Source organism: Prunus mume, linkage group LG2 (assembly GCF_029339155.1).
Source record: "Prunus mume cultivar Tortuosa linkage group LG2, ASM2933915v1, whole genome shotgun sequence".
In the NCBI taxonomy this organism is placed as follows: Eukaryota; Viridiplantae; Streptophyta; class Magnoliopsida; order Rosales; family Rosaceae; genus Prunus; species Prunus mume.
In genome coordinates this window covers 30,751,205-30,822,811 of record NC_142699.1, presented here as the reverse complement: position 1 = coordinate 30,822,811, position 71,607 = coordinate 30,751,205, and the positions used below count along the sequence as shown (strand labels likewise).

Below are 71,607 nucleotides of genomic sequence, written 5' to 3'. Positions count from 1 at the left end.
GTTCTTTAGTCGGCCTTCTAGTAGTGTAGGTATAAAAGGTTAATCTACATATAAAACCTAGTGTAGGTATAAAAGGTTAATCTATTTTCCTGTCAGTTGAACACCAAAATACAACAGAACATCAATTATAACATAAAGAAAACACCTTAAAATATTATAAAAACTTATGTCCAATGTATTAGAGCACTTCCACCTATAAGGGCTAAGTCTAAGGCAAGGGCAAGCAAGGACTGCCACTATTCACGTGAATAGTATCAGTCTTTGTATTTATGGTTCCACCTATGAGGGCAAAGTCTAAGGCAAGTCTAAGGCAAATACTATTCATTGTACTTTATTTCCTATTTTTTTTATACTTTAAACCATTAATTTTAATAAGCTTTTTAGATTATATTTTTGATTGTAACCCTAATTTTCACTTAAAATTTAAGATAACATTTTTCGGATAAAATTTTCAAATAAAATTTTTGGATAAAATTTTCGGTTGCCACGTGTCCATATTTATTATAAAATTCACATCTCACTCATCATACAATTGAAATATTCTTGGTCCTCATAGTCCGACACAATGGAATACAAGGACAACTCCATCATTGGCGGAGGCGGTTCTACCGGATCACGACGTGGGGGAGTATTTTCCTTCGGAGGACATAACAGTGCCATTATTTCTGACACGGAACGCATCACTAGAACTGACTGTGGGCATTGTTCACTTGAGGAGCCATGTGTAATGGTTTTCTTCTTTTTTGTTTTGCCTTGACTAATCTATTAAAAAAAAAGAAATTGGAAATGCAAGAAATATATATATATATAATACATTAAATTGAATAAAAACGGAAATTATTTTTTTTTACCTCGTTGCCAAGATTTTGACATCTTCGAACATTTGTCAACGACCCTCCGGCTTCGATGGAAGATGACATTTATATTTTTGCACAAATGAAATTTTGTAGTAGAAAATTTGATGTGTAAAGTGAAAAATATTAGAAGGAGATGAGTTTGTATGAAGATTTAGTGTGGAAAGTGAATAAAATTGTTAGGTATTATAGGGAAAAAATCCAAAAATTTTTGGTATTTTTTTTTAAAAAAATTTGAATTTTTTCAATTTTTGCAATTTTATGCCAAAAAATCAAAGCCGTCGATTTTTGGAAAAAATTGCATCGAAGCGTCGAAGCGCCAAGTGGCATATTCCGTTGGGGCTGTCGGGGTGATGTCGCGACGTCGAGAGCGAAAATCAATTTTTTTCTGTTGGCGCGTGAAATTCACTCGCCAATGGTAAAAATTTGATTTACTCGCGATGACGTCAGCGTGACTTCGGCGACGTCATTCCTCGGCTGAAGCCCGGCGAAAGTTGCCCTTGGGCTGCCGGCTGGTAGGACCAGCGATTGCCGAGCTCATTCCTGCGCCGGAGCGGATTTGGGCTGCAGGGGCCTTTGCCCAGTTTGAGTGAGCTGGACTTGCTCTTAAAGGATCTCAAACCGTTTCTTCAATTAACAATTTTAGTATGCTAAAATAAGTGAATCACATCAATTTGTTCACATGTTATAATATAAATGAATATATTTTTTTAATACTATTCCCTAAAAGAGGGAAATATAAACTGTGTTATCTACTCATATTTTAATAACACGTATACAAATTATACCACATAACTGTACTTCAATACTATTCTATAATCTCTTATATTATCGTGTGTCAAGTACCAATACTAATCCACCCGTTAATTACCATGTTATGGATCTACATGATAAGATTTAACCCAAACATTTAATTTCTCATACGTACTTGGACATCTTTAATAGATAACTGTCATTCAATCAGATGGTAGGAACTGGTGAGATAAAATTTCAATTCCCTCTAGAAAAGGGTAAAAAGGCCAAAAGCACATGTTCCCTTAATCATTGCTGCCATCTTTATTTAGCCCTCCCCATGTGTGACGTTACCTCTCGTTTTCTTTATGACGTCATAAACCCAGTGAAACCATTGACTTTAAAAGGGATGAAGATTCGTCAAGAGTGTGCTGTGCATTCATACAATGTAGTTTAGGAGATTGCTGCTCTGATCAAAGCGGTGGTAATAAACCCATTTATCAGGCGCACTGGCCACCACTTGGAAATTGCTCTTCGGGGTAGACAAACAATAATTTCAATGCCAAGAGCCAACTAATGTGGCTAATGTCTTAGTCGTTGTTTGCTGGTTTAGAGCTAGAAATACTGTAAGTGTTTTTCTCCTAATAAATGGGAGAAACGCTTGTATAAGTGGGACTAATGTCTTTGTCATTGTTTGACAAACTTTAAAATGTTATGATTGAACTTATTGAATTGGATCCCAACGAGGTCTCTAGTCCAATGAAAAATGACATTTACACTGGCCCCATTCAGATGTTGTCGTATGGAAAAATTATGTTAGTGATCTTGTACAAATGTATTATAAAATTCTTAAATGCCCCCTCTTCTTTTTGTTTTTCTTTCATTCCCATGTCTAAATTTCTTTTGAATTGCATGCATTTTGTTACTATAGAAGAGTGTTAGGTTCTACATAGAAAAAGTAAAGAAAAAAGAAAATAGAGAAAAGTGATAGAATTATGGATTTTTAAAAACTAGGTTGATTTTTCATAAAAGGAAGAATTAGAATTCCCCCTCCCTTTCCCACACTTTGGCCCCGAAAAAAAAAAGTTTTTAAATTAGATAACATTCCAATATATTTGTGAGATGATACCCTAATATTAAGCATTTTTTGGTTCCTATTGGTATTATTTTGAATTTAATTACTTCTAGTTTAAACTTCTTCTCTTTTTTCCAATAGATAATCTTGACAAGGACACATAAAAAAGGGACATTTCAGATATTTAAAATAAATAAAAAAACACTGCGAGCTTTTTTATTTGGTCAAGGAAAAGTTTCAATTGAAGGATTGATTAAATGCATGGAAGAAAAAACACACAGAAAACCGAGATAAGTTGAAAAAGAAGCATGAAAAGAGACAGAGATGTGCCAAATCATAGCAAAGTCTCTCAGTACGGGTTGTCTGACCACTAGAAAGAAAAAACCCCTAAAACAAAATCTCATTCGATTCTCAGATCAAATTTTCCAATGCATTGTCTTATCTTTTCTTCGTCAAACCAATGTCTTGTCTTATTGGGTACGTCATTATTTAGACATGAAGATGAAGGCATCTTAATTAACTTGTGTTTTAATTAAAGAAACTGCTTTGTGTTCTTAATTGGGTTTTTATTGTAACTAACTAACAACTCCTGCCCTCTTCTTCTTGTCCTTATTTTTGCAACAATTAATCCCCATGCTCGTCTTCTTCTTGTTTCTTAATTACTTTATTTTATGTTTTTGGAACCTTTTGCTACCCCATGCTTGATGCTAACGCATGTGTTTTAGATGGAGTTAATTTAGTGTGCTAGTTATTATTGAATCATTTTTGCTTTATGACGAAGCGAGATATAATGGATCGGGAGATCGAACGATAACTCTACAAGTAACAATGTCAGAATCCACCAACAAACTGAAATCCATCAGAGAAATTGAGTAAACCTCAAATATATTGATTGAAAATAAGATGAATGACTCAGGATGCTCCAACGCATTCCTTTTATACATGAGAAACCCTCTTGCTTGGAAAGCAAATGAGAAACCTTAGACTTGCTAGGAAAGCTAATTAGAAAACAAAAAGGAAAATAATAAATGTTTCCCAAAATATTCTAAAAACTTTAAATGTTGAAAAGTCAAAGTAAATGATTGAATTTGGCTAAAATAACTCATACGTCACAGCAAAGCAGTGAGTTGCACTTGTCACGCCGTTCTATTTGAAACGATAAGTCATGGACTTGATTCTAAGCTCGGGGCCCATACTACAAATTGGGCTTTGCTGCCGCGACGATGTGAGCGCGTTGGCGGAGCCAATTAAGGCCCACAAGGGTCACTTGACCCTTCTCAACATTTTGAAAATATTATATTATCTATGTTATTCAAGCTGTTTTATAACTATACTTACTATTGACCCTTCTCACAAATGTAAATTGTCTCAATGAACATGAATATGATCTACATTTGTTTTCATGTCTTCATATGTCATTTATATGTGTGTCATGGATTTTATTTGATTTTCTCATTTTATCTAAAATCAACTTTTGATACTCTTTCATTATTTTTAGGTTGCTAGAATTTGGGTTATACTTACTAACATATTAAATTTGTGATATTGAAATTTAATCATTATAATAAATTCTTATATATAAAGTTCATTGTAATTATAAAGCTATTTAAAGTTGACCCTCCTTGATAGAAATTATGGCTCCGCCGTGTGCGCCTGTCCAGCTGTTTCTCGATCAACTCAGGCAATATGTTCTACATTAGTCCTTTCCACTTTGGAAGAACTCGACCCTGAGTTATCTTCAAGATAGAGTGGATCATCTTCATAGAATGCATACAGTACAGGCCAGCAACATTGAAAGTGCTTGACATCTCCATGGATGGGGGCACGTCCACAACATAAACATTATAGTTGATCTTCTTTAGAATTTTGTAGGGACCATATTTATGGGGCTGTAACTTGTGATAAGTACCGAATAGAAATCATTTTTGTTATCAACAATCAAAGCCAGTTGATTATAGGTTAGGACCAAAGATTAAAATATCGGTCGTGCAGATAATATCGGGCCTCCAATTTACGGATATTTCGAGGGATATATCGTTATCGTTTTGAGTATCGGGAAAAAAATCAACAAAAATGACAGATATAGGCATTGAAACACATAATTTTGGTGTAAAACTTTCATAGATGTTATGTACATTGTCAATGAATGTATTGAACAAATAAACTCAAAATTTACTAATAATAAGATATGTATATATATATATATAATGAAATATAAGTGGTATGTAATACGCGTTAATGAAAAGTTTGAAAATAAAAAGTTGATTAGAATGAATAAACCATGCATAAATCCATAGTTTATTTGAACATTGGATTACAATTTAGATGAGTGTCCAACTACATAAATGAAGAGCTCCTATGAGGTTCAAACAATGTGGAACAACCATCTAGATTCATACAATAATCATACCAAGTCATGTAACCCAAGTAGTTTGTAAGCCATGTTTGAACATGATGCACATATGTCTCTCTTGAGCTCCCTACTATCCTCCCATATATGAGATAGTTAGGATTAACCCAAATAGTAGGTCCATAATCTGTTTCATCATCTTGAGCTCCATATCTAGTTTCACTATAATCAGACATGACATAACCATAGCCATCATAAGATTCATTTAAGTTAGTACTAGGCCTAGATTCTTTTGATGCATACTCCAAAACATCTTTTGAATTGAATATTGCCAAAAGCCTTCACGCATATATCTAATCACTGCACATATACCTCCAAAAAATCTTTTCAGTTTCAATTTGCTTCAAAACTTTTGAATTGTTTTGGATTTTGTTATGGGTATCGGGAAATATCAGGAATATCGGCAAAATATCGGGGATATCGCACTTATCGGGGATATATCGTCGATATCAGGGAAGATATGGCCTTATCCCCAATATCGGTGTCGACAGTTCAAAATATTGATATATCGGCCGATATATCTGTGTATCGGCCGATATTTCAATCCTTGGTTAGGACAACTACTTATTATTTGTTTTTCATTTTTCTTATGTATTTTAATTATGAACAATAAATAAAAATATTGTCATTTTAACATTATATGGGGTAGATTTGTATTTTACCTACTGAAGCTATGTCTGACCAAAGTTAATTGAATAAAGACATGAAAGAAATTACAATGGGAAAGGTGGACCCTGCTCTCGACGGTGGCAAAGAATTTTTCTTTAAGGTTCTCAGAAAACAACGATTAAGTTTTATGAATTAATGAGATGGTTTTAAGTGTTAAACTATTTATCATTTTTCTAGTATTTAATAAAGTTTTCCTTTGTAGTGTCGGGATTAAACGTTAGCCACATCATCTTACAAAATACATGGAAAAACCTACTATATATATTCCAGAAATTATAAGAGCAATATGCTTCATGCATAGCATAGAGTAGTAATTAATTACTCTTATTTTGGTGAAATAGAAAAAAAATAGTAGTGAGGTGGGATCACCTAAGCCGCCATTTGACCCTCATTAAACACACGTTTAAACGCGTTTAAACCATTAAACCATTTGCTAACCATTTTCTAAGATCTATTTTACTTTTCTTTTTTGTCAAGTTTTTTTCTTTTACTTCTTCAGGGAAAATAAATCAATGAATGAAGCCCAGAGCTAGCACATGTTTTACATGATTGCCCACCTTTGGGATTGGTCATGAATTCATTTCATACCCTATTTCACGGATTGAAGGTTGTGAATGAACCTAACCTTCGCTTGAGATAATGTATCAGATACTGTAGATTGATTAATGTATTTCAACATTTGAATAAGAAGAGAAAGAAACAAATAAATCATGTAGTAAATTCAAATATGTTGTATCTACTTATTAAACATGTGGATCTTATTTTATAGGTTTTTTTTTTTAAAATCTAATCTTCTTGTCAAATACAAATCACTTCTCAAAGCAATAATTGTCTATAATTTTGAAAAGTTTGTTGGCCATGTGACAAGCAGGCAGGGACGAACCGAACAGAGACTCGGTGAGCTACCTAGCCAAATCTGTGGTGAAAACAAAAATTATTAGGCCACCTCCATCGCAGCCTAATTTGCCAGGGCAAGAGGCCCTCCAGGTGCAGAAAGAGAGCCCAGGCAAGCCCTAGGTCCCACCAGCTCGATCAAGCCCAAGGGCGATCTTGCCTAGGCTTCAACTGAAGGTGCCGGCGTCGTGATGGCGTCATGCGATGTCGGCGATGACATTATCTTTGGCGTCCGCGCCATGCGGTAAAAACATTTGACTTCCACTCGATGGCGTCGGCGTCACCGACGTCATCCCCGATGAATCTAATGGGAAAGCGCCACATGGAGCTTCCGGGATGCTCGATTGTTTTTTTTTTTTCCAGAAATCCGGCGATAATTCGAAAAAATACCCAAAAATTATGGATTTTTTCCCTATAAATACCTAACAATTTTATTCACGTTCAACACCAAATCTTCATACAAATTCATGTCATTCCAATATTTTTCACTTTCCACACCAAATTTTATACTACGAAATTCTATTTGTGCAAAAATACAAATGACCTCTTCCATCGAAGCCGGAGGGTTATGGACAAACATTCGAAGAGGTCAAAATCTTGGTGACAAGGTGAAAAAAAAAAATTTGCCGTTTTATTCAATTTAATGTCATTATATATATATATATATATATTTCTTGCATTTCCAATTTCCTTTTTTTTTAATAAATAGATTATTCAAGGGAAAACAAAAAAGAGAAAAATCATTACACATGGCTCCTCAAGTGAACAATACCTGTAGTCGGTTCCAGTGGTGCGTTCCATGTCGGAAATAATGGCACTATTACATCCTCCGAAGGAAAATACTCTCCCACGTCGTGATCCGATGGAATCGCCTCTGCCAATGATGGAGTTGTCCTTGTACTCCATTGTGTTGAACCATGAGGACCAAGAATATTTCAATTGTATGATGAGTGAGATATGAATTTTATAATAAATATGGACACATGGCAATTGAAAGTTTTATCCAAAAATTTTATTTGAAAATTTTATCCGAAAAATGTTATCTTAAATTTTAAGTGAGAATTTTATAATAACTAGTAACACGTGACAATCGAAAATATTATCTAAAAAGCTTATCAAAATTAATGGTTTAAATATTAAAAAAATAGAAAATAAAGTAAAATGAATAATATTTGCCCTTGCCTTAGCCTTTTGGGGTGGAACCAAAAAAGGTAAGGCTGCCACTATTCATGTGAATAGTAGCAGCCCTTGCCTTACCTTTACCCTTGCCTTAGCCTTTTGGGGTAGACATGCTCTTAGGTACCTTGCTAGCAAATCGTCTCTCTAGTGTTTAATTAGCTTCCATTTAATTACTTTTGAATCCAATAATTATATATAAAACCATTTCCAAGTCTTCGAAATCAAGGCATAATTCATGCCTGACGGTGCATGACTTCTTGGCATGCAAGATTTAGAGCTCATGAGGAAATAAAGAAAATAGGAATTGCACTTGAATCCCGTGCTTTTGAAAATGACGTGTTCTTTGTATTCGTTGAAAACACAAAACACAAATTTTACTTTTTCCTAAAAACAGTATCTCGTGTTTTTAATAAAGGATTTTTAACTTTAGAGGTTCTTGAATTTTACCTCGAGTTTCAATTGAGTCTTGGAATTTTTTTTTTGAGGCAATTACATCATTTAACTTGAATATCCACCTTCCACAATAATCTTAAACCTCCAGCTTGACCAATTGGGTCAACATGAAATCCTTTTGAAAAACCAAGTTGTTGCCTTCAGCCAAGGAGATCTTTTATGGCATGCCAATGCTGCTGGAAGTCAATGGACGGTGGGAAGGCGAGGTTGGTGATGGTCCGCTTGTTCCCATCATGTACTGCGTGATAAGTCTATAAATTTACATATTTATGTACTCTTATATTGTTTTCCTAGGAGAATTTGATTTTAAAATGACTTATTACTTTATTTTCTCAATTTTTAGCTTTCCGGAGCAAGTAATTGGTTTTCAACGGAAATATGATTTTTTGGTGGAGCTTTTGTGCAAGACTAGTTGGAAATGAAAGCTAAGACCTTGAAGATGATTCTAGAATTTTTCTAGAATTTTTCGAAGCAGCCAATGAGAGCAGTCTTTGAAGTTAAGTCAGCATAAGGTGCAATCCCGTCAAAACTGTGCTGCTGTGAAAGAATGATTATTTGAAGACTTTTCTAATTTTTCCTCAAGGCGTACGATATATGGCTGAAAAGATGAGACAAAGACCTACAATTTACATATTTTTTCCAAATTTTCTTAGAGGAGGAAAGACCTTAAATGTGAGTGCAAAGTAACTAACGTGTTATCCCGGTCAAGATAGGAAGATGAGCCAATTACTTACCCATTTTGGATTTATGTTTTAATTAGGTTTTTCTTTATTTTTGGACTGCTGTAAAAGCCCAGCTAGTGTAAGAATAGACATGTGGTGTTTTATTTAAGCATGAGAAACAACTCCTTTGGGAGTTACACCGGAAGAGTACCACAATTGGCTAAGTTTTATTTTTTTCTTCCTTATGTTTTTACTTATGCTGAATTCTATGATTATGTGCAACTAATTTTATTTTGCTAGGGCATGATGTAGCCCTATTATGATAATCTAGTTTTCTTATTTTACCTATCTATTGGTCACCGTTTGATGTTAGATTCTTAATCTTGACGCTTGATCACCATATATATTTTTAATTGAGTTAACCGATGCAAATTAGAGTAAATACCATACTTAATTTGAGGCTTGCTTCTTGTGATTAAGATTTGTAATTCTTCTAGGGTAAATACCATACTCCTAGGGTTTACATGCTTGTTGGAGGTTTTTACTAATCTTAATAGTTTCTATGTGTTGATATTTGACCTAAATACCATAGGCGAATTGCATGTAGGAATACATGAGTTAGCCTAAATACTATAGGTAATTCATGAAAAAGAAAAACTAAGCGGCGATGTCAAATGGTTAGTTAATAGGTAGGTGAATAAGAGGTTAGATTGGAATACTAGTGGTGAATTAATTGTCCTAGTGCTTTTATCAATTTGAATTTCTCATATTTGTGTTTCGTGATTGTTTACTTGTTTTGTCTTTTAATTTTGTTGGTAATTAAATCATTCTTTCAAAAACCCCTTTTGTGTATAAGTGAGTATGCTATGTGTTTAATTTCTTGTTTATATAATTAGAGTAGTTAAAGTATTTTGTGAAGTAAATTAGGTTAGATTAATTGGAAGTTGAACTTAATCCTCATGGGAATGACCTCATATTTGCCATACTATATTACGATTGACCTTGTGCACTTGCGAGTATAATTTGTGTTTGAACTAATATTTATAATCTCCATTTTTCAGGTTGTCTAAAATTCACAACACTGCGATGGTACGTCATATTGCTTTTTGATATGCTTTCTTTTTATTTGAATTTCTTGAAGTATGACTAACTAACTTCTGTCTTATGCTTACAGAGAATGATATCTGCAAGAGACTGGACCTTAAACCGGGCATGATTAAGGTCCATTGGGCTCTAAACATTCTTGCAAATGGTGCTGGCTGTTGAGCAAGTATTAGGAGAAAGTTGGTAGTCTGCCCCATGCCTAGGATGTCGAGTGATGGAAGTAGAATAGTCCAGACTCTGATGATCTGCCTGCGAAATAGGAGGAGTGTTCTGCCGAACCGCCCTTAAAGAGGAAGGCTGACGTCAAGTTCCTAATAGATGAAGCTGCGACTTCGCGGGTAATGGATGTGGCTCCGTTGAGAAAGAAGCTAAGACTCCCTTTTGTTGTGACCAAGTCTTCCTCGAAAGATGCCTCATATGCTGAGAAGACTCAAGTAGGAACCGCTCCCTCGTCATCTACTAGAGTTAAGCATCTCATTGGTGCAGACAACATGAAGATTGGTGGTATGTGAAATGTTCAAGACATTCAGCTCGTCTCCTACTGACAAGCTCAGAAACTGTGATCGGTCCCAAACTAGTTTACATGCCGAGAGGCAAAGAGATGCTGATATTGCTTTCCTAAGTTCAAGTCGCTTATACCGGTTAAGGGATGATGATCGAACTGGAGGACTGCTCCTCCTTCTAATCATCATGATCCAGCTGTTAAGCCACGAGCAGTCAAACATGGATCTGATTCGGCGTTGTTGACTCATTTGGAGGTGAGGATGATGGCGACTAAGAAGGCCAGAGAGTCATCTGCTCGAGCGAAAGGTTTTTGGGTAATGCAAACGGATGATCCTAAGGTTGACAAATATAATCATGTAAAGGATGCATGTGTGTCTGATCTGCTCAAGATAAATTGTCAAGCCCGTCTCCTTGTGGCAAGTTGGCTGATCATATCCATCATGTTGGTGAACTTAGTACATTCTCAAGGCTTTCCTTGGATACGCAAAAGGAAGCGATTGTTCATTTGCTTCAAAAAAGTGTAGTTTTTGCTGTTGAAACCATCCAGAGCTTATCTGCTGTTGCACCATCTTCTGCTCAGCTTAGCGAGTTGGAGAAGAAGAATACTGATCTAACTAACAAGCTCTCGACCGAGCAAATCCGTTATGAAAAGAGGATGTTTGAATTGAGGGAGAATATATATGAGGTGAAGCGTTCCCTTGCTAAGAAGGATAGTGAACTTAACTATTCTGTTGCCACCATGCATAGTCAAAAGAGGCCTAATTTCGTCTTAAGCACAAGAATACTGATATCTCCCACTGTTATAACAAGTTTCTAGCCAAGTTTGCGTACCATGAGACTGCTAAGCGGTCCAAGTTTGAGGTTGTCGTCGCTGCATACAAGCTGAGGTATTTGGACTATTTAAGTGGTGTCACTTCTTACTATTTCATTAGAGATGAAGATGTTAAGATGCTCTGCCCTGGCTTGTGTCCATTCTCGAAGTGAGCATGTCAATGTTGTGAATGTGAATGAAATCAAGAACAAGCAACTGATGAGGTAGCCAAGAGAACGGTGCCGAGAAGGGTGCGGCTGATGAGATAGCGGCAGACGTCGTGGAGCAGCAACTGGAACTATTGAAGCCATAACTGATCGATGGATGCCGAAGAGGTCGTTAACCAAATATCTCCTGTCAGAATCTCTAATGAGATGAAGTCTCCTTTATCTTTTCAAGTTTTTTGTAATTAGCTTTCTTGTTTGTAATAATTGGTCGTGTTTGACCATCTTTTTTTGTTGAACTTAGCCGGTTGGTCACTATGTTATGGAAACTTCGGTTATTTCTTTATCTTCAATTTGTATTGTGTCTTGTGGACTGCTTAAGCGACCTGATGGTGCCTTAATTTTGTATCTCCCTTAAGATGCTTGAATGTTTATCCACCACTTACTTATAATGTGCTCTTTCGCTTTTTCCTTAGGATGCTTCATAGTTTTCGCCTTGCTTCTGTCTGAGAACGCGACTAATGGGCGATGGTCTACTTGACATGCGTCTCTTTGAGGATGCTTCATAGTTTTCGCCCTGCACCTCCTTGAGGATGAGACTTATGGGTGATGGTCTTAGAGGACGCTTTATAATTTTCACCCTGCATCTCCCCGAGGATGCGGCTTATGGGTAATGATTCTGGAATACACTTCATTGTTTTCACCTGCAGCTCCCTAAGGATGCGGCTTATGGGCGATAGTCTGCTCGACCTGCATATCCCAGATGACGCTTTATAGATAACTGCACACGTTTTTTGAAAGAAAAACTAAACTTGTATTGATGCTTGTATGATTACATCGCTTTATTTGAAATGAAAATAATTGGAATTACTAGTAGTTGTTTTTCTTCTTCAGAAGTGGGCAGGGCTTCATCTTCTATTAAGGATTAAGCCGGTAGGAGGAAGCTTCACGAGTAATATCTTTAGAGGTGGCGGACATTCTATTGTCTTAAAATCTTATTCTTTCCGTGGTGTCAAGTGTATAGCTTCCTATGCCCCTAGATTGGCTGATCACGTAAGAGCTTTCCTAATTGGGTTTCATCTTCTTTGATCCCCATGTTTGTGCAGTAATGAAAGTCTTTCTAAGTACAAGGTCGATAAGTTGGAACTGTCTGACCTTGGCCCTTTTGTCATAATAAAACTTCAATTGCTGCAAGTATGAGACAACTCAGATAATGGCTATCTCACGTTATCCTTCAAGTAGGTCGAGGTTAAGCTTCATTTGTTCAGATTTTTGTTCAATACTGTCCACCTCAATGCTTATATAAGGGACAATGATGTGCCAATGAATGATTGCGTCAGTTCCATAGGTTAAGGAAAATGGAGTTTCGTCAGTTGATCTTATCTTGTCTCTTCTTTAAGAAATCCGATATATTTTTGTTGGATACCTCTGCTTGGCCATTGCCCAGCGGATACCTCGAGGTAGACATGTGCTACTTGATGCCGTACTTTGCTAAGAAAGGGGTGATCTGCTTGCCAATGAATTGTAGCCCATTATCGGTAACTAGCAACTATGAGCAGCCAAACCGGTAGATAATGTTTCTCCAGACAAATCATTCCACATTGGCTTCTTTAGTAGAGGATAGAGCTTCGGCCTTGATCCATTTAGTAAAGTAGTCGGTGGCGACAATGATCATGTATTTCTTGGTGGGTGCCCATAGCATGAGGCCTATTAAGTTAATGGTCCATTGCATGAATGACCGTGGATTGTTTTATAGATGGTAAACTTCGGTATGCAGGTTTAGAACCGGCTTTTACCGTTGGCATCGATCACATCTCTTGACGTACTCGGTTGAGTTATGGAACATGGTAGACCAAAAATATCCTATCTTAAAAGCCTTATGGGAGAGTGACCTGCCCCCAGAGTGGTTGCCACATTCACCGTTGTGAATTTGGTAGAGCACATCAAGTGTTTGAGGGTACTTTATACAAGTGAGATAAGGACCAGAGTATGATATGTGAATGAGCTGATTGTTTTACATGTAGTATCTCGTGGCCTTCTACTGGAGCTTCCTAACTTCAAATTTTTCCTTTGGTAGATTTCCATTTGCCAAGTAATCAATGATGTGGTCTTGCCAGCTAGGGTGCTCATCAATCTGCATGGAGTCAATTTGTTCTATCTCTTCGATGCTTGGAAGGTCAATGTGTTCGACCAGGATGAAGCATCTGAACTGGGTGTTCAGTGTTGATCCTAGGCTTGTCAATGCATCAACAAGAGTGTGTCTGCCCGGAATGGAGCGTCATAATATTTCTTTTCTAATTTAACCCCTTAATCTATTTAACTAACTTGGCCGAGTATAATATTTGTTTAAAAAAATATAACTTAAACTATAAACCGATAAATTAAAAAAATTGCCTTCACCAATTCAGTCCAAAACTGAACCCTACTAATTCATTTTATGCATCTAAATAAATTACAAATATTTGCTAGTTGAAGCTTTCAAAATATATTTTTTGAATATAAGCAATAGTTTAAACTACAAAACTTCAGGATGTTTTGTTAGTTGATGCTTTGTAATCCTTTTGCTTATGTACTCCTTTGGCATATGTGATACTTTTTCTTACTCTGGGATTTTTTCCATGTGGTTTTCTTCAGGACAGTTTTAATGAGGACACGCATACATGCCCGATGTTCCACATTCTTTATTGGAATGAAGTCTACAATTTTCTGTAAATAAAAAAATATTACAACGTGGTGGGGTTTCTCACACACATACTCTACCAAGGGTGAAATGACCTGTGCCGAATTCACCATTGGAATCCGTGACGAACCCTCTCCCTATCCGACACTGGGCATGTATTGGCCCAAACTTAGTAAAATACCATTTTTGCCCTAATTCCAAAACAACTTTAGGGTTTGGCTTCTACCGGAAAATGGGCAAAGACTCTCTTGAAACTAGCTCAAAACTTAGGAAAAAAAAAAAACTACCTACACAGTAAACACAATTACATCACAAGCGTTTAGCAAGCACAAGGTGTAAACCATACACCAATAAGCAACAATTTCGATGGGCTTCAAGCCCCTCTTTTTACCAACACAAATAAGTCAGCAAAATACTCTTGACAAAACTGAACATAACAAACAAATCCTAAGCTTGGGGCTGCACCTTGGTTAGTCCTAGGTTTCCTACGTACCCTTACTAAGATAATACAAAAATATTCAAGGTGAAATCAACAATAAAATTATAAAATCATTATTTAGCTTGATTTCAATAAGTTATATAATTGAATGTCATTCCATGTAATTATGTACCTAACTATTCAATTAGTTTATCATTGCACATCCAAACACATGTGTAACCAAACCTTTTACTTGAAAGTCATACATGCAACCGTTCGCATAGTGCATATATCCTGCTATCACCCACAAAGTGGTTTATGAGAAATATCATTAAATCTGAAGGAAATCGGGGAAATGGAAAACTAGTCAAGCACCTGTGTAGACAAGTCAAGTAGGTGGTTGGGGATCCTCGGCAACCTTGTCATATAACATAAGTAGGGTGGCGAAGAATATCATGTTAACTATTCAAAACATATAAGTACTGCACTGTTCTCCACATAGTTGTACGTCAAACACAATATGTCAATTTCAAATACTACACATGTGAAACGGTCCTCTTCATATGTGTGGCACATCCTAGTATAACTCAGGGACGAAATGGTCAACCTAAGAACGCAATCCTAGGAGAACTCATGGAGATATACTCAGGGCAACTGTTCGAAGACACTTATTTCCCAAGGCAACTAGGATGTCCAAAGACATCAATATTTCCGAAGGCATCCAAGACGTCCGAAGACATCAATATCTCCGAAGGCAAGCATATTTCCAAAGACATCAATATCTCCGAAGGCAAGCATATTTCCAAAGACATCAATATTTCCAAAGGCAATCATATGTTCAAAGACATTCCGAAGGCATCAGATATTTCATTTCTCACACTCTTCAACATATAAGAAAATAAACATATAACCAAACATTTAAAATCAATTCGACTCAAATTCGCACAATAAAACATAAATATATCATGTTTGGAAAGTAAAAGCGATAGAATAATAATTCATAAATATTTAATAAAACTCTCATAGCATACTACCAACTTTAAAACAAACATCCAATCACAAATACATCGTAACCTATTGGTCTCGATTGGGCTGGCAAGGCCCACCATCTAGGTCAATTAGGCATGCAGGGCCCACGACATCTGATTTCCGATTTGAAAGTTCCTATAGATCCCACAATGTCTACTAAACAAGTCCCGAAGGTTTGGTATCGATCGAGTGGTAGGATCTAGGTCAATCGCACGATCAGACTACGATTGGTTCCTACCATAGAATTATTAACTCGGAGTATCCGATACTCCGAATCTCAATCTGTAAGTTCCTACACAATCTTAGAGGTATAGGGAACAACATAATTGAAATTGGAATTGATATAACGGTTCGAACCTATCGAACCTGGATATCACACAATAGATGCAATATCCGTTTGATAGTCAAACGGTAACCAACTTCAAATCTGAGTATAATGTCGTGCTCATGATGATGTAGGGAACATTTTAGGATGACATGGGCCACCACATAATGGCCACGCCGCCACTCGCCGCCGACAACAGTGGCTGTCTTGAGAAAATTCCAGAGACATAAAATTCTCAAAACTCCTTACAATACCTATAGTAACACATTCAGACTAACAAGGGGAACAAGTTTTGGTCTCGGACCTCGGCTAAAAAGGGCCGGAGATGGGTAAAAAGGGCAAAACGGTCTACCTTATATGGGTATGTTGATTGACTTCTAAAACTCCAAAATCGATCCAAACCACCTACGTAAACAACTAGAGCATGAAAAAAATGATGGAGAACCATACCTAGATCGATGACAACGGTCGCCGAAGTTGTTGGAAATGGTGATGGAAAATCTTGAACCCTCTCAGCCTTTCTGAGCTCACGCCATCACATCGTGGGGATGGGAAGGCAGCGCTCGGTTCGACACGCTCGCTTGGTGGCTGTCATTTTCAACCGGTCTCGTCTTTGGAGGTGGTGGACGACAATGTTGTGCCACCGAGAAGTTGAAGAGGTCTTGTGCACCGTCCCTAGAGAGAGAGAGAGAGAGAGAGAGTGTGTGTGTGTGTGTGTGTGTGTGTGCGCGCGCGCATGGGCTAGCTTGTCCTAATAAAAAAAATCGATTTTGAAATATTTATGGTTACGTCACTGCACTTTCGTTGACCAAAACGTCTTTGTTTCAACTCTGATTTGAGCCCACCACATGTCTACAAACTCGTGAGCTCAAGCACTACACAAAGGAACCAATAAAATTTCCAAAACTAGCGCCGAGCAAAAAGTCAACAATAAACCAACAAGGAATCCCGAGGTTAAAGTCGTCTTTTCACTTTAGAATTTTGAAAATTAAATTAAATTAAATATCAGGACAGGATGTTACTAAGGTGCCATGGAGGGAAGTCGAGAGATCATTAATGTGCAAATTAAAGTCATTTTTCACTTAGCTAGATCCATTAACTCCAAAGATTCAAAACTGAAAATATGGCTTTGGGTTTTAATACCTCATATCCTTTTCAATAGGTGAGTCTTGACTCATAGGGGAATCGAGAGGTGAATTGGATGTCGTTGAATCACGGAGTAGCGTCTCGTTTAACACAACGGCGGGACCCATGAGAATAATTATGAAGCGTTTGCAATATTTCATCACCTCCCAACATTCATGATGGTTGAAACTTTTTTTGCCACCCCCGGTTGCACCGAACCACATCTGTGCTTGAATAATCTATTTAACAAAAAAATGGAAATGCAAGAAATATTTAAAATATATTGGATATGCAAGTAACAAAAAAATAATAATGGAAATGCAATTAACTTTACAAATAAATTGGAAGTGCAAGAAATATTAAGAAACAATTGGAAATGTAAGAAATATTAACAACATATTGAAAATGCAAGAAATATTAACAAAATATTTAAAATGCAAGAAATATTAACAAAATATTGAAAATGCAATAAATATTAACAACATATATATATTAGGACATTAAACTTAATAAAACGAAAATTACAAAATATTTTACCTCGTTAGTACGATTTTCCCCGCTTCTATAGTTGTTCATCGCTTTTACTAAGACATCTCTCCATTTTCCCAACTCTTTATTGAGAATTTTCCACCTACTAGACAATGCCATTTCCGTACGAGTCGACCCCATAAATTTTTAAAAAAAGTCGGCATGAATTTTTTTCCACATATGAAAAAATTTCATCTCATTGCCTGTCACGGGAGAATGACAAACTTGGAGCCAAGCCTCACACAAAGAAACATCTTCCATGGTGCTCCACGCCCCTCCGGTTTTGATAGAAGAAGCCATAAAAATAAGAAATAAAAATACAAGGTGAAAGAGAGGAAAATGTTGAGTAAAGAGTGAATAAAATGTTGAATAATAGTATAAGTAGAATAAAATGTATGAGGATTGATGTTGAAAGTGAAGGGTATTTATTGGTATTTATAGAAAAAAAAAATCAAAATTTTTTAGTTTTTTTTTTTTAAATTTCAATTTTTTTCATAATTTTATTGTCAAAAAATGCCACCTTTGGATTGGACTCGGAGCGCTGGGGCGTGACACGTGATTGCTACTCGTTGAGCTGCGTTGCGACGTCGCACATGACGCGTCACCCAACTCGCGGGCTCGACCTCAGTGAATCGCCTTTGGGCCAAATCGAGTTCGTGGGACCCACTCGTTGCCTGGGCCTAGGCTCACTGCTGGAAGCTCTTCCCCCCAAAAACACCCAAAGCCTTGGGCTAGGCTGAACGGTGAAGTTGCTCTAATTACAAAACAAAAGTTCACAATTTTATTATTTTAGTATGAAGAAATATAAACAAATTGGTTTTGTTTTGTTTTGTTTTTTTGTGATTAAATTAGTTTTCTCCTGTTACGCCCTTTTGTCCGTTACCTTTTTCTTCCCATTATTTCTTCATTTGGTAACTGTACCGTTGTTCTTTTGCAATTGAATTTTGTATGAAATAAATAAAAAAGACTACTAGTTTTCTTTGCCTTTTTAACTTATTATTTTATTTATACAATTTTACCCTTAATATATAGGTATTTTCTGTTAACAATATATTTTTGTTAGGAGAGCTTAACATTTTACAACAATATTTGTTTGAAGAAATTAACAATTTTATTTTATTTTAGGGTTAGAAGACGAGGCTAGTTTAGGTAGTTCATCACTTAAATATTTTATAGAGACCCCTGGAGAAATCAAAGGACCCTAACTTTTACAAAACAGTAGACCGCGGGAAGACAAAGTAAAAAGTCAATAAGCGGTCCGTCTGAACCGGGCCGCAACCAGCCCCACTGTCTGAATAATCTGGACCTTCAGCTGATGCCTTCAATGGAATCGTCCACAGCAGCAAACTGGAAGCACTCGTTTCTCTATCTGGGTTTTCTCTACTCACTTCTCTGCTTCCTCCACAACCAAATCTCTCACAATTTACTCATAGGCCATCGGCCTGTGAGAGTTAAGAAGACCAGCCCAGATCTTCCCCTTCGCTTCCGCTCTGATGGCACCTTCAAAATCCTGCAGGTACTTCAACTGATGCTTTGATTATGTATGTGATGCTTGAAATTATTGTGTAATTAAGACGTTAAGCAGGTTTTGTTAATGGGTTTTTGTCTGTGATTAAGGTGGCTGATATGCATTATGGAAATGGAGCCTTGACTCGCTGCAGAGACGTTTTGGACTCGGAGTTTGAGCACTGCTCTGATCTCAATACGTCTCGCTTCTTGAAGAGGATGATCGAAGCTGAAAAGCCTGATTTCATTGCTTTTACAGGTGCAGTTTTTTTTATTTTTATTTTTAAATTTCCCGTTTTCCCTGGAAATTTACAGATTGGTTTGGTTTTCTTGTTTTTAGTTTTCAAGTGTTGTTATTTGTTAAGATATTTTCTTGTTTGTTTTTACTCTTTTATTTACTTATGGTGGTGGATGTTAATCTTTTGGGGGGCTAGCTATATTTGCACATTAGGTAATCTAAAAATAAATTCTCATGCTTTGAGCTGTTTAAAAATGAAAAGATTTAAAATTTTACCTGTAAGAATGCTTGTACTCAGTCAGGCTTATTGAAATTAAGAAGTTTGTGTATATTAGAACTCAAGTTTTAAAATCATATATAAGTCAGTGGTACTGGAACGCATTCCACATTGTTCTCATCCTATGTGCCATATCCTTTCATGGAGTTTTCATATCGAGAAGTTAAACGTGTGAAATTTCCTGGAAATAGTAGAAATTAGTTTGAAAAATGAGAAACTAAACCACCTTGACTGGTTACCAAACTTCATTAAACATCTAGACCCAAGATAATATTCATATCAAGGTGCAGAAGCTTGATGCTTTAAGCTAAAACTTCTTCAAGTTCTGTATCCTATCTTATTAGGTGCATGCAGCTGTAGCCTCTAATCTTCAGCTATTAGACTCTTTCCTTCTAATTAACCAGGGCCGAAGTTCTTCATATGGCATTTAAGAGGTGGGGAAAAGTTAAAAATGGGCTTAGTTGATTAGTTTGTGCATCCTCTGTATCTGGATGGTTCCAACTTCCAGTAAATTCTAAGTTATGTGAGTGTTTCTGAGTGAATGTAGGCATCAATTATCTGAATATAGGTTACTTTACATGTATGGCCCAACTATATCTGACATAGTTAAAGTAAAACTAACTAAGTACTGATCCCTCTCTCTCTCTCTCTCTCTTCCCACCCCCTCCCAGGCCCGCCCCCAAAGTATTGATTTTGACTCTGTTTGTAAACAGGAGATAATATATTTGGGTCAAGCTCTGTTGATGCTGCTGAATCCTTGTTTAGAGCATTTGGTCCTGCCATTGAATCAGGACTTCCATGGGCAGCAATTTTAGGCAACCACGACCAAGAATCTACGATGAATCGTGAAGAACTGATGTCTTTTATCTCCCTTATGGATTATTCAGTTTCACAAATTAATCCATCAGCTGAAGATTTCTCTGATCTTGCCAGAGGAAGCAGGAAAAAAATTGATGGCTTTGGAAATTATGATCTGAGAGTATATGGTGCCCCAGGTTCCCATTTGGCAAACAGCAGCATCCTCAATCTTTTCTTTCTTGACAGTGGAGACAGGGAGACTGTCCAAGGAGTTCAAACTTATGGTTGGATTAAGGAATCTCAACTCGATTGGCTTCACGGCATTTCTCAGGGATATCAGGTATGCATTTGACAAATTCAATCAACAAGGATACTGTGACTGCATATTGTTGCATTTTATCTGGTTGATTTCAGATTGTTCTGATTATTTTGAAACAAATTGAGAAACTTATTACACTTGCTTTTTGAAGTGGCCTTTCCATTAAAATTCACGTATACTTTTCCCTAATTTAGTGGAAATGAGTTTTATATGTTGTAAAATCATTTTAACCCCACACTTGTAAAATTACAATTCCATAGCTGTATCAAGTTGTTCATGCTATATGTGCACCATTGCTCAGCATGTTCTTCCAATTCCTGCAAGGGAGGTTTCATTAGATTTAGATTTCATTAAGATGTTGCAGGTAACACACTAACAGTGCCATAATTGAAATCAAGATCACTCAGAAAACGCTTTTCCGCAGGATAAACCACCGGCGCTTGTATTCTTCCATATTCCAATTCCAGAGGTCCGGCAGCTGTGGTACAAAAATATTGTTGGTCAGTTTCAGGAGGCTGTGGCATGTTCATCGGTGAACTCAGGAGTTTTGCAGACCATTGTATCCATGCGAGATGTGAAAGCTGTGTTCATGGGACATGATCATAACAATGACTTTTGTGGGGATCTGGAGAATATTTGGTTTTGTTACGGTGGGGGCTTTGGATACCATGGTTATGGAAAGGCAGGGTGGCGAAGGAGAGCAAGGGTCATATTGGCAGAACTCGGGAAGGGGGAGAAAGGGTGGACGGGAGTTGAGAGGATTAAGACATGGAAGCGTCTCGACAATGATAAACTGAGCAAGATTGATGAGCAATTGTTGTGGGAATATTAGCCATCGGTATAATTTGGGTGTAGGTATAGAATTTTGGAATAGGCACTGCACTATGTTGTATATCCTCTTTCAGTGTTTTTGCTGTAGAAGTAATTGTATTTGTGTTGTATGATTATTTTTTATCCTGTAACGTAGGATTCGGGCTAAAAAGATGGGATGATCAGCAGTGGTTGTGTTGCTCAATAATCCCATATTTGAAAGAAAAAAAGAAATAAATTTTGTCTCTGGTGCTCTCTCTCTCTCTCTATATATATATATAGAGAGAGAGAGAGAGAGAGATTGTTGATCGTTTATTCATTCAAATGTATCAACTAAATAATGTACGGTCTATCATGAGGGACATCATTGTAAGGCTCACTTTGCATTGTATTTTATTAATTCAAACTGTATGTTTTATAGATATTCATACAAAGATTATCTTTGCAAAAAATACTTGAATCGTTATCATTTGACCACTCACTTGAATATGATATTACAAAGATTATCTTTCAATTAACCTCTTATCCTTATCCTTTTTATTTTTATTTTTTTAAAAAAAGGGATATGAACTCTTTATTTTTGACCATTTTCTCCCCTCTCGGGCGGCTGTCTAAATCATCAACATTTTATTCAATCTTCCGTTAAATATGAGGGCAAATTAATCACTTTGTATGTTAAAAATAAACAAATACTAAAAAATAAAATTTAAAACTTTAAAATTTTGAATTTTTTTTCCTGTATCTCTCTCTCTCTCCATGTGCAGAGTGGGTTGCGTGTGGTGGTCATGGGGAATAGGAGAGATGAATCGTGGGGAGAGGGGGGGCTGGGTTCTGGGTTAGACGGATGGGTCTAGGTGGTCTGTGATGGGGAAAGGGGGCGAGAAGGGGCACAGGTCAGGGAGGAGGGGAATGGGTATGGGTGGGTTGCGGTGGGGAAGGGGAGAGCGGAGACGAAATCGGGGAAGGGGGGAGGAGCGGGGAGGTGTCCGTTGGTGGTGGTCATGGGGAATGGTGAAGAGAATGGGGGCATGGGTTTGGGTCAAGGGGTCCCAAGTTTTTTATTTTTTTTGGTTCTCTTTTTCTTCGATTGTTTCTAATTTTTTTTATAATGATTTAATTGAAAATTGGATGAAATGTTGAAGATTTATATCGCAGAGGGGAAATTAACCAAAACAAAAAACAAAAAAAGAGTTCATATAATTTTTCAACCAAAATAAAGGATAGGGGGCAATTGAAAATTATGCAGTTTATAGGACACAATTATTGTAAATTTGATACTTTCTTGAAGTACCGAATTCATCAATTTTATAAAATACAATTAGATGTCATATTGGTCTTCGATTTGTCTAATTTTTGCCAAGGATGATCTATGAATATAGTCTTGAAAAATAGATGGTTTGGTTTGGGTCATTTCAAATTAATATCCAACCTTTAAAATCTTGCAAACTTGTACACGAACTCAAGTAAACCTTACATATTGATCTCCCTATTAGTGAATCTGATAATTTTTCTGTTAAATGCTTATGTGGCATAGGTGAGTTTAACTCTAATGCGGACTAGTGCTCCATGTGGACAAAAAATCATAAGAAATTCATTATGTTTTAAAATAATTAATAAACCAAATTAGATCAAGTCCTCCAATTAAATCACATGTTGCACTAATGGTCCTTTTCGATAAATCTGTCAATTTTTTTCGTTAAAAATAAGCACGTGACCTACATTTTGGGGGCAAATGTGAGTTTTCTAAGCCAAATTAAATAATTTAATTAAAAAAATTAAAAAAAAAAAAAAAAAACTAAGTACACAAAACAAAAAGGTAAAAAAGAAAAGCCACATCCATGACTCCCCCATCACTCATACTTGAATCAAAATTTTGAAGTTACTCAGGAAGCATTCGTGATGAATGCCTTTTAAAACATGCTGGAGGATTGTAGCTCCGGAGGGTCTGCTCTCCTGACCATCCCAAATATCAACCTTGTTGGTTGCGGGTTTAATGGTACACTGATATTAGTTATTGTAGATTTTTACCAAAAGCTTATTTTTTTTCTACACGTCTACGGGGTGTAATTTATAAACCATAAACTAAACTAAGGCTGTGAAATTTGTTGAGCTGGGCCAGCCCTGGCCTGAGAGGAGTTAGCCCAAGCCTTACTCAGTTGCAGGATTTTTCGGCCCAAAGGGTTTAACAGGTTGGGCCAGGCTCATCTTATCTTAAATAGGCTAAGCTCAGGTCTTACCCAGATAAAAAAAATTAAATGAAATGAAGATAACACTGTTTAGCTATTCACAAACAATCACGTTATGCCAAGTGGAAAAGTTATCACGCGTGACATAACGTGATTGCCCGGGAATAGCAAAATAATGATATCCTTGTTGCACACAAGTGTTTCTCTTACCTAAGGATCTTGACTTATAGACTAGCGATTTCAGATTCAAACCCCCCGTTGCACACAATTGGTAGTGTGTGTTTGTGAGAAATCCCCTTCCCTTTTAATTTAGATTATTATTACTTGTATTAAAAAAATATTTTAATTAAATGAAAGAGTAATTAATATTAGCTTATTTTATAAATATATGATTTATTAACTTAATTACCGGGCAGGGCTCGGCTTCCCATGGAATAAAGTGCCGGGCTGAGACCGCCCTTGATAACGGGTCGAACCAACCCATTGCCCAAAAATAGAGCTGGGCTCAGACTTGGGGCATTTTAACAGGCCTATTTTGCCCATCGGAGAGTGATATTTCTTGACATGTTCTCAATGAAAAACAACCATATAACTGCATAATCTTAAGAATAATTTGGTTTTACCAATCATGCAAAGTGCATACTGACAAGAAAAGGAAAAACAATAGTAGGAACCAAAAATCTGAAAAGAGCCCAATTTTTTTTTTTTTTTATTTGAATTTTTCCCAAATATATGGATTCACATTAATCATTCAGAACTAGGGTTTCAAATTAAAAAATTGAATGCAAAGGTGAAGAGGAAGACTTTTTTCTTTGACAATCAATGAGAGATAAAAAGAAGAGAGAAAAAAAATTTCAAAAAGCCATAACAGTGGAGTTGGAGGAGGATATGGGCAGCGATGGCTGCAATTGAGAACACGTTTAAAAAAAAAAAAAAAAAAAAAAAAAAGAGAGAAACTATTAGATTATGCAGTAAAAATAAAATAAAATAATCGTATTTGAATTTTTTAATTAGTTTTTTTTTTTTATCAACCCTTAAATCTAATCTAGGGTGGATGACCAGAACTTCCTCGAACGGTTACTGTTTATAATTCATCAACTTAACAAAACAAATATAGACTAGAGTTATTAGATCCAATCAAACTTAAGATAATATATTCACTTGTAGAGTATATACTTAAAACTATTTCACTTACTATGGTGGTTCAAAATCAACAGTCGTTAAATACAACAAATGGAATTATGTTTTTAATCTTCTCTAGGACTAATAAGTTTCTGATGATCGAATTCGGATCATAATCTGATAACATGAGTCTAAACATATTTGGATATAGACCAATTCAATCTGTTTAAAGGTCTGATGGATGATACTTAATCTTAATTCTCCCAGCCTTGGGATCAGCAAGCAATCTGAAACTCTTCTCAGAAAGATTGATGGTTCCACAGCCTTTTCCTCCACAATAATCAACAATTTTAACTTTAATACCGAAATCCTTACTATACTTGCAAGAGTTCGATTTAAAATTAGAACGATAAGCATATTATAAGACAATGATCATGTAGTCTGGTGGCACTCAATTTCTACTTTGTTCGAAGATGTCTTAAGTTCAAATCTTATGCACGATAAATGTTCATTAATATTTATACAAAAAGAAAACATAGACGTACTACACAAGACCAGTTAATATCAAGAGTAATGCATATACTTAACGAAAATATGGAGATGTATAAAAGGTTGCAGTTTTGTTAATGAGCTGTATATTCCTAATTAGTCTAAGTCAACTATTTGATTCTGCAAGATTATAGGAACATAATTACTTTCCTAAAATAGTTTCCTAGGCTTTGTATTTATAATCTTCCTATTGTTATATATCAAGATGAATGAAGTATTATTTTTTACCCAATCTGATATGGTATCAGAGCTGTCGATCTTGACTGTCTCTTGCCCTAACCCTAGCAATCGCTTCCGCAGCAACAGTCGTCATACAAACCTAGCACCAGCCCATATTCCATCTCAAATCACTATTTTGCAATATTCCATCTAGATACGCAGCACCAGCACCAAAAGCAATATTCCATCTCACAAAACCAGCAGCAGCACCACCCATATTTCATCTCACAAACCCATTCAAACCTTTCCTCTAGTCAAATCACATTTTGCAATATAGCAAATCACTTTCCACTCATAGACCCATTCAAACCGTTCCCTTTGTTCTTTTTTTTTCCTTTCAACCTAATATTTCTTATTGCAAAACAGTTTGTCTTATTGCCTTTGTCCACCGTTCATTTGTTTTTCCTCAATTTGATATTTCTTTTTTGTCATTTTCTCATCAGTTACCCAGAGTAATGTTTCCCCAGCATGATTTCTTTTGCCCTTATTTTTTTCTCACTGTTTGTCAGTCAATATCATGGCCAACGATGATGGGTCAGCAAACACCAATCAATCCTTGGTGTTGAGAGGCTCCAGAACTATCACACGAATTGTCTTGCAGAGTGACACCCCTAACTTCTCCGTAGGAATCAAACTGGATGAGAATAATTATTCTCTATGGCATCAAATCATAGAGATGAAGATAGTTAGGCGAGAAAAACATGCCCACTTGACTGGTGATATTGCCCAGCCTGCAGACACAGATCCCACATTTAATAAATGGCATGCATCGGATTGCCAAGTCAAGAGTTGGTTGTTCGACGCCATGCAACCTAATCAGATTAAACGATTTATTCATTATGACACAGCAAAGTAATTCTATGCTGCAATCAAGCAAACCTATTCAGATGGTGTTGATGAAGCCAATATTTATGACCTTCGCAGACGGTCATTCATAATGAAGCAAGCTGGCGTATCAGTTGCCAAACATTACAGTGAGCTCACTGAGATTTTTCAGGAGCTTGATCAATTAAGTCCAAGCACTATGAAGCATCTGAAATACATTGAGACTAGACGCAAATAGGTTGATCATCTCCGAGTTTATATATTTCTTGCAGGTTTGGACAATAATTTCGATCAAATCCAAGGAGAGATTTTGCAAATGGAGCCAAAGCCAAACTTGAGGCAGCATATGCACTTATTAAAAAAGAGAGTAACCGATATGGAACCATGTCTGAAGCTAGTGTAACCTCCGAAGCCACAGCCTTGGCTCTGTGAGGTCCAAACAATCTCGGCTGAACAACTATAGTGACGGCCCTACTCGTAACCGGCTTCTAATAAAGTGTACCAAATGTGGTTTAGATAACCACACAATTAAGGGCTGTTATGAGATCATTGGTTATCCAGAAGGATGGGTCCACAAAGGGCGCAAAAAGGATTCCACCAAAGCCTCATTTAAATTCGCTTTATCCGAGGAGACTACATCAGAACCTCCATCAGGTACATCTGGCTCCAAGGCCTTCGCCACCTCAAGTACCTCTTGCATATCTTCACTTACTTGTAATAGATCATGGATTATTGACACTGGTGCTGCTGATCACATGACATCGAGTTTTACTGGGTTGTACTCTACCAAACCATCAAGCCAAACACATATTACCAGTGTCAATGGAACCACCTCCCAAGTTATGGGAGAAGGGTCTTTATCTCTTATATCCTCATTAAGTCTTGATCATGTCTTAGTTGTCCCTTCACTCGACTATGACTTGTTATATGTTCCTCAAATCATTGATTCCCTTAATTGTACCTTGTGTTTTTGGCCATTGTATTGTCTCTTTCAGGATCTTCTCACCATGGCCGTGATTAGATGTGGTACTAGGAGGAGAAAGTTGTATTATCTGGACTTGACAGAAGAAGCAGAATGAGATTAAGTCAGGCACATCATGTGAGAGGAGATGAGTCTATTAGGATGAAGAAAATTTAGCTATGACATAGACTATTAGGGCATGCTTCTTTTGGTTATTTGAAACTTTTATTTTCATATTTGTTTTACCAGTTTGCTGAATCAGACTTTCATTGTGAAACTTGCATTTTGGCCAAAAGCAATCGTATTTCTTACCCATTAAGATTGAAGAAAAGTTCTATGCCTTTCATGATTGTCCATTCTATGTCTGGGGATCATCACGATCGAGTTCCCACTATTAGCAGTTTTAAGTGGTTTATGACTTTTATTGATGATTGCACCCAGATGACTTGGGTTTTTCCCCTAAAGCAGAAAAGTGAAGTCACCGCCAAATTCAAGTTATTTTATCAATATGTTGCTATCAGTTTGACAAGAAAATCATTACACTTTGGTCTGACAATGGAGGAGAGTACATCAACCACGATCTACATAATTTTTTAAGTCAACATGGAATTGTTCATCAAACCACATGTGCCTATAAACCACAACAGAATGGCGTCGCAGAGCGTAAGAATCGTCATCTCTTGGAGGTTGTTCGTGCCTTTTTATTTGAGGCCCATATTCCTCATCATTTTTGGGGGGAGGCTCTTTGTTCTGCTGCTTACCTCATTAATAGAACAACATCCAGCATTCTTCAGTATCAAACTCCATTTCAGACATTGACCACTCTCCTCACCATGCCATCCACACCAAATCTCGAACCACGTCTCTTTGGTTGTGTTGCTTATGTTCAGGTGCGTGGCAAGCTTGATCCGTGTGCACTACGTTGTGTCTTTGTGTGTCATTCTGACACTCGTAAGGGCTATGAGTGTTTCCATCATTCCACTCAGACCATGCATGTTACCGCATATGTGACTTTCCACGAGAGTGAGTTCTATTACTCATGGGGAGTTCCTGAGCATCCTCTGCAGGGGGAAAACTCTATCTTTGCAAAAGATACTTAGAGCATCCAAATTCAACAAAATGTTTTAGAGTAGTCAGTGTCCAAGCAACCAGCTACAATAGTGCAACATGATCAAGAGTTACTAGAAACTCCAGATAATGGTTCAGATAATTTCCCTCCTACTACAGTCTCATCACCAATCATCCAATCAAGTCCTGAAGATTTTCCTCAGATAACTGAACATTTAAACTCCAACTTAAGCACTTTACCTGAGTCGAGTCATACAGGAAACACAAGTTATCAGTTACCTATTTGTACCATTAGAGGGATTCCTAGACAACAGTATGACCCGGACCTAAAAACAAAATTTAAATACCCTATTGCTAATCATGTGCCCCTACATAGGTTGTCTCCGTCATGTGCATCATTTGTATGTCAATTATCCACTGTATCTATTCCAAGTAATGTGCAGGAAGCTCTGAAAGATCCCAAGTGGACTCAAGCGATGAATGATGAAATGAAGGCCTTCAAGAAGAATTCCACTTGGGAGATGACTATCCTTCCTAAATGGAAGAGAACAGTGGTTGTAGATGGATATATACAGTAAAGTTCAAGGCAGATGGCACCATTGAATGATACAAAGCAAGATTGGTGGCAAAAGGTTATACTCATACTTATGAGATTGACTATGGGGAGACCTTAGCCCCTGTAGCCAAGATAAACACAATTCAGGTACTTCTTTCTTTGGCAGCAAACCTAAACTGGCCATTACACCAGTTTGATGTCAAAAATGCCTTCTTGCACAGAGACCTAGAAGAAGAAGTCTATATGGATTCCCCTCCAAGATGCAAGATGGGGCCCAATACTAGCAACATGAGTGTGTAAACTGAGAAAGTCTCTTTATGGATTGAAATAGTCACCCAGAGCATGGTTTGGAAAGTTTTGCAAATCAATGAAGGATTTTGGATACAAGCAAAGTAACTCAGATCATACTCTTTTCTTGAAACATATGTTGATGACATGGTAGTACTGGGAATGACCCAGTGGAAAAGGCAGCATTGCAGCACCACTTGACAAGTGAGTTTGAAATGAAAGATCTTGGTGCTCTGAAGTATTTCCTAGGCATCGAAGTGGCTCGTTCAGAACAAGGGATATTTATATCACAACGGAAATATATCCTTGACATTTTGACTGACACTGGAATGTTAGCCAGCCAACCAGTAGATACACCAATGGAGTTGAATCATCAGCTTGGTGAATATCTTGATCAGGTACCCACCAACAAAGAAAGATATCAATGCCTTGTGGGTAAGTTAATTTATCTAGGACACTTGATATAGCATATGTCGTAAGTGTGGTGAGTTAGTTCATGCATGCACCAAGTGAAGCCCACATGGATGCGGTAAACCGAATTATGAGATACTTGAAGTCATCTCTTGGAAGAGGATTGATGTTCACACGACATGGTCATCTATATGTTGAGGGTCACATTGATGCAGACTGGGCGGGCTCTGTTACTGACAGGCGATCTACATATGGATACTTTACCTTTGTGGGAGGCAATCTAGTATCTTGGCGAAGTAAAAAACAAAAAGTAGTGTCAAGATCAAGTGCTGAAGCAGAATATTGAGGTATGGCGCATGGAGTATGTGAGCTACTCTGGATAATGAATTTGTTGGGGGAATTGGGGTTCAAACCTAAACATGTCATGCAACTGAATTGTGACAACAAAGCTGCAATAAACATTGCACATAATCTAGTGCAACATGATAGAACCAAGCATGTTGAAGTTGATAGACATTTCATCAAGGAGAAGCTCAAGGCGAAGATCATTAAGGTATCATTTGTTAAATCCGAAGATCAACTTGCAGATGTCCTCACCAAAGTAGTCACAGGCAGGGTATTTCACAGCTCACTTAGCAAGTTGGGCATTGACGACATATATGCTCCAACTTAAGGGGGAGTGTCAATGAGCTGTATATTCCTAATTAGTCTAAGTCAACTATTTGATTCTGCAAGATTATAGGAACATAATTACTTTCCTAGAATAGTTTTCTAGGCTCTGTATATATAACCTTTCCTATTGTTATATATCAAGATGAATGAAGTATTATTTTTTACCCAATCTGATAAGTTCCCCTATACATCTTTTCCTTTCTAATTTCAGATTTAGTCATGTTTTCCCCCTTGCCATATGCAACAATGTGCCAATTTTATCGTTTTCAAGACCGTGTTGTACAATATTCTCGTTGAAAATGGTCCTTTGATTGAGTGGAAAAGACTTTCCTTCCATTTTCTTGTGCCCTTTGATTAATTATCTACGAACTATGTATAATTATTTATCTTAATCTCCCTTTAATATCTGCGAACCTATATTCCCCTACCCTCCCTCAACTCCACGTTTTCTACCACCACCACCACAGTATGTGAACAACCTTGGCTCATATGATTTAGGTATATTCAATTAAGTCCCATGATATATATGTATTTTTGTTTCCAAAACACGAGGTATTAGTTTTTATAAAAACATTTTGTTTGGCATAGTTGATTTTTCTAGAGTATTTGGTATATTTTGCTTGGGCAGGAGAGCTCAAGTGCAACCGGTTTAGGAAGTTAATATGGTGCTAAGCTAACTAATCATTTGGGCTTACTTCACCATATCATCTTATGATTTCAACCGTTCATTATTATAATTAGGTCATCATTCAAAGATCACCCTGATAAAAAAATAATAATAATCAAATTAGACAACACGTAATCATCTAGTTATAAGAAAATGTATAGACCAACATAATACTTTCTGAAAACAATGAAAATATTAACGATAATAATCAAATGGTTAAATAATTTCGATTTGGCTAAACTTTTGCAAGGGTGATCTTGAAATAATGACCTAAAATTTAAACGATTTAGATAATAAAATGATATTGTGGGATAGTCCCAAACGAGGAATTAGCACTGTATTGATTGTCAATTAGTACTTGACCGCATCCGCAATTTCTGGGCATTGACACATGTGTGAATCATAAAGGTTGCCTTGTTTTGAACTTAATTAGAACGGAAAACGTTGGAAATAAATATCTGGGGAGTCTCAGGTTGGTCAAGAGAGATGGAGTTAGATTTGTAATAGGTCTTTATCAAACAAGGACTGTGAATGTGAAATGGAGCCAAAACTTGTCGAGTACGTGGTCGATCGATCTTTATATACACTACAAGCTCAGTCCATGTCAAGCAATTTACGAAGACTCAAAAAAATCTTTGAATATCTCACTTGCAATTGTGTCGTGTTTTATACTTTTAACACAGTTTTCCAAGAAAGTGCAGAGAGCAAATGAAATATTTTAAGTCTCTCCTCAAACTTAAAAAGCTGAAAAGTAAGGTTTTAAAATGGATTCTCTTTAGTAAGCGGGTAAGAATATTTACTCATGCATTTGAAGTCGTATATTACCCCATTGCCCAATATATTATATGAAAGATTAAAAATAAAATGAAGAGCCCTTAAAAGGCTGTTGGAGTATGCATTTCTCACAATCCTCTCCAATTAGCTAAGGAGCCAAGATAGAGAGGCTCTTTGAAGATACTAAAACCTATAGTTTAAAAACCAAGAAGAAATTTTTTGCTTCCATATTGTACTTGTCCACTTGCTCATAAAAATTTACTCGTCTCGTTGAGTTATTAATTATTAGTACTTGAGTAGTGCTGAAATGTGATTATCTCTAAATCAATAGTTCCACAAATTTATCAACAAGCAACGAAATTTTTCACAAATTTCCGCTTTCTGTCATTTCATTGGAAGTTAATTTAAGAGAGAGACTTCCATTCCATCACACAAATTGCTTCAAGACAAGTCAAGGAAGTTGAATATTCAATCTGCTGTATAAAAGTCTTAGTGTACATTTCCATTCTTCATACTTCAATTTTTTTTTGGAGCTAGCCCTTCTCATGTTTACATTGCAGCTTAGATTGCAAGACATCTTTACCAAACAAATTTTCCAATTTTCTCGGCTGACCTATAGACAAGGACTATAAATTTTCTGGTCGTCAAAGATCACTAGCGCCTTGATGGGACTTAAGAGGGCTGACCCATTGGCCCTCAGACCCCAAGAGACGACTGCCCTATACATGGACAATGGAAACACAATGTGGAGAATTTTTTTGTTTCCCACGTTAATGAAATATGACAAGTTGGTGAAAATAGACGACACAATGTGATTATGTTCGATAAACATGAGAGAAAAAAAAAGAGTGGATCCAAATTCACCATTTCATGATGATTTATGCATGCATGACATTGGATCCAATTAAGGGTTATTTGAGACTGTTTGTCGAGATTTTAATTAGAATATTAATGATTATTAGAAATTGATTAGAGATTAAACACATGCATATATAGGTCCAGTGGAAAAGGATCTTGATTTGCAGACTAGTAATCTCAAATTCGAAACCTCATGACACTGTGGTAGTGTATGCAATGTTTTGAAAGCGGCGTTGAAGAGAGGCGTTTTATGTCTCGCAAAGCAAGGCGTAAGCCTTGAGGCGATAAGGCGCAAGCCTTTTGAACATTCAATTATCATAAATAAAAATATATTAGTATGTTAATAATATGTAAAACATATGATCCATATATGTTGTGAGGTCATTGATTCATAAATTGAAACATCTCAAGCTTTTCTTTAAGCCCTAAATTGATTTAGACTGTTATAGACTGGATATGAATTCAAATTGATGCAGACTGTTTGAATATATTGAAAGAGAGGCTTCCGTTGGAAATATGTGGGTGGATATGGGAGAGAGCTAGTCAAAATTTAAACAGAGGGAAATATGATTTTTGTGAACCTTCTATTGGGTGAGGGCAGAAGATAAAAGGCACAGGAGGGACTAATTAATATAATAATTTTTTATTGTGAAGGAATTGAGGAAGTGGGACCTGAGCTTATGTTATGTTCTTAAACTTAGAAACCATAGATGTTGAAACGCTGGCGTTTTGCTTGACTCTTTAAACACAAAAGCTGTACCATACGGGATCGTTTTGAGAGAAATAAAGTTAGGTTTCATCGTCTTCTTCTCCGCTCTGCAACGCTTCTGCAATTTCACGCGTACGCTTTTGGAATTTGGCGTACGCCTCCTTAACTTGGCGTATGCCTTTAACAACAATCGCTAAACAGAGGTACGCTTGAGGCGTTTTACCATCGCCTCGCCTCGCCTCACGCTCTCAGGCGCGCTTAGGCCTGCCTTTTAAAACATTGAGTGTATGTGAGGAAAACACCTCCTTCCTCTGTAGTTTAGAGAATTACTTGCACTGAAAAAACCATGCATGTATATCTATATATGCTTACTAATTTAGCTATTAATAAGTTGCCAACAAGTCAATAGCTCAATTATAAAAGCATTTGCGTGCAAATGAGTTGTCTCATGTTCTAAACTCCGATGGCACCTCCTCTACCCTTTCCAAATTTGACCCAATTAACCACAAAAAAAGAAAAAGTTATTAGTAAGTTATATGGTCCCAGTCATTAATTCTTGATGCTGATGGAAGTACAAGAAAACAAGGGTCAATTGTTGAAGTCAAAGCTCCAGGAAAATGGCTATCTTGTCACTACTATTATATAAACGGGATGGCCGATCATGCAAATTCACACACGCATATTTGCAGACCAAACTTGAGCCTTTACCTTAATATTACATCCAAACTGCCCATCATGTTCATGATGAAATGCACAAAAATTCTCTTTCTTTTTGGAGTTGTATTATTGCACTACCCATGCTTCCTTCAGTCTGCCATATCTTCATCAACTTCCAACTTCACAGATCAATCTGCCCTCCTTGCCATCCAATCTAAACTCAGTTTTGACCCCACCAATATTGTTTTGGGTGGTAACTGGACTACCAAAACAAGCTTCTGTAATTGGGTTGGGGTCTTTTGTAGCAAACGCAGGCAAAGAGTCACAGCCTTAAAGCTTTCCTATATGGCTCTCCAAGGCACCATTTCCCCTCATATTGGCAACCTCTCCTTCCTCGTCTCGCTCAATCTTCAAAACAACAGCTTCTTTGGGCCCTTGCCTAATGAAATCAGCCGTTTACATCGCCTGAGGTCACTTTTATTGCATAACAACCAGCTGCAAGGAAGCATCCCTCCAACTTTGTACCATTGCCAGAAGCTCGAAGTCCTAGTCCTTGAAGTGAACAGGCTAACAGGTCCTATACCTAGGGAGTTGGGTTTCCTACCTAGACTCCGTAGGTTATACCTCGGCCTGAATAATTTTACGGTTGGTACAATTCCTTCATCCTTTGGTAACATTTCAACATTGGAAGAATTGAACTTGCAAGAGAGCAGCCTCACAGGTTCATTCTCTTCTGCTCTCCTTAACCTAACTTCTCTAGAAATGATTCATCTACCTAAGAACAGCATCTCAGGAAGTCTTCCTGTGGACCTTTGCCATTTTTGGCCAAATATCCAATCCATTTCATTCTCTTTCAACAAGTTCAGTGGCCAGATCCCTTCTAGAATTGGTCAATGCAGCGAGCTTGAGATCTTATCTCTGTCATACAATAGCTTTGTTGGAAGCATCCCAGAAGAAGTTTGGAGCTTGCAACATCTTCAAATCCTATACCTTGGTGGTAATAAGCTGACAGGTACTATATCTCCTTCAATTGGAAACATGTCCAACTTGAAGAGTTTTGCTGTGGGACGCAATAACATTGAGGGAAATATTCCAGGCAATTTGGGACATCTTTCTAATCTAGCTTTTTTGGGCTTGGCTTTTAATAGCCTAACAGGTCCAATACCTCAAGTAATCTTCAACATCTCCTCCTTGGAAAATTTAGAAATGCAATCCAATGCTCTTTCTGGAGAATTTCCTTCCTCTGCAGTTTTTCTTCCTAACTTCACTTCCTTACTTTTTCATACCAATCAAATTACAGGACCTATCCCAACTTATTTTTCAAATTTTACTAAGCTCACTCAGCTTGATGCTGACAACAACTTGCTCTATGGACCAATACCCATGAATCTTGGTAGCTTGAAACATCTCCAATTCCTTAATTTGGCAAGAAATCAGCTAACGGGAGAACCCGGGTTCGATGAGCTTAGATTCCTTTCTTCTTTGTTTAATTCTAGTTCACTGGAATATATAATTTTGTATGAAAATCCTCTAAATGGCATCATACCCGATTCCATTGGAAACTTCTCTCAGTCCCTCCAGGTAATTTATACACCTGCATGCCAAATTAGAGGCCATATACCCAAGAGCATTGGTTCCTTGAGGAACTTGACCTTCCTTTACTTAGCTTACAACAATCTGAGTGGAAAAATACCATCATCAATTAGAGGATTGGAATCTTTGCAAAGATTGTATCTTCAAAACAATAGTATTGAAGGGTTCGTTCCAAATGAGCTTTGTCACCTGAAGAACCTAGGGGAAATATTGCTATCAAATAACAAAATCTCTGGATTAATCCCAAATTGCATAGGAAACCTCAGGCGCCTTCAAATAGTTCTCCTAGACTTCAACAGCTTGACATCATCGATACCCATGAGCTTGTGGAACCTTGAAAGTCTGTTGGTCTTAAATTTGTCATTCAATTCTTTTAATGGCGACTTACCTCAAGGAATGAGAGAGTTGAATGCTGTTCAAGTGATGGATTTATCTTGGAACCAAATTGCTGGAAACATTCCAAGCGTCATTGGAGCTTTTCAAAGCCTACGCTCTCTCAATTTGTCAAACAACCTGTTTGTAGGAAACGTTCCAAAAACTTTTGGTGATCTGAAAGGGTTGGAAGATTTGGACCTATCACACAACAGTTTATCTGGCACAATACCAAAGTCTCTGGAAACACTCAAATATCTTGAGCATTTGAATTTCTCTTTCAATCATCTGTCGGGACAGATTCCTTCTGGCGGACCTTTTGCCAACTTCACTGCCCAATCATTTTTGGAGAACGGAGAACTTTGTGGGAGACCAGATTTTGGTGTCCGAAATTGCACCCCTCAAAGCACTCAAAATTCTAAGGCAGCACTTCATTTGTTCAAGTATATTCTTCCAGCCATTGCCTCCACGATGATCCTTGCAGCTCTCGTTTATAGGTTGATAAAGTACAATAAAAAAAGAAATGCAGGCCTTCCAAGCTCAGTTGAACCCACGTTATCGGCGATAGAGCATAGAATGATATCATATCAAGAACTTCGACGTGCTACAAACGATTTCTGCGAAAGCAACGCACTTGGAGTAGGAAGTTTTGGTTCTGTGTACAAGGGGATACTGTCTAATGGAACAACAGTTGCTGTGAAAGTTCTAAACTTGCAAATGGAGGGTGCCTTAAAAAGTTTCGATGCGGAATGTAAGGTGTGGAGAACAATCCGGCACAGAAATCTTGTCAAGGTCATAACTTCATGCTCGAGCCATGAGGTAAGAGCTTTGGTGCTGCAATACATGTGTAATGGTAGCCTTGAGAAGTGGTTATACTCTCACAACTATTGTCTGAATCTTGTACAAAGAGTGAGCATGATGGTTGATATTGCCTTAGCTCTGGAATATCTTCACCATGGCCAAGCAGAAGTTGTGGTGCACTGTGATTTGAAGCCTAGCAATATCCTTCTCGATGAAGACATGGTTGCACATGTGGGAGACTTTGGTCTTGCAAAAATCTTGGCAAAAAATAAAGACGAAACACAAACCAGAACAATTGGTACACTTGGCTACGTTGCACCAGGTAAAGCAAGTAATTTATGTATTTTAGTTACTAAGATTAACTAATTGTCCTTAACTTATGCAAATCTGAAATTTGATGGTGAATTATTGATCTCTCGTCTTAGATTAATTGATAGGGAATGCTAGCATATCTATTGCTCATGACACAATTTCCACTGTTGATGTTCATGAAACAATGGGATCCACACTCATCGATTGTGGAGCCCATAATAATCGTCAACAACTGAGATTGTGTCACATTCTGCGTGAGACTGACACTAACATTCTAAATTGTTTTACAATTGATGTGTGTCCACAGAATATGGTTCTACGGGAAAAGTGTCTACAAAAGGTGATGTTTATAGCTATGGGATAATGATGTTGGAAATAATGACGAGAAAGAAACCCACAGATGAAATGTTTGCCGGAGAACAGACTTTGAGACAATGGATAAATGAGTCACTCCCCAAAAATTGTTTAGAAGTAGTGGATGCTGGTTTATTGAGCATAGAAGAGGGCAGAGACGTAAATGCCACAAAAAATATCATTTTGTCCATCATGGAAATAAGCTTGAGGTGTTGTGAACAAGTGCCAGAGGAAAGAATGGACTTCAAGGATGTGGTGACCAAGCTCATGAAAATAAAATTGGCACTTGGAAATGGAAGAAATAGGGTTTAGTGTTTAGCGACCGCGGGATTGCCATGGTTGTCCATGTGTGCACAATTTCGTTGTTAATTTTTGTGTATTTTTTGCTACACTTGGCTACGTTGAAACGTTTATTTTGTTTGGTTCCAATTTTTTGTTGGGATATACATTGAAACATTCCTTCCCTTCTTATCTCTTTTGGCCACCAATTGCTTCCTAGAAATTATGTATATTTTTTCATGTTGGGCTGAGTTCTTGTCCCCTTCATTCTTAGTTTGGGCAGTAATTCCTTATCGTTCAGATTCTCCTAGTACGGTCTCCTAGTTTCTCAAGTTCCCAACCCTAAACCCTAAACCAATATGCAAAGTGTACCTCATTTATACTCGCAAGTATGGCCACCCATTCCCTTAATATTTCTCAAAAGGCCGTTTTCTTTTTCTTATGTAAAAGGAAATAATGGTTGATAGCATAACTATTCATGTTTTTGTTTTTATATACAAGCGATATTGTTGAAACAGAAATTCGAACATTACATGGAGTGACTTAATTGCTGCTAACCATTTGAACTACAAACATCTTGTATAAATTTTAACTAACCATTGATATTTAGATAAATTTTTCTCATAAACGGTGTATTTTCTTTCATTTATTTTAATTTTAATTTTATATTTACATGAAATTTCCTCCACTAATTTTATCCAAACTCAACCCAACCCGACCCAACCCAAACCATATCCAAACATTAAATACAAAAAACAAAAAACAAAAACAAAAAATAGAAGAAATAGAAAGGCGCTGAAGTGCAGCAATTGGAAAAGGAGAAAAAATGGCGGCAACCAGTGACGAAGAAATGGATTCTCTGCTTTCCACTTTGGATCAAATCTACCAGGTAGGTACAAATCTTCCTCTTCCTCCTTCCTTCCTGACTATCCTATATTCCGATTCCGTTTGGCTGCCTAGAAAACCACGGAAAAAAAGAAGAAGAAGAGAAAAAGAGCTTTTCTCGGCAGCCAAACAAACCGATCGATGATTTTCTTTTTCTTTTCTTAATTCGAACTCAGAATTCTCAGGATTTCAAGAGCGGCGTGGCGGAGATCCAGTCGGTGAAGTCCACGTGTAATGCCGAGGCCAAGAAGCGAGAAGCTCTGGAATTCACCTGCAACAATCTCAAGCAAGGCCGGTCATTTCTTCTTGATAATTAAACGCAGCGTTTTTCAGTTCAGTGTTTCAGATTACTGAATTGGAAAGCGTTGATTTGATTTAATAATGTTGCAGAAAATGAGCGATTGACCAGATTGTACACCGAGTGTTTGAACAATGTTGCCGATCAGCTTGAACGCCGTAGCTCAAGCCGGGGCTTGAAAGAAGAGGTGAAGAGGATGAGGGAGGAGTGCCTCAGTAAAGAAGAAGAGCATAGGAAGGCCATGGAATTGGCTAAGAAAAACTGTGCTGCCAAGGTTGATGACTTGGAGGCTCAAATTAGGTGAGTTTTTCAGTGAATACCAAAATATAGTTTTTTAACATTTTCAGTTAACCATTTGAGTATCAAATTTTGGCTAAAGTTGCACATGTTAAAGGATATAAGAAAGCTTCTTTTGCTATCTTTTTTTTAGCAAGTATGCGATGTTATCTGACTGTCAAGATGAAATCTTGTCTAAATATATGGTTTTGATCTACATGTATTAAGAGTAGTTTTCGTAGCAGGCATGTTACATTGTTAGATTGTCAATTTAAATCATTGAATATAGATGAAACCGTGTTTAAAAGTGTAATTTCAATCCACAGTTTGACGAACTTAGAATGTGTAGCGAAAGAAATTTACTCTGCGTAAAATGTTAAAACTGTTTGCTTATATCAGAGGGTTTATGCTTGAGAAGGCGACAAATGAAGCAACCATTGATCACCTTCAACGGGATTTGGCAGCTCATAAATCCCATCTGCATGTTCTAGCGAGCAGGTTGGATCATGTGCAGTTAGATGTGGAATCAAAATGTGAGGTCCCAATGAACTCCTTTCGCTTTTATCTCTGTTAGCAAGTACCTACCAGGTACAGCATGTTCATGTTGATCAATTGGATAATTGTTCCTTTGCAGATATTCTGGAGATTCAGGATTTAAAGGACTGTCTTGCAATTGAACAGGAGGAGAAAAATGAGTTTTGTAAAAAACTCCAGGACTTACAAAAGGAATGTGAGTGTGAGGTTGCTTTCAGTTTCTCTTGCTATTCAAATTCTTTTACATGTCATTTCTTGGTGGTTCTTTTGGCTGCCAAAAACTAATACATGGTAATGATTTGTTCGGTGCTACACTCAGTGCTGGTTAGCAGATCAAAGCTTGTTGAGCAGCAACGAGATTCAAATTCGATTTGGCAGGTTGAAACACTTAAGACCAAGATTATGAAGCTGAGGAAGGAGAATGAGATCTTAAAGCGCAAGTTTCCTCATTCAGATGAGGGCTAGATGTAGATGGGTGGAAACAAGTTCATTGTACTGTACTATATGTCAAATGCTAGATTGATGGTTTTGTGGTGTTTTGAGTGGCTCTCTTTGGCCTGCCTCTCTGTTGCATGACTTGGACAATGAGGTTACGGAAATTTGAAGTCTTGACTGGCATATCAGAGGGTAGTTGGCTAAGTGCATTAGTTAATCTCATTTTTTTAAATTTTGAATGGTTGCAATAAACTGACTGTTTCTCCAAGAAAATGAACCAACACCGATAATCCCTAAGATTCAAAATGTTGAAATACATTGCAAGTAATGATTTAAAATATGTCTGGAACAAAACGAAGCATATATAGTTCAAGGGATTAAAGAGTGTTCACCTGTCCCTCAATATCACCTGTTTATTATGCAGATATGAGTTAAGTCGGTTAGTCCGGACAATAAACCCGCTCCATTGCACTAAAGTTTGAATTCCCTTCCGTGTAGCACTAAATAGTGAAAAAGTTTTTAAATATGGTCTAGGAACCAAGTTCAAAGTTTGGTAAGGCCCAAAGGTTTCCAGCCCAATCCACGTAGACTCCCTCCATCCCATTCAGTACGGCACCACTCTTCCAAGTTCAAAATCAAACCAACGACTTTCCATTTCCATTTTGGCAGCCAATCAAAGCTCCAAAAGCAAAAAGCTTTCATTCTCGTTTCTACCTCAAATCTCACTCATTTTTAAATTTTTTTTTTTCTCAACAAATAAAAATAAACCCAAAAATGGGAAAAAAATCGTTATCTTCTTCATCGCAATCGTGGTGGTGGGGAGGGTGGAGATATCTTCACCCGCAGCATAACCTGAGGAGGCCGCAGCTGTTGGCACTCTTCATCATCTCCTTCGTTGCTCTCACATGGCTGCTCTCTGGCCTCGAATCTCTCAGTGTAGAGCACCAGGTTTTTTCTTTTTCTTTTTTGAATCATTTATGTAATTATGCATGCACCATGCTCATGCTATATATTCAGCTATTTGTATCAATATTCCAAAATAATTGGATGAAATTACCGAATAATTTTAGGAAATTGGAAAATGTGTGATGTCTGGCGTTGTTATTTGAATAGTTAGTGGTTTCGAGGTTGAATAAGGAACTGATAACTTTGAAGAATCAGGTAAAGATGAGTTAATTAGATTAGAGTGTGGTGGAATTAATTGGAATTGAGAATTTTTTTAAGGGAGATGATTGATGAAAAATGGTAAATTGTAGCTAGAGAATGTGAAGAAGCATATAAGAAGTTGGAGCATTGTTGAGGAGGAGGATGATCCTCTCAATGTTGAACGAAGAAGAGCAGTTAAAGAGGCTATGATTCATGCCTGGACTTGTTACGAGATGTACGCATGGGGTCGTGATGAACTCCAGGTATGCTTCCTGCTTTAATGCTCAATCAATGCTCCATGTAACAGATTTCCTAACATATACGTTGGTCAATAAATGCGGTAACATAACTTCATTGGTAACATAGCTTCATTATTAAGGGTTTTGCTTATTAGTGGATTCAAATACTACTACTCCAGTTTTGTTTTTTATATAATAAACAAACTTTCATTGAATAAAATTGAAATGCACCACAATGAGGACAGCATGTTGCCGAATGAATACTGCAACTCTAATAACTTAAACTCTCATTCTAAACAGCCACAAACAAGAGATGGTGTTGATAGTTTTGGCGGTCTAGGAGCAACTCTAGTGGATTCTCTTGATACATTGTACATAATGGGTCTTGACGAGCAATTCCAAAGAGCTAGAGAGTGAGTCTCTAACTGTTTTAATTTATCTCTCCCACAGATCATAGTTTCTCCATATATATGGCTGACACGTAACATGTATATAACTGTAAAAATACACATTCAGATTGAGAAAACACAATTGTAATTTGCAAATGGTTTTCTTGACAGGTTAGTTTTCTCAAGTTTTAGCTGTAATATCTGAATTTATTTTAATTATTCTGGTTAAGGTTTTATTTTTTCCATTCTTGAAGTAGTTTCACTTTGAGGTGGCTAATATTGATAATCATAAATAATTTCAGGTGGGTTGCAAAGTCGTTGAATTTCAACAAGAATTACGAGGCTAGTGTTTTTGAGACAACCATAAGGTTGCATTAGAAGGTTTAATTTAATCTATATAAATACCAAGTTACTTATTTCTTTTCTCGGATGTGGGAGAAGGGGTCCTACCTCATTTGGACAAGTTCCAGAATATTGTATTACATGTCCATTGCTCCTGGTCATCTCCAGTAACTTACTCTTTTGTGGCTACTTTTGTGGAATGTAGAGTTATAGGTGGACTTCTTAGCGCATATGATCTCTCTGATGACAAAGTGTTCCTTGAAAAGGCTAGAGATATTGCAGATAGGTTGCTGCCTGCGTGGAATACACCCTCAGGAATCCCCTATAACATAATAAACTTGAGATATGGGGATGCCCATAACCCTCGGTGGACAGGGGTAAGTTCCAAACTTCTTTCTTTGCTGATTGATATTCTTAGGTTGTTCTTCCCAGACCATCTATGGCATTGCTTGCTCCTTTTTGATTTTATTTTTTAATCTGAACATCAAATCGTTTGTATCATTTTTATTGTTTGCTTGTTCGTAAAAAATTAAAACTATTAGTAACTGAATAATATCATTTACAAGATCAAAGATGGCTCAAGTAAATTTTCAATTTTGTATTTTATATATGCCTGAAGAGAAGAAATGATCTATCAAATCTATACTCTTTGGTGTCTTCTTCCGAGTTTGAGCTACATGATCTATTAACTACTAAATCTCTAAATAACCGCAAAGGATCTACTAGTGTAGTGGTTTGGAGTATTCACTCCCTCAAGCAAGGTCCTGGGTTGGAGTCCTAGCATCCGTGTAGTGTGTGTGAGTTTAGTATGCTATCGCCCCTCTCAATAGGAAAGGTCCTTAAAAAAATATCTCTAAATAACCATACATCTGCTTGGTGTTACCTAGGTTGTAAAGTCTGTATTCACACTAATTACTGTTTAAATTTCTGGGTTGTAACTATATGTTGCTAAGTTGAAGTAGGCATCTAAATGGCATCAGTTAAGAATCTTTTTCTAACATCATCAGACTATCTTATTTGTTTATTTAAATATTTCCTGTTACTAGGGAAAAAGTATTCTGGCAGATGCTGGTTCAGAGCAGCTTGAATTTATTGCTCTATCTCAGAGGACAAATGATCCTAAGTACCAGCAGAAGGTGCTCTTTATGCTTTCACAATGTAGCTCAGAACGTAGATTTATTCCTGCCTATTTGATGAATAGCATTATCCTTACCATGGACTTATTGTTTTTATCCTCATATCTCAAGCTAATTTCTTTAGAATGCACAAACATTGTAAATGATAGATAGAATAACCCCTTGCTTCCTTTCCTCACTATAACTGTTTGCATGCTGATATTTCAGGTGGAATATGTCATCGAAGAGCTTCATAAAACCTTCCCTGCTGATGGATTGCTTCCCATATATATTGATCCTCACACTGGAATTACCTCATACTCAAAAATTTCCTTTGGTGCCATGGGTGATAGGTATTGAAACTTAGGAATCATTGTTATCCATATTTGGTAAAAATGATTTTTTATTTATTTGAAAATTACTGTTAAAGGAGAGGAATCACAGGTTAGCTATGCCAGGCTTTATATGTGTGATTCAACAATTCTACTATTAATTGAGGCCTTGTAGATTCTGAGAAGAATTGGCTGTTGAACCACAGTTTATGACTCTAGTTCAAGCTAGTGCTTACTTCCCTGAACTTTGATCCTGAAACGGTATTTCGTGAATTAGATTGAATTTTTGTGCTATTATTGGGATTCAACTGTAATGAGTTGAAATTGGATAATTATTTATAGATAATTTTTAAACAACGTTGATAGAAGTTGAAGGAAAGTTTTAGGTTATGAAGGTAAAACCATCAATTTTTGATTGATTTGCCTAGTTGAAATATGAAGTCAAATTATGGATTGTTTATTAAAAACTTCACAGTAGAAGACCATGACAGTCATGAGTTTCACATGTCATGATCTCTATAATTTTTTTCATGTTTCTCAATTATAAACAAATTACTAGGTTAAAGTATTCTGCTGATCCTTTCTTAGAATGTTGTTGTTAAATATATATCTATCTATATCATAAACTATCGGATTGGGTATTACTTAGATGTGAAACTTGCAGACCTCATTGGTTGTGATATTGATCTTACGGGGGGAACGAAATCAAAGAATATATAGACTTGTAGAGACCCTCTATGTAGTTGACTATTAAATAATTGGACCTTCAAGGAACGAAAGGTTTGAGTAACCCTCCGAGCTAGGGATATAAAAAAGGCTCAAAATTGAAAGCACAAGTTACCCAGTAACTTTCGGAGGGTTTATATCCATAGGTATTGCTGGCCAATTAATTTGCAAAATGTCTTTGTGGATGCAGCTTTTATGAATATCTACTCAAGGCTTGGATACAAGGGAACAAAACTGAATCCGTAACACACTACAGGTGAGAAGCTTTAGACATCAGTTAGTATGATGCATTAGTAGTATTTTGAATGACGGTTGATCCTGATGAATAGATGTACACAATTTTCATCATTTCACAGTTGGTAATGCTGAGACATGTCAGTCTTTTGCTTTTGCACATGCCTGTTCATGTGTGCTCTCCTTCTTTTCTCTGATGAGTTATGACAATTTGTTATGACCTTTATTTATCTCATCTGAGGCAGTTAATTGAATCTCTGTTATGACAAAATCATTGCCTATCTATATTGGAATCAGAGGAATGTGGGAGACATCAATGAAAGGTCTGAAAAGCTTGATTCGGAGGACAACACCATCCTCATATGCATATATATGTGAGAAGACTGGAAGCTCGCTGTCCGATAAGGTAGTGTATGAATTAGCAGAATGTAGTGTTTGTCAATTAAATTGTGAACACTTTGGATGGCTGTGCTTGGTGTATGCAGATGGATGAATTAGCTTGCTTTGCTCCTGGAATGTTGGCTTTAGGATCTACTGGCTATGGCCCTGATGAAGCTGAAATTTTTTTATCCCTTGCTGAAGAGGTACTTTGGAGAAAGTATTTGAGGTCATATTTTACTAGAGTAGGCTCAGTTTATCCTCTTATGTATGGAAGTTTTGAAGCACCTGATTAATAATTGTCAAGTCAACCAAAAAGAAAGAAAAAACGTATTAAATGCTATAATGTAGTAAACTGATGCTCCATAATTCTGATTAGGTACAGGGTACACTGATTTATACAAGGAGCGTAAGGAATAAATTTCTCCTCTGTCTTGCATAAAACATGTAAGAGTTGCTTTTATTTGAGACTGACGCAAAAATTGAATAGAATATTCAAATTTAAGGGCCCATTTGGTAAACTTTTCGTTTTATTTTTAAGTTTTCATTTTTTGTTAGAGATATAGAGGAAGTATATGGAAGAAAGAGAAGAATGAGGAAGGGTGAAGGAAGGGTGGTGGGAGGGATGTGGAAGAAGTATGTATGGAATGCCATATAAAATAAAAACAGTTTTGGTTTGGGTTCATATGATGTTGGACAAAAACATTAAGTCAAAAAATAATTTGGTTTAATACAAATAAGTCCACAAAAGGCTGTGTACACAGGAAAATCAAACTGAACGTTTTTCATCATTTAAGGGGGGAGATTTTCTGTGTAGAATCCCAAAGATTACTGCAAAAAATGATGTTATCGATAGAAAAGAAGGGGGGAAAAGCTGTTCTAGAGTGGACTGGAGATTAGAGGATTAGCAGTAGATACAGGAGCTCGAAGTGTGCATTGTCATACCTTAGTACAGTCTACCCTAATGTCTTGGATTATCTTACCTTTAACTCTACCCTAATGTCTTGGTATGCAACCAAAATTGTTCATCTGTATTGATTTCAAGTGTTTGTAATGTTGCATCATTCAGATTCTATCAACCATAACATTATGGATGTGGATAAACCCTGCGCTTATTATATCCAATCGTTTATGGATTACTTACCCTTTAGACACGGGTAAAATTAAAATTTCATTTGCGAATGAAGAGGATTACTTAAAAATTAACTCAGTGTCTATAACCACCTGAACTATACAGCGCTGCTTTCAGATTGTAATCTAATTTGGCTAACAAAGTTTCACAGCTTCTTCACCTTTACTTATTCCAGTTTCAACAATTAATAAGCACAATCAAACGATAATTTTATCAGGTATCCAATAGCTTATGTCTTGAATTGCTATTTATCATGTAGCTTGCATGGACATGTTATAACTTTTACCAGACAACACCTACAAAATTGGCTGGAGAGAACTATTACTTCCCTGCTGGACAGGTCTTGTACTTCCATGCTTCTTATACTTTACACTAAGATGTTTTAGTAATTTTAGCTTGATATCAGAAAATTTTGCAGGACATGACCGTTGGAACATCATGGAGCATTTTGAGGCCGGAGACGGTGGAGTCACTTTTTTACCTATGGCGTTTAACTGGGAACAAAACTTACCAAGAATGGGGTTGGAATATTTTCCAAGCATTTGAAAAGAACTCTCGAGTAGATACAGGATATAGTGGACTTAAAGATGTAAGAACATGTCATGAAATGAATTTTATGTTATTTTCTTTGAATTCTGAGGTAGGTACTACATACAACCACACGTATAATCAAGACTCACATGACTAAATGATTTTCATCATCTTGCACTATTATTTTCATTTTGAAAACTTCATTATGTTGCCTCCTACTGCACCCTCACTATGTTCATGCAAAAAATAAATCAAAAGAAAATAGAAGGAAAGAAAGAAATATAAGGGAAGGTTGCTACTCCTCACTTCTATGGTGTTGTAAGTGTCCATATATGTGCAATGTGGCTGGAATCTTTCCTAGACTGTGCAGTTTGGGATGGAGTTTTGGTTGCTTGCATGAATTGGAGATTGCAATTTCTCAGACTGGTTGATTTGAATGAGAGTTCCCACATCTGAGTTGTATTTTCAGCATGTTTAAGAGTACTCTCTTTTCAGACATATGCAGCACTAAGTTAGGTTGTTGGTGAACTTAATATAAGCCATGAACAAGAAAATTTTCTCATATACCTTGATGTGCTGCATATATGCCCTGAACCACTTGTAATTCTCTTGGCATATATCTTGACGTGGTTGCAAAATAAATAACCAAATTGTTAAGGTTTGGACTCTCTCCTTTTGTGTTTATACTGTATATGTTTACCTCCCTGAATACATTAATATTTATACTGAAGTATTTTAGCGAATTTTGCTCAGGTGAGTTCAGGTGAGAAAGACAATATGATGCAGAGCTTCTTCCTCGCGGAAACGCTGAAGTATCTCTATCTCCTCTTTTCACCTCCATCGTTTATCTCTTTGGATGAATGGGTTTTTAACACAGAAGCCCACCCTCTAAGGATCGCTACTCGACATGCTAATGGAGAGACTTATAGTACAATTGGACAAGATAGATTACAAGAAAGGTTCCATGGTAGGAAAGGTCGGTCAGGATCTAATTAGTTCCCATACTAGATAAACTTCAAGTCCATAGGTCCCCATTTTCAACCAGATTTGAAGGCAATCAAGCAATTCAGTTATGTAGGGGTGATGGTGAACGGGTGTGCCGGAAACAGATGGGCTGCCCTTCAGCTCCTACTTGGTGTGTAACTATAGACTGTAGAATATTAGAACGGGTTCAATCCTCTATATTTCTATTCTGATAATGAGCTTATGGCCAAAATCCATGATTTTGTTTCAGCCTTTCATTCTCTTTTCAGTATAAATCCTGAACCCTATAAACCTCAAACCCTACGATTAAGAGATTTCGTTTCGGCCATAAACATTGTATCATCACAGAAAATTTAAGTAGACTATCTTATTTCTGTTAGAATATTATAGCAGCATTGTTGCAGTTGCAGAGGTTTACATCTTAGGATCAGAAACATTAAGGATGCCATGTAATAAACATTCGGATGATTCAACACCATATATAACACGTATTCTATGATCAATTGGATTCGATCAGATAGATTATGAACACTATGATCCAAACTTATGTCCAAAAGCAAGGAATCTTAAGGCCAGTTTCTCTCTCTTCTTTTCCTTTTTTTCTTTTCTTTTAAGATAATCACCGTCACCGGCCCCAAATAAAATTTGTAAGCTTGATTTTCTGTGAACAAAAGTTAAGAATTTAATTACAAGAAACACATGGTATATATCAATGATGTAGATACAGCTTTATGCATGGCTTTTATGTGTATAAAGTTGTACAAGAATCAAAACTGTTGATTTGTAATCAGTACATAACTGAGTGACTGCATATTTCACAACTGTAACTGCGGCCAAAGAAGTCACTTTCTTTGTTTTTTCTCCCCCATTCTTTTGCAGAAAGGAGTCTCTTTGTGCTCATAAAAAAATTTCCACAAACAATCCCAGTTTCCATATCATTATTAATGGATTTCGAACCTGAAACCTCTTTTTAACATTAAAAAAATTAAAATATCACTCACCTAATTAAGAGCTAGTTAATAAACCTTTCATGACTTTTGGTCATCAAATAATGTAACATCTGACTCCATCATCACAGTATTTTGTTCGTATATGAACAAATGAAACACAACATCATCAGAGAATGTTAATGATCAAAGGAATAGTGCCAGAGCAAATGATCAGAATTGTATATAAATAAACACTGCGAATTAATGATTAATTAATTAGGTAGCGACAAGCAGAGCTTGTGCCTGAATGTTCCTCCATTTCACACACAGGTGGTCAAATCCAAGACAAGTGGAGGCTCAAAGATAATATCGAGAAAATTTACAAGCCCAAGCAAAGAGACATTCCCTTCAACAACCCTACCAATACCAAAGAACCAAAAAAAAAAAAAAAAAAGGTATGATCGAACAAAGCAAAAAGCAACCCATCCATCCCCACCCACCTCACTTGCAATGATGACTTCAAGAGTGGGTGTGGGGCTCTCTTATATATAAAAGTTCTTCAACTATCTATGCTCTCTATATATTATTGTATACTGACTCAAAAGGATCGATGATCACTAGCTAGCCCTTAAATTCCCATGCAAAATAAAAGTAGACGATATAATATATAAACTCTCTCTCTCTCTCTCTCTCTCTCTCTCCATAAGTATTTAAAGATGATGAAAGGAGAAAAAGTGTGATAATAGAATCTAGTACTATCTCTTGAGAGAGGTGATGGGTTTTGCACTGGCAAAGAGAATCCATGTTGGGAGCTTGAAAAGGTGAGCCAATATATACATGAGAGAGAGAGAAAGAGAGAGAGATGGGCAATTTTCACATTAGGGGGATGTGTGTGTGTTTTTGTGTCAGCATGATAAGGCATGCGTTCTTCAAACTTCAAAGGGACCTTGTTTTGTTGTGTGGCATCAGAGACATTAAGGAATGTTAGGGGAATTGGGTTCTTTCCCTTTGGCGTTTTCCCACATTCCCTTCTTCTATTCTCCCACATTCCAAAGTTTATTTCATCTTTCTCTATAGTTGATTTATTATGTAACCTATAATAATATGTGCAATAGTAAGGGGTTTGTAGTTTAAATGGTTAAGAGCATTTACGCCTGCATTTAAGGTCTTACATTCGATTTTCCCCCTCCCAATATCGCTTGCATTTTTAAAAAAAAAGTGCAGTCTTTGTGTTTAAAGTATAAACTCTAAATTCAATAACAATCCATACACGTTCGTGTTGATAATTTTCAGATAAGCTCTATTAGTATTTCGAAGATTGACATACTCATTAAAAGTATCACATGCGAATGACACACAACTTTAAACCAAAAAATTGACAAAGTTAGATTATAAAATGTTACATTGTAACAAAATTTTAATTGATCTTTTACTAATAACCCTTGTTTTTAATTGCTTTGTCCTCTTAGTGGGAATTCATGTTTAAGACTTAACATAGCAGGGAGAGCCCAATATATAGAGAGCCTCAAAGACATAAAAATGTGAGATACGGATAAAGCTTTTTTCGATTCGATCCCTCTATCCAAGGATTTAAATAAAAATAAAACCTAAATATAATTATTATTTACTGAATAAAGAGATCCAAAAACAGATGTAAAAGGTGGAAGAAAACTTTTGACTATAATAGTGGTCTGTACACTTACAGTACCTTTTTGGTCCTAATTGAATAACGTGACCTCCAAAGCCTTTACCTCAAAGTTACTGCCACATATACATTAGGGGATTATTTGGTCATTAACCTTTTTTTTGGTATGGTAGATCTTCGAAGAACTGTTTATTTTGAATATGAAAAATACTTCCCTCCTTTTTCTGTAAGGAGAAACTTTTACATTCTTGCCAATGACGTGTTGTGTAAAAGTTTTGTATTTTGTATTTTTCATGAATTATTTTTGGACATGTATTGAACCGTGATTTCCAGGAATGAAACAAGTAATATCCTTTGAATAAACTGGACACAACAGTTTTAAAATCTTCTGAATTAGTTTGCTAATTGACCAAAAAAAAAAACAGTCTATTATTTGTATGTGGTTTATATCTGATTATGTAGTGCGATTAGTACAAGTCGTTCATAACAAAAATCCACTTTCTCTTTTCTTTCTTGCTTTCACTCTAACATTGATCACCATGACTGCTAGGGGTGAGTATGTGAGCTGGAAACTTGTGATTGGTTCTCTTCATATCTCCAATTATACCTAGCTAAAATTTAACTTGAAATACATTTAAGTCTTCTTGTTGTAAAACATACAGAAAATAGAATAAAATTCTGTTGCTCTTTTCTTTTTCCTTATCCTATCTTTTCCAAGCACTTAAATGTATGGTCCTTGCGAGGAGAGGGGAAGAGGGTGCCATCATTGGCTATATAGCCTATAAATGTGTTGACTTGGTGACATATGCAATAGGGTGTCCTTTATTCTGCCCCCAAAATGGTAACTGTGTTGCAACGTGATGTCTAGTAGTGTAGTTGCTGCAAACCATCCCATCTCAAAGTAATTAAGTCGAAACATCTTGAACTTAAATAGTTGGATATGTGTTTTACAACTTAAGAATTTCCATAGCTATTAGGTTCATGTTGTGCATAAGAATATTATAACATTTATGTTTTATGTCTTCATCTTAAATAGTTGGAAGGCTCGATCCTCTCTTCTTTTGATTCAAGGGAGGGAAAAATAAAAGTTAAAACTTGAATTCTGACCAATAATGAGTGTGAGGAATTGTATAAGCCCTAGATCGACTCCTCTCTATTTTATTTTATTGTTTTTTCAGAATCAACGATAAGTTTTATTGATGGGGAGAAGTTAACAAGTACAAAAACCAGACTATGTTCTTCATGATTAGGCTAATATCTCTACACATAAAGGTTCAGTCATTGGACTAAACAAGTTGTCTACCCTCTTGACTGCAAAACAAGCCCTGATAGAGCACCCCCCAGTCCCTTAGAATCATACACGAAAAAACTACTTGTTACAATCCTAAAATAGAACATCTAAACTAATATCAGATGGTTTTTCAAACCAAACAGAAGGTCTTTCGCAGTGCAATGCAAACTTCGTACGTAATGGCATTACATACATACGTAGGTATTTTATTTGTAGCTTGATTCAAGGTTTTAATTAGTACAATGGCACCAAACATTATTGTGATCGGATTAATCTATATTTCAATTGAAAGATGTTAATTATTTGCTTTAATTTAAATATTTCATCTAGTCAAAAATCTCAAGGCCTTCATTCTGGTTATATTATATATATATATATATATAAAAAAAATAAAAATAAAGTAAGAACTATTGTATTACACTCAATCATCTTTACTTCTCATTTAAGGGTAAGAATTTTGTACCACGGGTAGTTGGTATGTCTCAAATCTTTGTCAATGTCACCCCGACTGGTCTGAATTAAATATAGGCATACAGGCAGTGACATGCAGATTTTTATTCCCGTTGAGATTTACTCTATATATGTTGTTTTTTTCTTTCTTGACAGAGATGGATTGACAATATGTTGATGTAAATTTTATGGAATCTTTTCAGATTAACATCGTGTTCTTCTTGTCCCTTCAGAGACATCGGATAACACCTTTGTTTAACTCTTCTTTGCTATTGACCAAAAAACCAAAAAACTCTTCTTTGCTTCTTTGATTCAATAATAATATAATACCCAAAAAAATTCAAATTACAAAATGGCGAAGAAGAAGACCTAATTTTTACTATTTTGATTTGGGTCATCGCCTTTTAATATTCTTCTTTTACTTTGACCCAAAAGCGCTCTCCTTCCGTTAAAGTATGGGGTAAAGGCTGAGCAATGAGCTACATTGCCCGTTCATATTACACCCTACATGCTTGAGTGGTTATGTGTTGTCAGTAGCTACAAGTTTGGAAGCTTTACTATTTTCGGATGAATCTAATATATTTGCTTAGTTTAATCAGAGCGATTATAGTATAGTACGGTAGTACGACCACATGGTATATCTCGTCTACCTATATTTAGTGAACAAATTTGATGACTCTAACATTATTATTACGTACCGAGATTACATGTATATATTTTGGGGTGGTCCATGTTAATTGTATGGGGGATTCATTTACGCAACATATACTGCTAACATGCCCGTGAGAAGTCTATTCCAAAGCTAGCAACTTGACGCACATTGTTGGAATAAGGCCTAGTTTAAACCCATCACATACTTCTGAGCGCTGATCAGTTTGAAGGGTCTATTTTAAAACCAGCACAAGTCTGAGGCAGGTTTTGTTTTGTTGTGGCCTTTGCGCTAGCAGCTAGAAGCTTAGACTTAGAGGGTAGAAGCTAGCTAGGCTTTGTTTTGTTGTGTACATATGCCATCCTAATGTCTACTTCTCTGCCTTTTGTCCTTCAATTATAAATGGAGGTATAGCTAGCTCAGCAGATCAGACATGGAAGTAAGCTTTTGTCCATCAATTATTATCAGCTTACAGCTGCATATCGGGAGAGTCCTAGCTACATGCCTGCCTGACCATCTTTCTGTTAGCAATTTGCTTTTTTTTTTTTCTAACTGTCAGAATAATAGGAGAGAAAGAAATGCCCAAAAGAGAATAAAACAGGCTATATGTACAAAAATATATCTGTCCTACTGTCATGAATTTGGGAACTTGCTCTTTTTCCTTTTTTTTTGGGGGTGACGTAGGAACTTGATTGTTTTGGCGTTTCACATGCTCAGGGATTTGGATTGTAAGTTTTAATAGGGGATCTGACCAAAGAAAAAAGAGGTTCATTTTAGGAGTAAAAGGCATTGATGTTCATTTTGGGAGTAAAAGGCATTGATGTCATTTTAGGAGTAAAAGGCATTGATGTAGAGCAATAAAAGACATACTCTCTCTCTCTCTCTCTCTCTCTCTCTCTCTCTCTCAACAATTTTTAGGTACTAAAATCTTTTAAATTTTTTTTTAAGTTTCAGTCAAAATCAGGAGATAAGGAATTAGTTTAGCGCTACGTACGGTTCTCCGATCGTAACAACAGTAACATCACAAGCCTCCTCTTGTTGCCGGAATGTAAGAAGTGGTGGCTAGAGCAGAGCACCAAAATCCGATCTTCCCCTTCTCACGTTTTTTCTTTTATTTCATTTTGTTAAGGTTTGATCTAAGTCAGAGGGTTAAAAAAAAAGGGAATTTTGAAAGTAAAAAATAGTTTGCTAAGGATACTCAACAAATTGTAGGACCGAAATAAGCTCTTCCTTTGGTCATCATGGCCAAAATAAGTTCATGCATGCAGGCACTGGCGAATCTAGTAAGGCGCAAGGAGGTGCAGCTGCACCTCCCTTCGCCGGAAAAATCATTGTAGGTGCTTCAAATTACCCCTTTGCTCAAGTGGTGTACATATTACCTTATTTCCATTTTCAACATTTAAGTAAATGTCTTTGTCCTTTCACTTTTATTTATTTTATATTACTCCATTTACTTAAGTTTACAATGTAAATAAGGAAGTACCCCCCATTTGGATTCAAATAAAAATACTAGAAAATCAAATTCCCACCAAATCAAAATATGAAAATTCGGTTTTAGTGCAAAATACGATTTAGGCTAAAAATGATGGCTCATTAAGTCAATATATACTTCATACTAAAATCCCATAAAATCAAGTTTTCTTATTTGATGTGTAAGGAATAAAAGCCGCCAAAAAATATCTTGAGAAAATGATTATTCCGAAAAACCATTTTTTATACTTAGTCAATATTGAACCTCCGCTAAAAAATTTCTAGGTATGCAGGCCCTCTACTAATTTTGTTTAAGCATATATTGATTCCACAAATGAAACTTTATAACTAAAGACTCATCTATCAACTCCCCAAATCCTCAATATTATAACTAAAACTAATCATCAATTTACAAAAGCTGATCTCATCCATTTGATGAGGAGATGTAAGCGTTAAGCCATCTTTGGCAGCTTGTTTTTTTTTTGGGTGTCAATATCTGTAAGACTATATAGTCATCAGAATCTCCTTTTCCCTCATCGATCAAAGCCAAGGTGTATGATATAGGTGTCAGCAAGTTGTTCCATAAATTTTATGAAATTCTTTTGTTTCTTTTTGGAGCAAAAAAGATGAAAAAGGGTGAGAGAAAATTCATGTTCAAACTTCATGGGGATTAGGGAGCAAAAGAAGATACAGTGGCAGTAATGATGATATGGGTTGGGCTGTCAAATATTTGTCTATCGGCAATCGGCATGCAAATACGCGAGAGAGAGAGAGAGAGAGAGAGAGAGAGAGAGAGAGAGTTGAAAGAAACTGGAGAAAGAAAAAAAGCAAGGGAAAGGAACATACTTTGATCAAAATAACTTTTTCTTTTCTTTTTTATGTTTTCTTTCACTTTCTTTACTTTCCGGTCACCCACTTTAATCGGTCTCTTAGATTTCAGTAACAAAAGCTTTAAAAACTATCTGCACTGCACTGCAGGAGGAGGCCTCTTTTTCTCAATTTCCTTTACCCCTTTTTCCATGGCTTATTATTCCATATTGCAATCTGTCTAGCTATTATACTTTGACTGTATATCACCAATATTCCCACCTTAATTTATATACTCTTTGCATGGATTAGATCATTTATGGAAAAATTTCCATGAAATTTAATTTAATTTATTTGAAAGTTTTGACTTTATTTATACTCAACTCATCAAATTCTTACTTGATTAATTAGGTGTTCAAAGTGACATGTTAAGTTTTCTTATTATGTTCTAACTCGTTGTATGGAACTGCGCATGCAGTTGCTGCTTATGTTGGAGAAAAACTTACTCATATTAGGGATACCATTGTAACGCAATCTTGAGTCAATCACTCATTACCAAATATTTTAATTTTTCGACTTGGCAATGCGTAATAGATTTAGGATACTGCCACAGTGTACTTTTAATTTAAGTTCTTCTCCTAATGTTGCTAGAAATAGTGGTTGTCATCAAGATGTAAACCTTATTTCTCATTTTTAATGAAAGTTTCCATCGCTTTTAACCCAAATAAAAATTAAAAATAAAATAAAATTAGGTGTACTGCAAAGTGTAAGTTTGATTCGGTTAATTAGTTCGACTTCCGGCCTATGTACAACCATTTATTTATTTATGGTATTAAACCAACTTCCGGCCTAGGGCTTTTTCACCAAATGATTCAGGATCATAAAAATCATGAAAAATCATGTCGTGTTTTTCATCCCTTTGCTTCTCATGATCGATCAAGTTAAAAAAATTCAAGCACGTCTACCATGTTATAATTCAGATGAAGAAAAAGGTTGGAATAATCACATAATTATGCCACACGTGGGACTCAATTATTCCAGTCACAGTGGCTGTCTTCAGATCTCCATTCTAGACGTGCATGCCACATTACCAAGAAGGAATAAGTGGTTTAGGAAAAGGAAGTAATACAATATATATTTGTGGTGTGAGTATTAAAATAGGCCTTCTCATGTATATTCGCATGCAAAAATTTCGGACGAAATTATTTTATTTGTCTTAAGTTGAGAAAACTTATTCTTAAAAAACAATTATTCATGCGTGGTTTTTTCTCAACCAATCAAGATGGAGTCAGTCTTGGTCAACTCTCCCTCGAGAGCTTTTCCTTATCTTACTCGAGTGTTTTTTAAGAGAGGTGTATGTTTTGAGTCACCTGGAATGGCCAAGTGACAAGAGTTTCAGTTCTCATGGGCATCAAAATCAGGAATACCAAAACCGAACCAAAACCATGCCAAACTATGCCAATCTTGTGTTGTTCCGTTTGGTGTTGAAGTGTAAATGGGATGATACCATGTCATCCTGTTACTATTTGACATGACATCGGTTCTACATTTCTAATCCCGTTTGGTGTCATACAATACCAAACAATGTTTTGAAGTTTTAATTCCCATTTTCAGTTTCCTTATCCCCCATTTGTTGCGATCTTCTTCCTCCTTCTAATTCTTTCTTTCTTTTCTTTCTTTTCTTTCTTCTCCTCTTTCTTTCTCATTTCTCGATTCCAAGGCTCAATCGAATCAATCGATCTTCTTCTTTTCTTCCTCTCTATCTCTGGGAACTATCTCTTCTACTCGTATGTGCCCTAATTCCCAAATCCCCCATTGATCTCTCTCTCTCTCTCTCTCTCTCTCCCATCAATTCGAAATTTGGAGCTCAACCCTAGCCCAAAGCCCAATCTTTCTCTGTGAATGTATTCAATATATCATATAATTTGGCACGTCTTGAATCAAGACTCTTGAATCTTGATTGTTTGTAAACTTTGTATCATGCTTGATTTATAAAAATTGCAAGATTTCTGAAATTTTGCAGGATTTTTTATAGTATCAACATTGATATCGAATCATACCGGTCTCGTTTGGGTCCGGTATGGTTTGAACGTGTTCTCAAAAACTCTCATCCCATGTCATCCAGTCCCGATTCCCCTATCCGGGATTGACACCAGGATAACCTCCATCCCATGTCATCTTGTACTGTATCCAGCCCTAACTGTCACGCCCCAAAATCACTAAAAGAACAATTAAGTCAAACTCATTACATTGCTCAATTTGAACTACTAGAATCTGCAAGGTTACCAAATAAAACTCTAAAATCTAAACAAATATTTCCATTTCCGCATAGTGTTCGTAGTAGTACAACATTACAATCTAAAGTCTCTCCCAATAACAATCAGATCTTCTATAAAGGAGCCAGAACGTCACCAAAAGAGTCAATCTTCTATTCCAAGATAATTTGAAATGGAAGGGAAAAAGGTGAGCTACAAATCAGTAAGCAACTATATATGGCCATAAGTGAGTGTGAGGATCACAACAATACAATATCTGAAAGTGGAATTGAAAAGAATACACAAAATGAAACTAAGTCTTTTCAAGGGCGATGATATAGTTCATAGTAGAATTCAGAGAAACAATAGAATGAAAAAGCTTATGTAAATCCTCATTAGGGTTTCCAATGAGGACTTATTCCCATGGTGGTCGCATGGGCCTTATTACCAACTGGCTGGAGGTCCTGAATCCTTCAAAAGAATGTACAAGCATTGTAATTCAGATGGTCTGAATTAACCACAAGTTCAAATGTTATTCAATGTTAAATCTTGAATTCCCTTAACAATCAAATTAAGGCAAAGATATTTGAATTGGGAACTAAACAATAAGGCTTGGATATCACAAGGTCCAAATACAAATATGAGTAGCAACTCATTACCATGGCAGTTCATAGGCTTAGATTGATGGAAGGAACAAAGCTAGAACCCCAATAGAAACTTACCTGATTCGATAGCCTGAAACTATCATCTCCAAAACATTTACCTGATTTAATGTGGTTTCTTTGACATGTGAGGTTGCTCCGTCGGACAAATCCTCCTGGCAAATGACAATCCAAATTTTCGAAGGGAAAAATCCATTTTGTCATGCCCAGTCAGCCATGATACAAACAAATAAGTATCAATAAAATCTTAATACTGTATTCTAAAATTTCCGAAGGGTATATTGTAATATTGTAGTATGTATGCCCTCAAAGTTGTGAAACGTAGATTACTTTTTCCCTACCAATAATATATAGCATAATTTTGAGAATTTTCTCCATGACTATTGGATTTCAGATTGGTTTTCTTTGTGAATCCAAGGAGTGTAAGCTCAGTTTTTAGTTTATATGTGATAGAAGGGCTTAAGCTGCTGTTTTTGGCATTCACAATTTCTAAATAGTGTACACCAATTTTGACCATAATTTTGGCATTCAAAAGGAAAAGAAAAGGATGACGAAAGAGCTGGTCCTCCTGAGGCAAGAGATACCATAAATTATTAACAAATTTCAAAAACAATACAACATATTTATTTATTAAGAAAATGAGAAAGAAAAGAAAAATATAGATAAAGGAGGCAGTCCCCGAGGCAAAGGAGTTGGAATGTAATGTGAGTACGTAAAAAAGGGTGGGGAATTGGAGTTGGAATTGGAAAAGAAAAGGGAAAAAGCAAAAGATGGATTGAAGAGAGAGAGAGAGAGAGAGAGAGAGACAGAGGCAGAAGGCAGAAGGCAGAGGCAGCCATAAACATGTCATATGATAGGATTTGTGTCCGGAGACATTTATTGTATAAAGTTGCACGCTTTCTTTTCACCTCTTCAAAAATCTGTCTCTATTCCCAATTATTTACTTTTTCAGTCACCCACTCAGCTGTGACTCTTTGACTGGAATTGTACACATCTACTATGCTATGCAAATCCCTTCCTCAAATATAAATATTCTACACAAACATTAACTTGTTTATCATGCACAAACTTCTTGTTCAACATGCATTATTAGGGTTAAACGCGATTGGTATGTGATGTGACTATCATAACATGTTCACATTCAAATTAGAGTTTAAATGCGATTGGTATGTGATGTGACTATCACAACATGTTCACATTCAAATTAGAGTTTAAATGCGATTAGTATGTACAGGTGTTAAATGTAACTATCATAACATGATTACTTTCAAACATTTAACATATCTCAAAACTACATCTTATCAGATTCTCCGATAACATAATATATTTATATTGTATGGTATAAAAAAGTTTAGGGGAAGGAGAGGCTACTCCCACACCCAGGACCATGGCAAACCTATGACCTAGAGCTGGTTGACTGACCCAAGAGACCATTATCACCCTCTGCATCCCGGTATGGAATTACACAAGATATTTTCTAAATTACTCACCAACATGGGACTGCTGGCAACGAGTATCAAACTCAATTGGGGCTCAACGCACACCTGGCACCTTACCAACTGAATGAACTCATATGTTGTTCATAACATATTTATATTATCAACTCTAACATAATTGATGTAATTTGATAACATAACATAATTGATTGTTGAGGAAATTACTCTGGCACTATTCATTTCGCATATATATAATTTCGTATTTTGCAAGATGCATTGTTCACGTGAATCAAAGGGTCCACTTGCTCTCCTTATCAAACACTGTCTATGTGTGACCCCATGCACCAACATTCTCATCTCTCTTTTTCTTTCTTTTCGTCACATTCCCATCTAGAATTCAGAAAGGTAGGGGGTTTATTTTTGTTCATCAGCTAGCAACAGCCTATGGCAATGACCCGATTTAATTTGTATTGTCTCTTCCTCGAAATGACCTTTGGCAATAAGAATTTTCTTGCATCATGCTTTTTTATAAGGCTATTATCTAGTTGGGTGAGGCCCTCCAATAAGGTGTCTTAGGTCAGAGCCATAGCTATCCCTATCAATCACTTTTTTTTTTATTGGACAAACAGATCAACTTAATTTCAATTATCATCAGGGAAGAGCGAGTTACTTCAATTCATGAGCGCCATTGCTTTGCTTGTCAAGAAACCTAAAGAAAAACAAAGCAAATTGAATTATAGTAGGGAGCTGTTAATAGACTAAGAGCTCTTCAAAAAAGTAATCTGGCACTCCTCTGGATGCAATTTCTCTCTTATGTTTCTCTACGACAAAAGTGTAAAATGACATTTTTAGAGTGCCAATAACAACTCCCTTAAAATACCATGAAATGAAAAATTCTGGTAACTCTCTTAATAATGCTCAACACACCCAATTATTTTCTACCCCCATATCCTAATCATAAAAAATAACTCTTTTACTGAAACACACTAGCATATCCTCAAAGAACCGTTGAAAATAGGAAACATTTTACCCAAGCTGTTAATATTCCACTTATTCCCCCTGAAGATCAGTTTGTAAATTTGGGGCAATTCTTCTTCTGGGCAGTTTACTATTAATTCTGATACGAAACACTGATCTTGATTCAAAGATTCTTATATAAGTCTTGCAGAAACAGATACAGACTCCTTGGTCCTTAAGATCCATCATTGAAGATATCATGTACCTACTACAAATTCTTGTATGTGGTTTAGTAACTTCCCGTTGGATCTACTGAATAGGGTTAATTTTGACTTGCATGAGTGTAAGATCCTGAGAGGATCTTCGTTGTAATAGTTTTTTCAGTACTTCAAAAAAAAAAAAAAGGGAACATTTTACCCGGGTGGTAAATGGGTAAATGAGTTACCTACCTGGTGGTACACTGGCTTTTGGCATGTGGACCAAAATGTTTCACATAGTGTAGCTTGTAATTTATACTTTGTTGCTTTGTTGAAAATGTGTTAGGGAAAATGTAAACCAAATCATAAGATGACGCATTCATACAACACACGAAATTTCGTAATCCCAATTAATCTCATAAAGGGATACTTTTCTTCAAACTAGAGCAAAACCCAATTCTCGCCACTTTGAAAAAAAATAATGTTCCAATGATTTGGGCACTCCCTTTTTTCACTAAAAAAATTAATTAAAATTAATCTCTTCAATTTGGGGTAGGGGCATTCATGAACTATAACCCCACAATGAGCCTGTAATTATTATGTAAAGCATAATAATTACATAAAGCTGCATATGATGAAGTGCCCCATTTGTTAAAAATATGTGGGTGCTCATGGAAACAGACAAAAATGCCCCAAACTCATCATGTATTATGACATTTATTACTCACTGTCTTAAAAACTTTTTATCTTTATCATCACAGAATGAAAATCTCACACATGAAGTTTTCAATCATGAGATAGGATGTAAATGACAAAGAGTCATAAATTAAATATAGATAAAAGGGTATTAAATTAGTTAATTTGATTATTTTTGGTAAATGCCAATGGATTTTGCATGAAATTTTAACCTAGCTAGATAGACGATATCTATGACTTTGACTGCAAAAGTGGTGCTCATTGTTAAACTAAGCTCAAAAGTTCAACTTCGATCTCATAATCCTTGTTTGATCCATATCTGCTTCTACTTTTTTGACCCAAAAAGTGCTTTTGGCTTATGATGAAGCTCCATTTCTCTTGCAGTACTACTATTGTGTACACATTGCAATAGTAGTTCATTATCATTACTCTGATTTTGCTTGTAATTGAAAATTAATTCGGGACAACTATTCGAAATCTAAGCGAAAGACTAGATTTTTTATCTCATGTTTGCTTTTCGCAAAAAATTACTAGTTGAAGTTAGAATATTGGTGCATTTCAATCTTTTATAAGATTGATTGAATATGCTTTCAAAACACTTTGAACTAGCTAGGTGGGTTCAGCAAGTTTCCTTTGGCTCCTTTTAATGCAATAGAAACTGGGAAAATCACCCTTCAATATCTTCCTTTTTATCACCCATATTTAGATGCTATTCTTGAAATGCACGCCTAGTGCTCGACTATATATACGTCTTGCTTTTTTCTCCTTTTTTTTTTTTTTTTTTTCAATTTATCTTTTTTGTGTAAATTTACAGCTTCTGTGCTTTAAACTTTCAAAATATTTCAACCAGATAGATGGCAATATTACTGTTTAAACAAGCTTAATTAACATGGTCTGCAAAATCTCAGTAGTCATCAGCAGATCATTTTGTCTGTTACTAATTAATTCAACTAAGAGGTACAAAAGACAGTAAAAAAATTCAGACAGTTCAATTTGCTTCAACCTGGAATCATTTAACGAAAAATAAAGCAAGCACTATAGAACAAGTAAGAGAAGGTTTTAAAAGCAAAGTGGTCAGTAAAGGGTGGTGAAAAGATGATACCAAAAACCAGTCAAAAAAGTGACTAAGTAAAAGTTATCCGGTAAGTAAATTGTTTGCATGCAGGACATGTTTGTTGGTTGACGAGTATGGCAAACCAAAGGTTTTGAGTTGTTGTGAGTCTTTCATGAACAAAGAATGTGAACACATCTTCTGGTTTATTAAAACTGTAGGTTCTGCTTAACTTCATTTAGTAAAACGTGAAAGTTGATAAGTGGGAGGTTGGAAATGAGATGGGATTAAAACAAAAGGTAATTTTGCAGTTTGAACAGCAGACACAGAGAGAGAGAGAGAGAGAGAGAGAGAGAGAGAGAGAGAGAGAGAGAGGCTGAGAGCCTCAGAGCCTGAGAAAGAAGCAATAATGCTATGTAGGATAGCAGACAGAGGGTTGCTTTTTGGGTACTTGAGGAATAAAATGCTGTCTCTCTACGAGGATTAGCGTGAAGAGAGAGGCTCCTTTTCTTTTTCTTCTCTCTCTCTCTCTCTCTCTCTATGTTAAGATTAAGAACAAGCCAATATTTGTACATATCTGTCATGCATGTAAAGAACAAATGATAAACATGAGAAAGGAAAATTTGGAAGGGAAAAACAATGAAATAAATATAAAATAGGAGTGTGGCCTTTTTTATCTTTCATCACACACTCAGCTGGCTTCTTTCCACCTTTCCCCTTTAGTACTGTTTTTGAATTTCTGCTGGCTTTGTCTGTCCATTCAAAGGCTGATGTGTAAAAAGGAGGGAAGCTCTCTTTCTCTCCTTGTGCCATGATAAAAATTTGAATTTTGGGTCCCATCCCATGTAATGGACCCTTTTGATGAAATCCCATTTGCATAAAAATGATACCATCTTCCACAGCAGAAAGGGCTTGATACTGTTACTATATAGTATATATCCTAAGATTTTTTTATTCTTGTTGTGAATATTTATGAAGCACATCGATACTATTATCATTGAAGTAACAAAGAAAAAAAAGAGTAAGGGTAGGATTGAAATCTTCCTTTTGCAGCTTTTGATGATCATAATGAATGAGGGAAAAATTATTTGATATATAGATATATATAAGTGCATCATATGCCATTAAAACTTACCATGTATATTGAGATTTGCAAGTCCCAACAGATGAAAATGATTATAAAAAGTTACTTCTTTTATACTAATTGTCTCCAAAAACAAAAATCTTAATGACATAAGAATGGGTGATAAAAAGATGGCGCAGTACTGTTAACTCTGAACAGAAGAGAGAGAAAGAAGCAATGGAGTGGAAATGAAAAGCTAACAAAAGCTAATCACAAAAAAAGAAAAGATAAATAGTAATAAAATAAAAAGAAAACTCGAGCAGGGAGTATAAAGAAGGTGGCCTAGTCTAGCCTGGTTTTCTCTAAAGCTCAACTAAACTCCCTTCTATCAGCTGAAAGCTCTTCTTTCTAAAACTCACTCTCTCTCTCTCTCTCTCTCTCTCTCTCTACTTCTACTTGAGCTGGTGGTGTGTGATAGTAGTTTGAACCCTTCCAAAGTTCCATTTTTTTTTCCTTAGCTTCTTCTTCTCAGGTTAATAGTTGGTGGGGGTGGTGTTGAGGAAGAGGGGGATTATAAGAGAAGGAAAAAAGAAACTAGTGATATTCTCGTTCTGAAGATAAGTTGTCACAAACTAAGGGGTGGGTTGGGGGGTGGGTTTTGGTCAAGTGATGCGCTCAGGAACTTGTGCGGTTCAGCAGACCCTCACAGCGGAGGCTGCTTCAGTTTTGAAGCACTCTCTCAGCTTGGCAAGGAGGAGAGGCCATGCTCAGGTCACTCCTCTTCATGTGGCTGCCACTTTGCTCAGCTCAAGGACCAGTCTTTTGAGGAGGGCTTGTCTCAAATCTCAGCCACACCAAACTTCTCATCCTCTCCAATGCAGAGCTCTTGAGCTTTGCTTCAATGTGGCTCTCAACAGGCTCCCAACAACTCCTGGCCCTCTGCTCCATGGCCAGCCCTCTCTCTCCAATGCTCTGATTGCAGCACTCAAGAGAGCACAAGCCCACCAGAGAAGGGGCTGCATAGAACAACAGCAGCAGCAACCACTTTTAACCATCAAAGTTGAGTTGGAGCAGCTTATCATCTCCATCCTTGATGACCCAAGTGTCAGCAGGGTTATGAGAGAAGCTGGTTTCTCTAGCACTAATGTCAAGAACAACTTAGAGGACACATCAACCTCTTCTGTTTTTCAGTGTTATAGTAGCTCTGGTGGGGTTTTCTCTTCTCCTTGTTCACCTTCTCCTCCCACTGATCATCATCATCATCATCACCATCAAAATAATAATATTCCTGGTAACTTTTGGCAAACCCATTTCTTGTCTTACACTTGTGAGCAAAACCCAGTTCTTTTTTCCCCACAAAAGACAAAACTTTCATTGGTCAACCCCACCAGTACCACTACTACTTCCACACAGCACTCTGCTTCTAAGGAAGATATCAAGTTGGTGTTTGAGGTCTTGTTGAGGAAGAAGAAGAGGAACACTGTGATAGTTGGTGATTCTATGTCCATAACTGAAGGCCTTGTTTCTGAGGTCATGGGGAGGATAGAAAGAGGCCTACAAGTTCCTGAGGAACTGAAATCAACCCATTTCATCAAGTTCCAATTCTCACCAGTTTCTCTGAGGTTCATGAAAAGAGAAGATGTTGAAGCAAATCTTTCAGAGCTGAAAAGAAATATAGACTCATCTCTTGCATCAGGTGGAGGTGCAGCAGGAGGAGGAGGAGGAGGTGCTATCATTTACACGGGAGACTTGAAATGGACTATTAATGATGATGAGAGAAGAGATCAAGCCTCAACTGGTTATAGCCCAGTTGAGCATTTAGTTGCAGAAATTTCAAGGTTGGTCTCAGACTATGAAAATAGCTCAAAGCCAAAGGTTTGGTTGATGGCAACTGCAAGTTACCAGACATACATGAGGTGCCAAATGAGGCAACCACCTCTTGAGATCCAATGGTGTCTTCAAGCTGTTTCTGTTCCATCAGGTGGACTTGGTTTGAGCCTCCATGGTTCCAGGTAAATCATCATCTCTTGCTGTATTTAATAATAATAATAATATTATTATTATTATTTCATGTCTGTTATTGATAGATGCATAAGTCCTCCATAGATCAGTTCTTGAAGCTTTAATGTTTTGTACTATTCTGTTACATGGTCTGCATGAAACCAGAACCACTTAGGCAAAGGGAGACAGATATACGAACGAACCAGTGTCCTTTTCTTTTCTCTTCGTTTTGTCAGGTTGTATAAGCTACTGATCAAAATTACAGTTTTCACTGATAGATGTTTAAGATGGAAAAAAACCAAAAACAAAAGTTTACAAGGTCTGTTTTTGCTTTTTTCTTTTCTTTTTTTCATCTTTAATAAACAAAACAAAAAAATAAAAAAAATCAGAAACCCTGTTTACATTTCAAAATAAAGAACTGTTTCTGTTTATTTTGGTTGTCTTACTTAAAGGAATAGGACTCTGCAAGTTCCAACTTAACTAAGCAAACTATTTTGGAGAACCCTTAAGAGCATTATAGTTACTTAAAAGCAATATATATATATATATATATATATATATATTCAGTTAAATGAATTTGTCCCCATTGACAAGGGGCCAAAAAAAAAACTCTAACATAAAAGTACAAAGGTGTACAGATGTCTGAGATAATGGAGAAAGAATTCTATGAAACGGACCAATAGCACTATGACACGCGTGATAAAATTTCCATGTAGCATAACATTATTGAGCTGTCCCCGTTGCAGCTAATTTTTTCTCGAGATAATTGCATCTGTCCAATGTATACTATATTCTTTATCAAGCATGTTCTTCAAACAGTTGTATTAGCAAAATAGAATCCTTTTTATTTAGTTTCAGATAGCTGCTTCATATTAATTAAATACTTGATCTTGATATAGCATTGATAAATGAAGCTGCTATTTACAGAAGCTGACGTGTGTTGCATTTTATATGTTTGACAGTGTCCATGACTCAAGAATAATCTTCTCTCAGAGCCCATCTGAAGTGCTAGAACCAAAACCATTCAACAGAAAGGATGAACAAGATCATAACATCACTTGCTGTGAAGAATGCACTTCAAATTATGAAAAAGAAGCTCAGCAGCTGAAATCTGGCCAGCAGAAATTGCCTGCCTGGCTGCAACCACATGGCACCGAAGCCCGTCAAAAGGTACCATTCATTTGTTAAAGAACTTTTTGACTTATGGATCACAACTTTAGAAAAAGAAAAAAGGAAACCTAGTGATAACTGAGCCAGCAAGATTGATTTATTATTATTTTTCTTTAATTTAATTCTGATATATCATTATAATTTTCAGGATGAAGTGGCTGAGTTGAGGAGAAAGTGGAACAGATTATGTTACAGTCTGCAGCACCAAGGAAGGCATACAGTTCAGAATCATTTGAGCTCTGCTAATTTGTACAACAATCAAGGCTTAGTTGGAAAGAACTACTCTTATGCTTCAACATACCCTTGGTGGTCTACCCAAAATGGGGTCTCCCCGGATTTGAATTCAATCTCCTTTGGTCATGATCCAGCTTCAGAACCCACCCATGGCTCTAATCTCGTGCCTCGATTCAGGAGACAACAATCGTGCACAATTGAGTTCAATTTCAATAATGGGGTCCAAAAAAATCAAGTGGTGGAACCAAGTTTGGATTCTCTGAAAAGCACCGAAGGCAAGGAAGTAAAGATCACCCTTGCTCTTGGCAACTCTGTGTTTTCTGATTCAGGGAAATCGGTGGAAAGAAAAAGAAGTGAAAGAACAATGCAGAGAGCTGACATGTGTAAGCTATTGAAAGAGAATGTTCCTTGGCAATCAGAATCCATTCCTTCAATAGTAGAAGCCATCATTGACTCCAAATCGTCCCGGCAGGAGACTTGGTTGCTGATTCAGGGGAATGACTCAATTGGAAAAAGAAGGTTGGCGCAGGCAATTGCAGAATTAGTTATGGGTTCTACTGATTCACTTCTCCATTTCAACATGAACAAAAGAGACAATGAGATGAACCCAAGAGCAGAAGTCCTAGGAAGAGCCTTGAAATCCAATGAGAAACTCGTCGTGCTGGTAGAAGATGTTGACTTGGCTGACACCCAGTTCTTGAAATTTTTAGCTGATGGTTTTGAAACACAAAAATTCGGAGAAGTCAGTAGAAGAGAAGGGAATTTAGGCCAAGCCATATTCATCTTGACTAAGGGTGACTCCACAAGATATGAAGACAAGGCAAAGTACCTGAAATCTATAATCCAAATGACATTGAAGGTTGACGAAAAACATAGTACTAGTCCAAGTTTTGGGGGAGTTAACTTCGATCACAAGCGAAAGGCTGAGTGGGAGCTACAAATCAAGACCAAGACTCCAAGAATTGAAGAGAAGGAAGATCTAAGTGTGGTTGCTGTTGAGAATGTGAATAGCAAGAAGGACTTCTCAAGGCAATCAAGCTTCAACACCCTTGATCTCAACCTCATGGCTGGAGAGGATGATGAAATTGAAGACAAAGCAGGGGAGCTGAGCCCCATTTCAAGTGACTTGACTCGCGAAACTACCACCGATCTCCAAACCCCACATGGGTTCCTCGAATCGATCGAGAACATGTTTGTTTTCAATCGAAGTCCGGCTAGAGATCGAGAGATAAGCGAGCTCTTCATGTCCAAGATTGAAGGGTGTTTTGAAGAGGTATATGGGAAGCATAACGTGGTTAGTTTTAGTGTGGATAAGAGGGTGTTAGAGGGGATTTGTAATGGATCTGGTTATTTTCCCAATAGCTTGTTTGAGAAATGGCTGAAAGACATTTTTCAAACAAGGTTGAGGGCGGTTAAACTTAGCGGGAAAGAGGGTATACTTGTAAGGCTCTGTTTGGGTGACAAAGAAGAAGGCATTTTGGAGGGTTTCTTGGGTTCTTGTCTTCCTAAGAAAATCCAAATTTCTTGAGTGAGAGCTATATTCTATATATGCCTCTCTCAAGAACAAAACTAGCCATATTGTCTGCTTCTGTAACAACTGCTAATTTTCTAAATAGGATGTGGGGTTTTTTTTTTTTTTTTTCTTTCCTTGTTAATTCACACTGTTTTCTCCATATTTTGTTTTTCCATCTTCCACTGCAAACTAATTAATTTTGTTCTCCCCCTTCATTTTATTTTTCACCAAATTATAAGGACCAAAGATTATCACCAAAAGCATAGCTTCTTGTGCTCTCATAGCAAATAATTCAAAGATTTCAAATATATATTATTGTGAAAAGATTCACACAAAACACACAAACAAACAATGCAGCAGAAGTATAAGAAATGCAAAGAAAAAGAAGGAACACACTTTTTTTTTTTTTTTGAGGGTATACTTACCCAATAAGCAAAAGCAATTGCAAAGATTTCCAACAAATCTTTAACCTCAAAACCCAAAACCCCAATACTCTCAAAACCTTCTCACACATTAAAGCCTAAGCTCCCGAGGACCAAAACTCGTTTGGTCCCCAAATCTCTCAGAAGAATAGGTATTGTTAGAGAGGAGGCCGAAAATCCTACGGTCTCTTTGGAAGTGCTTCTAGAGGGGGTAAAAGCGCTTTTGGCAAAAGTGCTTATGGAGCTAGAAACTCTTTGTGGAGAAGCACCTAATATGTGTTTCTTTGGGAAGCAATCGTAAGTGCTTTTCCAGTAAACTCTTGGATTTTTTATGAAAATTTTAACATTTTTATAATATAAGCATTTTGGCTAGAAGCGCTTATAATTAGAAGTACTTCCTAAAGAAGCATTTTAACTATATAAAATGTGAAGAAAACTTATATATATATATATATATATTAACTCTCGCACACTTCAAGGATGCTAGGACTCGAATCTAGGACTTTTTCTAGAGGAGCAATTGCTCTAAACCACTACACTTATGGGTTCTTTGCAATTTAAAGCTAACATAAGTAGTGAAGAAGGGTGGGAAAATATGTTCCAATTAAGATGAATCGAAAGATCATCCTTTTTAATATCAATATAACCAAAAATTAAAAAAAAAAAGTACTATTTGAAGAAAACAAATTTGACTATTTTCTCTCCCCCTCCCTCTTCCTAACTATCTAGGGGTGTGTGTGTGTACGAACCATACATATTGAATTGGTGCCGTATCATAAAATTGAAACCGTGAAATCCCAACGTAACCTTTCAGCAAGCATGCTTATTCACAAGTCACAACCACCATACCACAAAGAACCTTTTGAGGCTTTTGAGGAAGTACTTAAATTAATAAACATACATATATAAATTGCAAATCTTTCCTTTACAAATGTGATCTGTATGTGTATCTATCTAGCTAGGCTATCTAATCCGCAGTCCCTCACCATCCTCTATAAAGAGATTTGATTCCTGTGGCATTATAAATAAAATAAAATAAATTAATTTTTTGTTTACACACTAATTACACCATTAATGGACATTAACAAACTTTACACTTAAAAATTATGTATGGTCCTGCACTGGTTTGCAAGATAAGGTTACGATGGAGTACAACCATTCATCTTGTTCATCATTACATCGTAATACTAAATTATTTGTATAATCCTCATGACATATCAACTAATTATAAAGAATTTGTTAGGGAAAGGGGGAGAGAAAAAGAATGCCCATGTCCTTCGAGCAATGATTACTTTTTGAGACATCAACAACTCCCATTCATAAGAAAATAAATTAGGCTCAACTATTCTATACAAGATTATGAAAGTGGAAGATTGTAGCCTAGGGAGGTGAGTTCCACTTCCACTCACCAGTCACCACCAAGCTTTTCTCAATCACCTTTTGCTCAATATGACCTTTCTAATTAATGGTATTTTTTTATTTTTTTTATTTTTTTATTTTTAAACTTTTAAAGGGAGAGAGAATCAATTATAACATAATTAGCTAGAAATAATATTTTTAAATAAAATTTTAGGGTTGGTTAATTACTGTTTGTACTCAATTTCGTCCTCAACTTTTTAAAATTAATAATTTACAACCACATATATATAGTTATGAATCTTTACACCATCGACCCCTTCGTTAGTGTAACCGTGAAATTAATCTTCAAACTTTAAGAAATTATTTGTGTTGTAGCATTATATAACCTCACCACCATTGTCTTTTTCCCCCTTACTCTTTTGACCACAATCAATGACTACATATGTCGGTCATTATTGCCACGAAAAAAATGAGTAATGATACATATTTCATTGGGCTTCCTCACAAAACAAATATTAGTCTCCAATCTCCACTACAAGCCAATGAAACTTTATGGTTCAAATTTTTTTTCCTTTTTTCTTGCCATTCTATATGATTACTTTGACCTAAAAGGGTTCATAATAGCAAACCATATGATTGTATCGAACGGCGGATGTGGGGATTGTCTTCCTATCATACAACATGATCATATTTTTCATATTTCTGAGTTTATGATATGATAATTAAATTCTTGGCCTGCTTTAGTAAAGTTTCCAAGTTGAAGTGTAATCAAAAGACTGGTCTATTATAGGGGAATGATGAACATATATTTCCATACAATTAGTGGACCATAATGACACTCACATGGCCCATACAATTAGTGGAACATAATAAGAGAAAAAGGCCCAAAATAAAAAATATATATAACATTATTAATTGCCAAAAAAATTTTTTATAAAAAAAACCCTTTCATAAGATGGGGAGGGAGTCAGCAAAAGAAAGGAGAAAACACCATCACCATCTTTATTAAATTTCAGTAATAATGCCACCTGATAGGGGGGATTCAATTTGGTACCTATTGTTAAATGAATAGCTAGTTGATAGTAATGCTATTATATTTACCAAAAAAAAAAAAAAAAAACCAGTTGACTAATAGCTAGTCGGTAGTAATGCTAATATATTTGCTAATCATATTGATGAGTTTGTTATCGAGTCATTTGCTAGAATTCGAATATGTGACCTTATCTGGCATTGGGAAACGAAATATCGGTAAATGAAAAGTATGAAGTTTAATTGGTTCAATTTTGTAATGTTTGCAAATGTCATAGTCTTGTTGCTATTTGCTAATCTACCTTTCACTGCTTCAATAGGAGTGTCCTTATTATTAGAAGAGAATTCGTAGAGAATCATCTCTCTTATCACTAGTTAGGTCTAGTAATGATGGGGAGTCTTATTTTCCTCCATGGTAGGCCGTTCTTTAGTAGTGTAATAGGCCCCCCACTTTTGTTTGTTCAATAATTGCTTCCAAAAGAGGCATTAATTCATATCTTCGATTATTATTAACAATCTTAAGAGCATAATAAATTGTTTTTATGAAA

At 36.4% G+C, this 71,607-nt stretch overlaps 5 protein-coding genes across 7 annotated transcripts; all 5 read left to right on the top strand.

Annotated features, from left to right (window-relative positions):
- Window positions 1-18,812: 18,812 nt before the first annotated feature.
- PAP28 (purple acid phosphatase 28) lies at window positions 18,813-21,811 on the top strand. Its single transcript, XM_008225647.3, has 4 exons — window positions 18,813-19,132; window positions 19,234-19,381; window positions 20,351-20,775; window positions 21,179-21,811. Exons 1-4 carry the CDS (start codon window positions 18,932-18,934, stop codon window positions 21,584-21,586), a joined length of 1,182 nt encoding a protein of 393 aa, XP_008223869.1. The 5' UTR covers window positions 18,813-18,931; the 3' UTR covers window positions 21,587-21,811.
- A 12,362-nt stretch (window positions 21,812-34,173) lies between these two features.
- Window positions 34,174-37,966, top strand: LOC103323694 (uncharacterized). The gene is made up of 2 exons (XM_008225700.3): window positions 34,174-37,174; window positions 37,472-37,966. The coding sequence occupies exons 1-2, from the start codon at window positions 34,174-34,176 to the stop codon at window positions 37,828-37,830; spliced, it is 3,360 nt and encodes a 1,119-aa protein (XP_008223922.2). The 3' UTR covers window positions 37,831-37,966.
- Window positions 37,967-38,526: 560 nt separating this feature from the next.
- LOC103323641 (4/1 protein short form protein) lies at window positions 38,527-40,330 on the top strand. Of its 3 annotated transcripts, none has more exons than XM_016791966.2 (6): window positions 38,527-38,686; window positions 38,859-38,973; window positions 39,073-39,280; window positions 39,656-39,789; window positions 39,891-39,997; window positions 40,110-40,330. In XM_016791966.2, exons 1-6 carry the CDS (start codon window positions 38,624-38,626, stop codon window positions 40,194-40,196), a joined length of 714 nt encoding a protein of 237 aa, XP_016647452.2. In that variant the 5' UTR covers window positions 38,527-38,623; the 3' UTR covers window positions 40,197-40,330. The 3 variants fall into 3 exon arrangements, with proteins under 3 accessions (XP_016647452.2, XP_008223868.2, XP_016647451.2); XM_008225646.3 differs by having other exon boundaries at window positions 38,533-38,686; window positions 38,868-38,973; window positions 39,891-39,986; XM_016791965.2 differs by having other exon boundaries at window positions 38,540-38,686; window positions 39,891-39,986.
- A 538-nt stretch (window positions 40,331-40,868) lies between these two features.
- On the top strand, window positions 40,869-48,276 carry LOC103323640 (mannosyl-oligosaccharide 1,2-alpha-mannosidase MNS1-like). The gene is made up of 13 exons (XM_008225644.3): window positions 40,869-41,173; window positions 41,482-41,634; window positions 41,911-42,023; window positions 42,302-42,367; window positions 42,547-42,718; window positions 43,388-43,477; window positions 43,685-43,809; window positions 44,705-44,770; window positions 45,046-45,154; window positions 45,234-45,332; window positions 46,518-46,598; window positions 46,677-46,847; window positions 47,543-48,276. The coding sequence occupies exons 1-13, from the start codon at window positions 41,000-41,002 to the stop codon at window positions 47,783-47,785; spliced, it is 1,662 nt and encodes a 553-aa protein (XP_008223866.2). The 5' UTR covers window positions 40,869-40,999; the 3' UTR covers window positions 47,786-48,276.
- A 15,418-nt stretch (window positions 48,277-63,694) lies between these two features.
- LOC103344119 (protein SMAX1-LIKE 4) lies at window positions 63,695-68,375 on the top strand. The gene is made up of 3 exons (XM_008247748.2): window positions 63,695-65,343; window positions 66,295-66,502; window positions 66,651-68,375. Exons 1-3 carry the CDS (start codon window positions 64,001-64,003, stop codon window positions 68,262-68,264), a joined length of 3,165 nt encoding a protein of 1,054 aa, XP_008245970.2. The 5' UTR covers window positions 63,695-64,000; the 3' UTR covers window positions 68,265-68,375.
- Window positions 68,376-71,607: the final 3,232 nt, after the last annotated feature.

What these genes read in the sequence shown, in the direction of transcription:
- PAP28 (XM_008225647.3), top strand. Translation starts at nt 18,932, where the DNA reads ATGCCTTCAATGGAATCGTCCACAGCAGCAAACTGGAAGCACTCGTTT. An exon ending in GCACCTTCAAAATCCTGCAG is followed by an intron (nt 19,133 to 19,233) that starts GTACTTCAACTG and finishes TCTGTGATTAAG; the next exon opens with GTGGCTGATATGCATTATGG. An exon ending in TGATTTCATTGCTTTTACAG is followed by an intron (nt 19,382 to 20,350) that starts GTGCAGTTTTTT and finishes GTTTGTAAACAG; the next exon opens with GAGATAATATATTTGGGTCA.
- LOC103323694 (XM_008225700.3), top strand. Translation starts at nt 34,174, where the DNA reads ATGAAATGCACAAAAATTCTCTTTCTTTTTGGAGTTGTATTATTGCAC. An exon ending in ACTTGGCTACGTTGCACCAG is followed by an intron (nt 37,175 to 37,471) that starts GTAAAGCAAGTA and finishes GTGTGTCCACAG; the next exon opens with AATATGGTTCTACGGGAAAA.
- LOC103323641 (XM_016791965.2), top strand. Translation starts at nt 38,624, where the DNA reads ATGGCGGCAACCAGTGACGAAGAAATGGATTCTCTGCTTTCCACTTTG. An exon ending in CTGCAACAATCTCAAGCAAG is followed by an intron (nt 38,974 to 39,072) that starts GCCGGTCATTTC and finishes ATAATGTTGCAG; the next exon opens with AAAATGAGCGATTGACCAGA. An exon ending in CCAGGACTTACAAAAGGAAT is followed by an intron (nt 39,987 to 40,109) that starts GTGAGTGTGAGG and finishes TGCTACACTCAG; the next exon opens with TGCTGGTTAGCAGATCAAAG.
- LOC103323640 (XM_008225644.3), top strand. Translation starts at nt 41,000, where the DNA reads ATGGGAAAAAAATCGTTATCTTCTTCATCGCAATCGTGGTGGTGGGGA. An exon ending in CAATTCCAAAGAGCTAGAGA is followed by an intron (nt 42,024 to 42,301) that starts GTGAGTCTCTAA and finishes AAATAATTTCAG; the next exon opens with GTGGGTTGCAAAGTCGTTGA. An exon ending in TTTTATCCCTTGCTGAAGAG is followed by an intron (nt 45,333 to 46,517) that starts GTACTTTGGAGA and finishes TTTATCATGTAG; the next exon opens with CTTGCATGGACATGTTATAA.
- LOC103344119 (XM_008247748.2), top strand. Translation starts at nt 64,001, where the DNA reads ATGCGCTCAGGAACTTGTGCGGTTCAGCAGACCCTCACAGCGGAGGCT. An exon ending in TTGAGCCTCCATGGTTCCAG is followed by an intron (nt 65,344 to 66,294) that starts GTAAATCATCAT and finishes TATGTTTGACAG; the next exon opens with TGTCCATGACTCAAGAATAA. An exon ending in GCACCGAAGCCCGTCAAAAG is followed by an intron (nt 66,503 to 66,650) that starts GTACCATTCATT and finishes TATAATTTTCAG; the next exon opens with GATGAAGTGGCTGAGTTGAG.